This window comes from Setaria italica, chromosome IX (assembly GCF_000263155.2).
Source record: "Setaria italica strain Yugu1 chromosome IX, Setaria_italica_v2.0, whole genome shotgun sequence".
In the NCBI taxonomy this organism is placed as follows: Eukaryota; Viridiplantae; Streptophyta; class Magnoliopsida; order Poales; family Poaceae; genus Setaria; species Setaria italica.
In genome coordinates, this window is record NC_028458.1 from 44942022 (window position 1) to 45013712 (window position 71691).

General features: G+C 42.8%; 5 protein-coding genes across 7 annotated transcripts; all 5 read right to left on the reverse strand.

Moving 5' to 3' along the window:
• Window positions 1-597: 597 nt before the first annotated feature.
• On the reverse strand, window positions 598-1038 carry LOC105915185. Its single transcript, XM_012849117.1, has one exon. It carries the CDS (start codon window positions 1036-1038, stop codon window positions 598-600), a length of 441 nt encoding a protein of 146 aa, XP_012704571.1.
• Window positions 1039-11406: 10368 nt separating this feature from the next.
• On the reverse strand, window positions 11407-15164 carry LOC101773364 (ras-related protein RABA2a). The gene is made up of 2 exons (XM_004984182.4): window positions 14796-15164; window positions 11407-12363 (listed from the first exon to the last, which is right to left on the reverse strand). The coding sequence occupies exons 1-2, from the start codon at window positions 14976-14978 to the stop codon at window positions 11875-11877; spliced, it is 672 nt and encodes a 223-aa protein (XP_004984239.1). The 5' UTR covers window positions 14979-15164; the 3' UTR covers window positions 11407-11874.
• A 431-nt stretch (window positions 15165-15595) lies between these two features.
• Window positions 15596-20914, reverse strand: LOC101773782 (phosphatidylinositol N-acetylglucosaminyltransferase subunit A). Of its 3 annotated transcripts, XR_001164866.3 has the most exons (10): window positions 20481-20909; window positions 19394-19522; window positions 18526-19098; window positions 18003-18157; window positions 17445-17535; window positions 17224-17340; window positions 16985-17088; window positions 16632-16722; window positions 16365-16553; window positions 15596-15903 (listed from the first exon to the last, which is right to left on the reverse strand). XR_001164866.3 is itself a non-coding variant. In XM_004984184.4 (9 exons), exons 2-9 carry the CDS (start codon window positions 19508-19510, stop codon window positions 16455-16457), a joined length of 1275 nt encoding a protein of 424 aa, XP_004984241.1. In that variant the 5' UTR covers window positions 19511-19522; window positions 20481-20914; the 3' UTR covers window positions 15812-16454. The 3 variants fall into 3 exon arrangements, 2 of the variants coding, with proteins under 2 accessions (XP_004984241.1, XP_004984240.1); XM_004984184.4 differs by having other exon boundaries at window positions 15812-16553; window positions 17224-17309; window positions 18044-18157; window positions 20481-20914; XM_004984183.4 differs by having other exon boundaries at window positions 15812-16553.
• Window positions 20915-24215: 3301 nt separating this feature from the next.
• LOC101774723 (guanosine nucleotide diphosphate dissociation inhibitor 2) lies at window positions 24216-29887 on the reverse strand. Its single transcript, XM_004984186.2, has 13 exons — window positions 29656-29887; window positions 29294-29356; window positions 28977-29060; window positions 28379-28486; window positions 28129-28301; window positions 27273-27384; window positions 26238-26318; window positions 26058-26120; window positions 25559-25660; window positions 25191-25315; window positions 24863-25073; window positions 24719-24793; window positions 24216-24551 (listed from the first exon to the last, which is right to left on the reverse strand). Exons 1-13 carry the CDS (start codon window positions 29740-29742, stop codon window positions 24495-24497), a joined length of 1341 nt encoding a protein of 446 aa, XP_004984243.1. The 5' UTR covers window positions 29743-29887; the 3' UTR covers window positions 24216-24494.
• A 22447-nt stretch (window positions 29888-52334) lies between these two features.
• Window positions 52335-52953, reverse strand: LOC106804535. Its single transcript, XM_014805827.1, has 2 exons — window positions 52666-52953; window positions 52335-52583 (listed from the first exon to the last, which is right to left on the reverse strand). The coding sequence occupies exons 1-2, from the start codon at window positions 52951-52953 to the stop codon at window positions 52335-52337; spliced, it is 537 nt and encodes a 178-aa protein (XP_014661313.1).
• Window positions 52954-71691: the final 18738 nt, after the last annotated feature.

Genomic DNA, 71691 nt, shown 5'->3' on the forward strand with positions numbered 1-71691 from the left:
CTAACCATTGGTCCGCGGGTGCCCGATCGAGGCCTAGTCGATCCTAATGCCATATCCATCACAAAAGTCCAGGAACTTTTTACCGGTGAAGTTTGTTCCGTTGTCGGTGATGATATAGTTAGGGACATCGAACCGATAGATGATGTCAAGGACAAACTCAACCGCCTCTTGTGAGCGGATGTTGGTGATAGGCTTCACTTCGATCCATTTGGTGAATTCGTCCACCACCACGAGTAGGTGAGTGAAGCCACCTGGGGCCTTTTTGAGGCTCCAGACCGTGAATGGCCAGGTGATGGGGATGGTTTGGAGCTCTTGCGCCGGCAGGTGGGTTTGCAGAGCGTAGAACTGGCATCCTTCACACCTGCGGACAACCTCCTCTGCATCTCGTAGCGTTGTGGGCCAGTAGAAACCTTGGTGAAAGGCTTTCCTGACCAGCAACCTCGGGGCCGCGTGGTGTCCGTAGATTCCAGCATGGACTTCAAGGAGAAGTTGTTTCCCCTGATCGGTCTTGATGCATTTCATGAGTATTCCCGATGGACTTCGTTAGTAAAGATCGTCATCGATGGCGATGAACGTTTTGGCGCATCGAGCGACTCGTCACGCTTCAGTCCTTTCTAGTGGGAGGACCACTTCGAGGATGTAGGCTAGTAACGGCACTCTACAGTCGGCTGGGTCGAGCGCCATTACGGTGGTGCCGCTGGGTGAGGTCGCCATGGAGGCGTCAGGGATGGAGCCCCCGAGCGCCTTGTCAGGGTCGGGCCGCGTCGGAGCGTTGGAGCCCCCGAACACCCGATCGGGGTCAGGCCACATCTGGGACGGATCCGCTCTGACGCAATCAGATGGCTCATGGAGGTCGTTTACAAAGACCCCGTCGGGAGGTGGATCCCATTTGGCCACCAATTTCACGAGGAGGTCGGTGGCAACGTTGTCCTTTTGCGGGACATGATGCAACTCGATCTCTTGGAACCTGTCCACTAGCTTGTGCACCTCTTGGCAGTACGTCGCCATAAGAGGGCTCTTGCAGGAGGATTCCTTCATGACTTAATCGACCACTTATTCTGAGTCGCCGCGGACATAAAGCCACATCGCACCGAGCTCGATGGCGATGCGTAGTCCATTGATGAGGGCTTCGTACTCTGTGATGTCATTCAAGGCCAGAAAATGGAGATGGATTGCGTAGCGGAGCCTGTTCCCATCCGAGCAGATCAGGACCACTCCAGCCCCCAGGCCAGGTGCCATGACCGACCCATCAAAATACATCGTCCAGTACTCGTGGGTGACATCCGGGGTTGGGATTTGGATTTCCGTCCATTCGGCAATGAAGGTGGCTAGGACCTGAGACTTAATAGCAGTGCGTGCGACACCGGTCCTTCTTGTTCTTCTTGTCCTGCTGCGCGGAGGGGCCCTCATCCTGGACCTCACGCTTGGCCTTGCTCTTGTCCCAACCACCGCTGAAGACCGTCCCGGCCACCTCCTTGCTGAAGGCGTGGTTTGTGGCGATGTCAAGCAGGTCGTGGGTGGTACGGGGCTTCAGGCAGCCGAGCTTGTGGACTAGGGTCTTGCAGGTTGTTCCGGAGAGGAACGTGTTGATGACATCTGTGTCGACGACATCAGGAAGGGAGTTGCACTACCTTGAGAACCTGCAGATGTAATCCCATAGGGACTCGTTGGGCTCCTGCTTGCAACTCTTCAGGTCCCAAGAATTTTTAGGATGGACGTACGTCCCCTGGAAGTTCCTGACAAAGACCTTCTTGAGGCCCGCCGAGTTGTGGATGTTGTTGGGCAGTAGAAATTCGAGCCATGCCCGAACAAAACTCCCCTACAAAGATGAGGAGATATTGGATGATGAAGTAGTCATCATCCGCTCCACCGGCTCGGTAGGCGAGCCGGAAGTCTTCGAGCCATAGACCGGGATTCATCTCCCTAGTGTACTTGGCGATGTTGGTGGATTGGAAGCACTGTGGGAATAGCACTTTCTGGATGCGGCAACCAAAGGCCCGTGGTTTTGAGCCATCCGGGGTGGGGCTCCGGTCGCCATTCCGGTTGCTCGGTCGCCCGCCACGCCTAGAGTGCATCTCTTTGTACTCCTCGTTGGGCCAGCTAGGGCCCGTGTCACCTGCGCTCACTGCAATTCGATCAACGTCGGAGTCGCGTCTGGCCTTGCGTCGCGTGTTGATGATGCTGCGAGTGTCACGGGGCCCGAGCCGCTCGCGCACATGGGGACACCGTGGAGCAGGTGCCGGGTCAGGCTGTGGCGCGACCGCGGCGCCCTGCCCCGCTTGAGGCGGCTGCTGTGGTGGGCGGATGGAGCGATTCGATAGGTGCGGCCGTAAAGCCACAGTCGGGCAAGAGGCCACCTGCCACTGTCGCGATGCGAAGCTCTCCGCCTGCTGAACGGCGGTGGTCTCCACCAGTGCCCTGAGGTTCCGGTGAATCGCCTACTCCTCAGGGTCGACGGGCTCGGGGAGGCTATGCAGAAGCATCGCCGCGGCAATGCTGTTTTGGCCAGCCCGAGCGAACTAAGGGGGATCGTCTCCTCCAGCCAAGATGTTGCGATGGAACTGGCAGACGCGGCCTTGAGCGCCGTCCATCGGGTTGCGCTCGTGTGGCTCAGAGCGCTGAGCGGGGCGTGCCAGTGCAGGTGGCTGCTGGTTCAGCCGCCGCTGTTGCAACTCATCACCATGCGCCTGCGCACGCTCCAGGGCCTCCGTGTGAGGGTCTAGAGGGGTGTGAGTCTGCTGGGACTCCATCACCTAAAGTGGCTGCTTCGGGGCATCTACCATGGCGTATTCCCGCGACAGAGGACGGCTAGGTGTCATTAGGTCATCGATGCTGGAGCCATCGCTTTCGACCTCTTCATCGCAGAGGTCATGCAAGGAGGCGGGGACGTAGCCCGCCATCCCCACGAACTCGCACGTGAGAGGGGGTGACGTCATGGCCCTTCAGAGCCCCCGTGCGTATGTGTCCATGGAGGACATGAGGTCGTAGGGGAACCGGCCGCGTGGCGAGTGCAGCGGAGACAACGCGGTCCCTCCAGAGAGCTGGCGAAACGTGTTGAACAGCAAGTACAAGACAATGTCCACATCACTCACTGCGGGGTTCGAGCCAAACATGGACTCGAGGTGGAGCATGAGCACCTTGACGTCAAGGTCGTCGAATGGCCCGAGGCCCATGGAGGGTACTCCTCCTCCCGGGGACGCTGGAGCGAGTGCCTTCTCGCGGAGGCAAAGTACACTGAGCTGGTCGGTGGTGAAGTCTAGGCTCCTAAAGCGAAAGATCTGGAATGGCGCAAAGACGAGGAGAGCCCACAGCCCACCGAGCGGGGGTGTGAGGAACTCCAGCAAACCAAAGTGAATCGTATCGCTCGAGCTCGACGTGCCGAGAATGGAGGGAAGGTAAGGCATCCGATGACCAAAAATGTGAACGCACGACGGTATCCCCACAGACGGTGCCAAACTGTCGATGCGGAATATGGCCAATAGGTAAATATACGTAGTTTGCCACGTGTTAGATCGGATATGGCCTAGTACACAATGACTCAGGATTTATACTGGTTCGGACAACGGGCCCTACGTCCAGTTGGGGGTCGATCAGTCGATTGTATTCCTGAGAAGAGGTGCTCAAAGTTTACAGTGGGGGTACAAACGAGCGAAGAGTAGAGAAGGAGGTGTTCAAGGCCCGGTCGTGCTCTGGTCCGAGTGGAGGAGAGTGACGGGGGCTCAAATGTGCGCTAAGTATTGGAGAGAGTCAGAGAGTCTTCAATCCCTCTTGAGAGAGAGAGAGAGAGAGAGCATGCCCCCCTTTATACTTCAAGGGGATAGCCTTAAAAGTCAAAAGAGGGAGAGAAAACGTGCACGGGCGCTACCTAATCTTGTCAGCGCCCACGTGGTCAGGTACGGTATGGCCAATTCCCTCCATCCCTGTTCATCTCGTCCGGTCGCTCCGTCGAGACGGGTAGGTAGCATAGTTCTACCTGACATGGCAGAGCGGCACTGTGCGTTGCGTGCGCAGGGCGTGGTGAGGCACAGTCCTCTGTATGGTGGTTGATCTGAGCATCTTCCCTTATCTGCTCCACCTGCTCCACGGGCCCATACTGAGCGGCATTCCCGGTCGGTCCTGACCGTGTCGATCGGGAAGGAGCGATATGCGCCGGTCCGATCAGAGGCACATCCCTAGTCGGAGGAACTTGGTCGGAGTCAGATTGTGGCCCTAGCCCTAACCAGGCCTCTTGGTCGGGGCGCCGACCAAGCCTCCTGGTCGAAGGCACCGGTCGATGGCCGGATCGTGGTCACGGCCTGGCGTCGCGTATCTGGGCCGACCTAGGCATGCATTGTCGCTGCGCCGCCTGTTGGGCCGAGCATTGTGAAAAGGCAGGCCCATTAGGGATCCCGGGTCTATGGACTCATCAGTGACCTTTAGTACCGGTTGAAGCCCCCAACCGGTACTAACTTCCCTCCTATAAATCAGGCGTCTTCTTCCTCCTGCCCGAGCCATTTCCTCCAGCTCAGGCTTCATCCATTCATGGCGAAATAGGGAATGTGCTGCCGGATTTTTTACCATTTCATGGGGATTTCACTCATTCAAGAGTTCTAAAGGTTAGAAACTTCATCCTCCCTTGATACATGGATAGTATACTAAGTTTTATGCTTTAGAGCTAGAGTAATTTTTTATTTTTAGAATAAGGTATAGTGGAGAAATTTTTCATTTATATGCATATGTTATTTAGAGTTCATATTTGTGATTTTTAGAATAAGCTACAAGTTTTTGGATGCTATGTTTTGTATTAGTCAAAGAAATTGATATGAGGTTAGAGGAATAATTTCATAGTTTAGTCATTTAAAAATATGAGCTAAATAAATTATGAGGAAAAGTATAATTTGTTCATATTTTAGTCATTCACAAATATGAGCGTGATAAATTGTGGTACATAGAGATAATAAGATGAAATAAAGGTACGTAATTAGTCATTTTTAGAACACGCTACAATGGAGATAATAAGATGAAATAAAACCTCGACCATGCGTGGTGTGGCAGCCAATTTAGTACCGGTTGGTATAAACAATCGGTACTAAAGGCCCCTTTTAGTACCAAAGTAGCAATACCGGTTGCACAATCGGTACTAAAGCGGGGTTAGGAAACGGTACTGAAGTGTATGTATTTCTAGAACTGCTTATTCGTGGCTGTTTCGGGTGCTGCTTAATCGTACCAAGCAAGTTTATTTCAGCTCTGACAAAAACGTATAGAACTAATGGGTCACGAGCTACAAAATACCGTGCTGGGCAGCAAGCACGGGCAGTCACAAACCAAACATATGTGTAGCCCAGTAGCAAGCATCTACAATTTTTCTCTCATGTTTCACGTTGGCGGTATAGGGTAACATTGCTAGGCTTGGGAGGTATCAGGAAGCTACGATCTATCACTAGTAGAGAATTGGGCTTTAGTCCCGGTTGGTAGGGTGCAAATATCCCGAAAATCCATCCGGGATAAATCAACCGGGACAAAAGGGGGGGTCTTTTATCCCGGGACAAAAGACCTCCTAAAAAAAATCCCGAGCTTTAGTCACGCGAAATATGCGCGTGCGCGGATCGTGGGATTCGAACCCACAACCTCCAGCCTCGCGCGTAGCTTCCTTGCCATCCCACCTACACACCACATCTGACTATGTAGGGGATGCTATCCTTCCAACCGGGATAAAAGGGGGTCATTTATCCCGGTTGGTGTTTCAAACCGGGATAAAAGGCCTCTCAGAGTCTTTTTTTCCCACTAGCCTTTGCAACCGGGATAAAAGGTCCCGGTTGGTGAGCCCCCGACCAGTGACCGAGTTTTAGTCCCGGTTGGTGAACCTTTTGTCCCGAGCTAACTTTAAACCGGGACAAAAGGGGGCGCATGGAAAGTTAATTCTCTACTAGTGTATACAATATATGAGTAATGCAGCAGTTGGGTGGTCCTGCAATACAGATCAAATGTTCCTGGCATGCAAATAATCAGTAGGCAACAAACTGGTGGAGGGACTCTGGGTTGATGTAAATAGGCAAAATAAGAAAATCTGTTGATTCAAATATGTTCCCTTAATTTTCAATTTCAAAGAATTAATTTAGTGTGGTACATCGGAACAAGCCAGACTTTCTAGAAGCATTTTCGGAGTTTGAGCAAAGAATAAAGTTTCAGTAGTTATCATGCTCAATTTGTCTTGCTGATCTTATCTGTACACATTTCATGTGATATAGTATGTCTGTATTATATGGTTGAAGAGGCTAAATTTTTTCCCACAATTTAAAAATAACTCAGGTACAGCTATCGTACTTCACACAGAAGAATTGTTCAATGTGTCTGATACATCAAATCCTAAAACCCTCACCACCTGGAAACAACAAATTACAGATCGCCAAAAATCAACAAGAAAGCTCCAAACACTTTCAGGGTTTTAATTATTGACGGCAAACTCGACCTGAAAACATCTCTCCTGTGCCTGATATTAGTTTTAACTGTCTAGTAGTCTTGACATGTTGTGTAGTGGTGCTTTCTGAGTGTTAAGAAATATAGAGATGATTTTATAATTACATAATTTTTATGTGCCTACAAATATTGATGCTTCCTATGGAAAAATATTAATGACCTACAATGAAAAAATAAAATTACAATTTACATTAGACCATCTCATTTATCTACTCAAAGCTCTATTCGAAACAACAAAATGAAACTTCATATTGGGATTCGGCTCACAACAAGGTTTTGGAGATGTTGTAGTGACTGATAGTGGGTTGGCTGCACGAGGATGAGTTGTTAACCATGTCAGCCATATTCTACATTGGAAAATTATACATTGTACCTTATTTGAGTTTCTCTAGGAACTGTTAATTATTAGTTCCTTGGTGTTGAAGCAAGCAACACCTTAGGTAACTATTCTATCATCATCTTTGAGGAATAAACCGCTCCTATAGTTGTCACTAATGAGTAGTAGCTTTGTTCAGGATTGGGATTTGTGGGTAGCAAAAAGGCTGATGAAGTTCATTTGAATTTGTAACATTTTGTTCTTCTTATGGCAGATCCACACTAGGAGGCTTGTGAGTATAGTAAACAGAGTGTAACAACTTGGTGGCACTCCCATCAGTGAATTGTAAAACATTCCCCAGATAGTTTGTTTAAAAATCCAGTTTTATTTCCACCGTCATCCTTTATACTCCCTCCGTCCAAAATTATAGGTGATTTTAGCTTTTTTTAATTAATAACTTTTGCTATGCATCAAGACGTAGCATGTAACAAAATTATGAATCTAGAAAAGCCAAAAACGACCTATAGTTTGAAATGGAGGGAGTATAAAATTATCCTAAACTGTAGCTAGCACTCCCATCCTCAAACTGCTATGGATAATTCTTCCTTGTTCAGCTGTAGCTCTGAATGAGAAACGGAGAACCAATATCACAGATGAAAAAGCCCAGAAACTCCATTGCTCTATTATATATGTCAATCGCATTCCCACTATACACTTTGCATCCTACCATAATTGCAATGTTAACAATCCATTTTTTTTAAAACAAATAGAAGGCCTGTAACATAAATTTCGTTGCGTCCTTTTTAGGCGGCATACCTACACACAAATAGATGAGAAACTACCGGATTGAATATATAGATTAAGTTATGAAAATAGAGGTCATATACTGATGAGCAGAAGATTTTAAAGAGCTCTGCTGCATGCAAGATTGTAAGGCCACAAAGAGATTAATTAAAAAACGTGGGGACTCTTACTTGACTTCCCGCAGCAATGATTCTATATAAAGACATCTTGGCCAAACACGAGCTTTTGCTATCACCCAGAAGTTGCACACGGTTCTCTAAACACGGCAGATCACATTCCCACAAATAATTTTGATCGTCCTATTACTTGAAGTAGAATTTTGCCTTTCCTGGATGACAAGGCACTCAGTTTTACATAGATAATTATTTCCTTGACCAACTGATTAGCATATATAATTGCAAGTTTAGTTATATACAAGTTGTGTAATTTATTCTTTAATAGAACTATGTTAAGCTCAATCATGTTCTAACAGGCTTCTTGAAACATCAAAGCTTATATATCAATATATGGTCATATGGCACTCCATGAAACCCTTAATGAAAAACCTATGTGACACAGTTTTAGACGCACAAAAAATGTTTTCCTTGAAACAGCAATAAAGACCGGCCAAGCATTTGTGACGTTGTAGCTAGTTAGGCCCAATCGATTAATAGACAATCCAACAAAAGGCCACGTAGTACGTATTGCAGCAATTCCTTCAATATACAACTAGCAGAAGTCCAATGGAGCATTTTTGAATGAAAAACTACACGCACAGCATGGATAGTGTTAACATGGTTCCACGTATATAAAACACAAAGATAATCATAGACCTATCGCCATTGTCATGATTATGGAACGACATTGATTTATCTTTTTCTTTGTGTTAATATTATTACTAAAATATGTATGTAGTAAATGTAGTACTAATAATATGTAGTACACTCGTATTTTGTAAGGGCCAAAAGGCTTTCCCATTAACTAGAATGTTCTTCAACAGACACGGTAGATGGCGATGACATTTTTTAGAAAATAATTTTGATATCCCTTGGATAATAATGAGGCTCTAAAAATGACCATTCAAAATCGACTATACATTAGTTGTGTTAACTTTTCCATATAACCATAGTAAAGAACGGACAACACAGATTATTAGCATATACTTTGAGTGACAAAACTATAATCAGTACATGCATGTCCAGCAAATGGAAAACACAAAACCATAAGAGCTGAAAAATTCCTCTTGAGAGGAACATACTAATTGCTAATTGACAACAGCTCCATGCCAACGATATTCATCCTTATTATGCACTGCCTGACAAAATCAATGGCAACACTGCATTACAGATGAGGGGCCCCATGGCGTTTAAGGTATATGACAGCATGATGACACCATATTGTCTTTCGGGTTCGGGGCCTACCCGTGACTTTATATCAAAAATATCGATTTCATTTGTATCAAAAATATTGATTTCATTATAAAATGATGTTTTGCTTCAAAAAATTGATGTGGGCTAGGCGTGCATAGGACCTGAGAAACGAAATGCCAAATGGAAAGTAAGATATATACTAAGAGTGTATGCTAGCCAATTTGCTGAAGGCGAAAGAAATGGAATGTATAGGCTTCGGAGACATCAGGAATGAGTTGCCACAAGTCATGAGAGCATCGTAGTCAGAGGAGTAGCCCCATGCTTCTGCAAACACCAAGAATTGCACAGAGTTGTCCAGTGATGTAGCTTAGAATTTTCGATCAGGTGTGCATCGGTGTCCAGTAGTATTAGACCATACATGATTTACGCTATGTAAAGAGCTGATCTCCACTGACATCTGCAATATCTGGGTAGCCCAGGTACAACGGTTTTCTAACAGGACAACCACTTGGTTACATCACGTACTGCAGATTTCTGAAAGGTAAAAAGGGTAGATTTATCGAATTCAAACAATATTTCATGACCCTCAATTTTGATGCTCCTTAATCCCACAAAATTAGCTTTAAATATAAACATTTGAATGCAGGAGCTAATTATTAAAGAACAAGGTCCTGTTCTAACTTCCAGTTAGGTCCATGAGCTCTAGACGAGACCTCCATCAAACCTTAATTAAACCATCCTGAAACTTGAATTTTGATGAACATTTAAAAAATGTACACGAGACCTTTTGAAACATGGACAAAACTAGTATGAAACTCTCGTCGGTTTGTGCATGTGTGGATGCAAAATACTTCTCTTAGGGAACATACTAATGGATAATTGCCATGTATTATACTACATCTGGTTATGCCAACTGACTATTCAAACTAAAAGTTTAAGATGATGAGAAAATGTAGGCAATTTATTTATACTTGAATGCTCCTCCTCACACGCACGCTCGCTCAGGCCTTAAACATGGGAATAGAAGTCAATTGCAATTATTTTATCTAAATGCATCAGTCAAATTCAAACTTGAGAACTCATACTATAATACCGTATTGAGTTGCATGCATCAACCATAATTCAACCCAAAAACTTAAACCAATAAGAAAAGTAGCAATTCACTTATACTTCAATAAAATCAAGTATGATCATCCCACTAGAGGACGCGCACTATAGTAACTTTTGTAACAAATCATCCAATATACAATTTGAATCTCTGAATAAAAAAATGAAAGAAAAACTCAACAACAGTAACAATTTATTTGCAACATAATAAGAAGCACCAGCTATTGTCTTCAGTTGTATATGTAGTCAAGTTGATTTTTACAGGGTCAACAATACTACTAAAACAGTTAACTCATCACAACTGCAAACTATATAAATACTACACCACTACTCGAGAAGAACAAGGAGCTATAGATGTAATAAGACTATCTGCAAGTCAAGCAGTAAGCGTCCCAACTCTGCCAATTTCACCTACATTCAGTTTCCAATATAAAGGCCAACATATTTCGACAAGCTATAGGACTTAATATTTATTTTTGTAGAAGGGCATACTAATTACTGATTAACAAGTGTTCCATGTCAAGGATACTCAAGGAGTTCATGCGTGTGTGCATGCCTGACAAAAACACGATATGGCAATGCTACTTTTTACACAAGCATGCTGGCCCCATGGCTCAAGATACTGTTACAAAAATGGAATGTAGGCTTTGGGGCCATCCACAAAACTCTCCGGATATGGGAGTTTCCACAAGCTTGGCTGTCACCTTACCTTCAGTTCTGTTGTGAAGCATTTTGGCGCACCTTAACCACTCAAAAATTAACTTTACATATAAATACGTATTTCAAAGTTTTAGCTGGGTCGGTGGTGGGTGAGGGGTGCGGCTAGCGCAGAGGAAGGACAGTGAGGGGCTGGGAGGTGCAGGGAGAGAGATGTTCTTGATTTCCAATGAGTACATGTCCCTCGATTATATAGGGACTCTATTACTTAAGTCTAAAACGAATCGGATTGGATTCCTTGTAGAAAAGATAGGATCCTTCCTTTCTTAAGCAAACTCTCAATCTCCTAAACAATCAAGATACTTATCTCTAATATGACTAGGACTCAACTTTCTGAAGATACACGCCAGTAGGCCCGGCAGTGGACGATTGACTGGCGCCTGCGCCTGCTGGTGGCGTGCCCCTGCTGGCAGGGACGCCACAGCCCTGGCGCGCCTGCTGGCTGGCTCAGGCCCAGCAGGGGCTCCTTGAGCCCGTAACAGAAAGTATTGGCACTTACAACTTTCTAACTTTCCCTTTTAACATAGGAAAATTTTGGATAACAGAGTTCTTTTCCAAACTCCCATTGAGTTCATGAACCCTATACAAGACCTCCATAACAAAACCAACGTGAAACTTGCATTTTGATTAAACCTCTCAAAGATATACATCAGACCCTTGAAAACTAGGACAATCCATTGACATACAGTTTCAATCTCAGGAGAAGAAAAATGACGGACAGCATCCACAACAGTAATTGCAAGATAGGAAGCACAACCACCAGCTACTAACGTCAGGTGTATATGCAGAAGTTGATTTTTACTAGGTTAACAATACAAATAAAATAGTTAACCCAACAAAAACCACAACTGCAAATTATATAAATACTACCCTGCTACTAGGTAAGAGCAAGGAGCTTTGCTGGGAGTGGTACAGAGTTTTTTGCTCAGTTAGAGAGCGATACACCTTTCCTCCCACAGTAGCTTTTGATGTAAAAAGACTATGCAGGTCAAGTAGTCAGTGTCTCAAGTCTGCCATTCTTAAAATCTACACTTATTGCTCACGCAGAGAGTAATATATTTCGACAAGTCTACGACTCAAATGGAGGACCTCAATTGTTTGTTCACATGATCCTGATGAGCACCTCTAAGAAGAGCAGCACCGTGATGTAAGGGTGCTAGAATTTGTGGCTGACACTTGAATGGATTGTCCCCCTCTGATATTACCAGACCCTGATCCAGACTCCTCAGATGACAGGGGCTTCTTGCTGATAACTCGGTAGACCTCAGCTAGCACAGTTTGAAAAGCCTTCTCAACATTTGTTGCATCAAGTGCAGAGGTCTCGATGAAAAACAACCCTTCACTCTCTGCAAAGCTTGCAGCATCCTCAACCGCAACAGAACGGAGATGCCTAAGGTCGATCTTGTTACCAATGAGCATGACAACAATGTTTGAGTCAGCATGGTCCCGGAGCTCCTTCAGCCACCGCTTCACATTCTCAAATGTCATTACTTTAGTGACATCATAGACTAGCAATGCCCCTACAGCTCCACGATAGTAAGCACTTGTAATTGCTCGATATCTCTCCTGGCCAGCAGTGTCCCATATTTGAGCTTTTATAGTCTTATTCTCCACCTGAATCAGAGAAATAAATTTTTGTAACTTCCCTAGCAGTGGAAAAATAAGTATTATTGTATTAATAAAGGGCAAAGTTTAACCACAAGGAAAATGCGACATGCATTGCATAATATAGTGATTAATTTATCTGAATGATAAAATTAACAAGAACCTTTCTTCACATCATTTGTTTATTCCTGCTACTTATTTAGCTTATATGGCTGGCCAAATCCTGGCGCAATTCACATGAATGGGCAGGAAATTTTGGCCAACTTCACACTTTCCAGGCCCATCCATGTGGATCAGGCTGGGATTTGGTCCAGCCAAACAGTCCCTAAATGTCATATTACATCCTAGATTGTCTTCCCACTCATGGCTGCAGATACTAATACCATGAATAAGAAGTGTAAGCAGTAGCATTCATGCTACAAACTTAAGCAGAGTGCATGAAGTTTACTAAAAGTTAGGCTTATAGCATAGCCAAGCACAAGGATAGTTCATCATGCCAATCTGCCAAATCGTGGTAAAGCATTTGTAGCATTTCATAGTTGGAAAAGTTTCCTAGCATATTTATACATTGTAAACTAGCTATTTGGCCAAGTTTCATTGATCTGACTACCCAACCTTCGAACATAATAACCAGTCAAAAAATCACTTGTTCTTCGTCGCCTGTAACAATTCACGTTCACAAACACGAAAAAAAAAAGTTCCCTCAATTTCTGAGTTGAGGAATCAAAACAAATGTATGTACATATTTCTCCACAATGCACAAGATTATCATATGAAGCAGAGCATTGAAATATGAGGAAATGAATCCTAACTGATATGAAACAAAAGAAAAAATGAATTCAATCCCCAAGGGCACACACAATAAACAATGGTCAATGTCGATACTCATGGTTCAGCGATAAGCTCCCCACTAGTCTAACATAGATGTTGTTTCAACAAAGTGATTCAATGTTTGTGGACAAATGTCATTTCAGGTCCGAGGCAACATTTTCCAACAAAAACAAGTCATTATTTCTGAAATGGTGTTGATGGAGAGATGTTAACCAAAAAGGGAAAACTATGTTAGAAGGCTAAGGATGTGCATGATTCTCATCCCACAAAAAAAAAATTATGCGCATGAGTCTAAAATAAGGAGTAAATCAGACCAGAAGTAGACGCTGGTCAGTAATCACTTCATTCAATTTATCATTCATTTAGAATTTTCAACTACCATGGCCTGAAGGAAACAGCTACCAGTCACCTCTTTACAACCTTCCTATACATGTGATTGGTCTGTCCAACCAACCGCCAGATGTGTAAGCTGCGGAAGTGAGGAGAGGCAGCAGCATCACTGGTTGCATGAGCTGGTCATATGTGAAGCGTTTTTCACCTCTTTAATGTCATTGAGATATCACAAAAGTTTTGAACTTATCTTGAGACCAGAAGTGAGGCTTGAGCTAGGACAGGTACAAATAAGTTATGAGGTCATCATTGATTTTGGCTTCATATACTACTGTGTTCAAACAACCTTTTGCCAACACCTTTTCTTCAATTATTAGCATTGGATTGATCTCTCCGTTCTTGGGTGCACAAAATGTACAAGTTTACAAGACAATTTTAATATGCAAACTGTAAATTGGTTCACAAAATGCCAAAAAAAAGAGGTACCTCAGATCTGTAAATCAACAACCACCATACTGCTTTATGTCAAGACAGAGTAATGCTCTTGGGTGATATAAAAACAACAGAATGGTTGTTTATTCAATGATGTTATTCCTAAGCGACAATTAACTCACATAAAGCACAATTTTCGAACAGTGGCAAGCAATGAGGCACCTAACACTGGCAACTTAAATTACAAGCAGTCAATTCCAATGTCCTTATTTTGCAACCATCTAGCATTTCTATATTGTTCCATAGTCTAGACCATTCATTCAGCAAACTGAAACGAAAATAAAAATGAAATGACACGTGCTACTGCCGAACTGTGAAAAAGGAGAAATAACTGCCACCCAATTAAACAAGCAGCCGTAATTTGTGGCGGCCAGCACACGGCACACCAATTGCAGTGAAGTTCAGAAAGCACTACCATGTGTTGCAGGCAACGAAACCAACCATGGACACGAAACGTGACTTCTCCTAGTGGTTTTTAAAGCTGCCAAGAAACCCAATCCAGCACCATACGCATATCTTCACCAAATTCTAAATTCTCGCAAGGTTAATTTCCAGGGTGTTTGAAGCCAAGAACCGCTCGAACAGGGAACCAAAGCAAGGAATATACCCCCTCAAACAATTCGAGCGAAAACCTAACAATTACGCACTATAATAAGTTGCTCGATCTCAGACGGTTCCAGTACGGGTACAGAGTCCAGCGTGTTTGAAGCCAAGAACCGGAACAGAGAGAGACAGGGGAGGGGAGCGGAGGGGAGGGGGAGAGGGGTAGAACAATAAAATCGGCGGACCTGGAGGGTGCGGGTGGCGAACTCGACGCCGATGGTGGACTTGGAGTCGAGGGCGAAGGTGTTCTTGGTGAAGCGGGAGAGCAGGTTGGACTTGCCGACGCCGGAGTCGCCGATGAGCACCACCTTGAAGAGGTAGTCGTACTCGTCGCCGCCCTGCTCCCACGACGCCGGCCGCCGAGCCATGCCCCTTCCTCCGCTCCTCCTTATCCTCGCCTCTCTCGCCGGCCGCCGCCGCCTTGCAGCGCCGCTTCTGACTCGTTGCTTGGAGGAGTCCTCGCGCCGCGTGCCTCGCTGTCGCTTTGGGAGGCGTGGCGACGGTGGCACGGAACGAGGACTCTTGTTTGTTCGTTTCGTCCTTTGCGAAAAAGGGAGCGAGCAGAGGATTTTCTGTACTCAGTTTCGTCCTCAGTTTCGAAGACCAAGGATCATTAAATTAATTTATTTTGTTTAGTATACATCGAGAAACTAGTATTATTCTTTAAAGAAAAACGAGATATGTTTTCTGTAAAAAACAATTTTCCTTGCTGCTTGAAATTATTGCTATGACTGAAAGTGTGTAACAGAGTAGGCTAAGTTCCAACTATGCAGATCCAGCATCGAACTTTTGAATTATATGTTGGAGCAAAATTCTATGAACTTTGCTCAAACTTTTGGCGGTTGTTGCAGCCGCTTTCTAAAAGCCTTCAAATGCCGCACCTCTCGTTTGCACCGAAGCGTGCTGACCACACACCAGAAAGTACGAGCGGAAAAGGGAATACAAACGCATAGACGCGTACAAAGAGACCTGGCAACACGTGTAAAGAGACCACGCAAAGGCACATCACCACGCATATATTCCACCTCACCTTACACCGTACAAAAAAAACATCACGGCAACATAAAACTCACGTTATGCCGTACAAAGAATTTCACAGAATTACTAAAGATACGAGAGCTCGTGTACTGCTTTCAGCATAACAGTTTTTGACAATATTACCACAGGGATTCTGTAGTTCGTGACTTGAGAACACCATGCCTTCCAAACAGTACCTCCCATAGACAAGGGTCAAAAAATTGCGCTCCAAACAGCAACCAAATGTGCCTTGCACGCGTAGTAAACATAGTCCTCCTGCGTCAGAACCGCAAATATGAAAGATTGCTACAGGATTATCACAAGGTATTATTACAGGCAGCATGTCGATCCAGGCTTAACACACCACCACAATAATTTCGCTATACTTAACACACCACCACAATAATTTCGCTATACTTTTCGGGTGCGCTTGGAACCAGTCACCATCGAAACTGAGAGATGGCAAAAACACGGCAATCTGATGCCAAAAGAGTGAGACCCTTGTTTCAGTGACGGTGAGCACTTTGTGAGTAGATCAGCAAGAGATAAGGACCTGGACCATCCACTAACTTCGAAACAAAAAGGAGGACCAATGATACAGACCGCTTTAACCAACATGACAAGAAATCCCACAAATGAGGGGCAGTCCACTGTTTCAGTTTCAGTTACCACCACTACAGGAGCTGGAAACTTCCAAAAGAAGCTTCTGGGTTAGGACCAAAATCAAAATGGCATACCTGTACATGGACCAGAAATCCACAATGAATGCTGACACGGAGAGGAAACCATGTCAGTAACCACCAACTGTCTGTAAATCTGGCAAAAATCTAAATCTGCTTTTCTTGAGCTTCACATGAATCATCTCTTGAATCCAACTGAGAGTGCAGTGGACGTATATCTGGGACTTCTTCGATACCTTCAGCAGGCTGAGGAGAATAGTCTTATAAGATTCCACTAAATCTCAAAAAAAAAAAGGGGGAAGAAAAGCACAGATACACAAATACCTGTAGGAATTCTAGAAGGCGCCATAGTAGGTAATTGATGATCATAACTATGCAAAACAGTTTCCCAGCCCAAGATCCACAGGTAAGATATCTACAGTCACAGAGGCATAAAATCAGTTTATTCCAATTTGGGTGTCAGTGCAAAAACAAGAGCAATATTGTCCACAATTTGACTATGATTTGACTACACAGAGTATAAGTACATTCAGCACATGAACAGCTGATAATGATAACAAAAAAATTGCTGTAGTCAATAATGAAATGGAAATATCTGCCATACATTGTTTCACTTACAAATTCTATTGAAGAAAGAGTATGAGTTATTAACATTTTGTTTCTTATAGTATACTCACCGGGGAAGGCGGTCTAGCAAATTTGTTGTTGATGACTGCATTGCACGATCATAAACAATCTCTGTTCTTTTGGCCACATCATCCCAACTATAAAGTTTTTTCATCTGTGTTACACATTTGAAGCAACTGATCAAAGACCAAAGAACTTGCATGCCAATCTTCAACTAAACAGAAGCTAATGCAAAATAAACACAAGAGACAGATCCAATCATTTGTTCAAACAAGGTGTGGACGCTCACCCGAAGATGCATAACTTGGGGATCTATGCCAGGTAGCATGTCGATAGCTTTCTTGACTGCTCTTACCATATCTTCTGGAGCTGGTTCTGCAAGTACTATCATGTCATCAGGAAGAACCTGAAAAAAAAAAGAATGGTTTGCAGGAAGCTCGAAAACCATCTAACAAATATTGAGGTCTTCATTGAAAGAGAAACTGAAGCTCATCATGTTGAGGTGCATACCTCTGGGACACCTCCAACTCTGGTGCTTACTGTCAACAGTCCACAGCTTGCTGCTTCCAGAATGGCTATGCAAAATGCCTCTGTAAGGGAACTAAAAATAACAAAAGGATATGTTTCAGTGTTGCTGTTGGTTATCCATAAAATGGTCACACCTTTGCATCTGTGACATGAGAAATTAACTTGTCTGTCATCTAGTTTCTCTGTAGCATTATGTTCCAATTGACAAGAAGGTAGGAGACACAAGATGAGAAGGAAGAAAAACTGTACTTCAGTTAACCCCTGATCCACCTAAAATATACCTAGTACTTTGGAAGAAAACTTATCATAATGTTCATGAGAAGTTACTTTCCACATTAAATCATATTCCAAATTTGTGTTTATGGAGCACATGTTCATATGAGCACTTTAATAATCTGATAGAAGAATGTAAAATGTCTATTGCAAGTGCAGAAAAGGTATACCAAATTCATAATGAATCAAGATCTCTGCCCATCAAGAAAAACTATAAACAAGAATTCAGTAGGAATTAGGATATTATGAAAACATTAGGAAAATTACCTGTTTAAAAAAATATGACCAGATATCAGAACTGATCGCACCTGAGCATGAGGCACAGCTCCTAACATCTCAACTCTATCCTGAAGGGAAAACTTCTCCCTCATCTCTTCAAGTCGCACACGTTTTGGTCCATCACCCCCAATAATAAAGCGAACCTGACAAGTCCATACAGTCATTAATTGACAAGATAAAACCACCTTACTAACTCCAAAACAGTATATACAGAAAAAAACAATGGTGCAAGATGACTAGATAAAAACAGCAAACACTAATCTCCAATATAGCTACACTGCCATACACTTTGCTTCATATGTGCAAGTGCAACAATCAAAATATTTAGTGATTAGAACTCTGCACAACAAAGGCTTCTACCTTATTTCGTACATACACAATTAAACATATGCAACAATCAAAATATTTAGTGATTAGGACTCTGCATAAACAAAGGCTTCTTCCTTAGGCTGTACATACACAATTAAAACATGGTTATTTTAATTTAAAGAGTCATGTAGCTCATCCTCACCTTTGGAAATAGACGACACACATCTGGAATGACTTCCACAAGAAGGTCTGCACCTTTCCTATATACTAGTCTACTGATCACAACAATAACTATTTCATCACAACTTAAGCGCTTGGGCGATGGAGTAAACATTGCTGTATCAACGGCATTAGGAACCATGAAAACCTTCTCGGGAGATATCCCAGACCTCAAGACAGTATTCTCTTTGCTTGTATGAGAAACACATATAGCCTGATCAATATCTGCAAGAGTAAACTGCAGCACCTTATTCATGTGAATGCTTCCAGCATCAGCAAAACCATAAAGTGAGTGATCTGTGAAGACAACTTTGTACCCCATTGTTCTAGCATGCATCAATGCTTCATGACACAGGGTTGAGAAGGCCTGATGTCCATGCACAACAGAAATCTTCTCTCGAATAATAATGGTCCTTACAATCGGCAATGTCAAAAATAATGTAGGCAGTGTATTCTGCATGAGGAATGGCCTCCATGGTACATAATAAACCTTTAAACCATTTGTGACATATCGTACTCCAGATCGGTTTCCATACGCATGCGTCATGACGACAACCTAGGCAATCACAGATGAAACTTCATTCAATAATTTGCTTAAAAATTTAGTACCCTTAGTTAATGTATTTTACATTTATTCTAAATATGTATATATTAGGTAATATCTCCTAAGCATGTCCATGTAATCCATTTTGGTAGCAGCACAACATATATGTAGCACCCTAAAAATCTAGTATAATGCAAATCAGGGTAAAAAAACCTGATAAAACTGGCTGATTCAAGAGCATATCTATAATATCCTAAAGAATGGATAAGCGAAGAGAGAAGTATAGACTTCATGAAGGAAATAGGACCTTATGGCCAAGCTTAAGCAGACATTGTGATAGGTAGTAGATATGGCTTTCCACTCCACCGAAGTTTGGGAAGAAAAAGTCGGACACCATCAAAATCCTATGCTTTGTTCCGTCCATTGTGTTGGAAAACTGAAACCAAAACAATTGATGACAGAATGATGCAACATAATTACATTAAATGAGATGCATTGAACATGACACTAAATAAAGCCAGGTAATGCACCATAAATCAAACCTATAAATCAGTATAATAGGGTAATAGTTCACAGTGCCAACAAAAAAGCTAGGCGTCTTTGTTCCAGTAGAGTATAGGTAGTCACCACCTCATGATGAGGAATTGAGGATTAAATCATCCAAAAGCAAATTAGAGTTGCTAGTAAGGTTAAAAACAATTTTCACCCTATCCTCTCTTTCTATCTGTTGTTTTGCTAGCAAAATGTTTAGTTTCAATCGTGACCTAAAAAGAAAAAGCCTAACCATTTTTAGTAAACTCAATTCAACGAGTTATTTTCTAAAAGGGTTTATTTCTGATTGTTTGAGGCTTCTCCAGAAGAAGGTTCTAACGGGCTTCCTATCTTTTCCGAGGACTCAAGCCAGCCTGTTTGACAACATGGCGTTTTATTGCACAGGCTGGAAGAGCAGAGCCTCCTCTGAATGTTTGAAGACTTCTGCTCTTTTTCTTGTTTTTTCCTAGTTTCTTCTATGTGATTCAACATGTCTGCACTTGCATTCTTCTACATTCATATGTGGTCTCTATTGCTTTTAGTACTAGTACGATCTAATCTAGCGCAAGCAGTAAACATTTAATGCCAGGAAAAGTAACCACATCCTAAACTACCTATTTGCAGAACGGGAATTAATTATTATCATTTGGAAATATCACGAATCATACGAGCAATTAGGATTTTTTGGTACTACTATGAGCATTGACATTTGACATAGCCATCTTATTTCCCTGATGCTACTAGCCAATTACAGCATTCCCAAACCGGAACATAATAAACGTATGCCAACACTAGTGCTCACAGATCACATATATCGACATGGCATCACCCACATAACAGAACTCCAGAAATTAGGGAAATACCTCCAGATCGGCGGGTGAGGAGGGAACTCCAGTCCGACCGTGGTCGTCGCCGCAGGCCGCCGGAATACGGAATCGCGGGTGCGGAGGTGCCCAGCAGCCAACTCGCCGGCGAGCTGGGTCACGTGCGCCGGACCTAGGCAATCCGAGAGCACAGGGCTGCTGCCTCGACGGCCCGGTGGGGCTGGATCTAGAAGAGAGGGAAGGAAGGGCGAGGCCAGGAGCCTGCGGCGGGCAACGAGGCTGCCGCTAGGGGCGAGGAGATCGGGGGCGCGGGCGTGCCTGGTGATGGAACTGGGGTGAAATGGGAGACCGCCGGCGTCCTCTCGGCGGAGCTCGCCGCCGACGAGCGCGTCGCTGAGCTGGAAGGAATTACCGCATCGGCCAGGCACTGGGGTGGCCCACAGTGGGTGTGGCAATCGCTTGTAATTATCATCCACTCAATGGGCAAAAAGAACTAATCCCAACCTGCGCGTCAGTTTCTCCGGGCCTGTTCGCTTCAGCTTATAAGTCGGCTGAAAAGCTGAAACGGCTGATTTGTTGTGAGAGGAAAATACTGTTTGGTGGCTGATAAGCCGGCTGAATAAGCTGAAGCGAACAGGCCGTCCGTGTCTCTTTCCGTTGGATTATTTCACGTCACATCTTCTTTAGTCCTCATTCGTTTCATCAGGATTGGATTCCAGCCAGAATTACTTCCAGGTCCGGTTTGAATGATTCCACCCGTATCATTCGGTCAGAATTCATTCCAGGGGTGAGAAGGTATGGTTTCAATCCGGGCCATCTAATGTAGAAGGATTCCAATCCAGGCCGGTTTTCGTTCCAGATCAGACTAAAACGAACAACACTTTCAATGCAAGTTTGGTTTCAAACCGGGCCACTTCAAATCACCCGGAATGGACCTCATTCCGGGTCAATCCGGTAAAAACGAACGAGGCCTTATGCGGATATAAGTGTATTGTTTTCTCGCAGAGAGGGGCCGAAAGACTAGAGCATATTTTTAGCTTTTTATACATATCAAAGGGGATTAGGATAAATGGTTAATAGGAAGAAATCTGTTGTTTCCTTCAGTAATATTGCACTGATGATATGAAGAATGAAGTGTGCATGGTTGAATATTCACAATAAAGCTCTTGCTGAAAAATATTTGGGTTTGCCTGATGACCTTAGTAGGTCAATAAGTGAGGCTATGTGTACTCAGATCAAAGGTTTGGTTAGAGCCTTAGAGGATGGAGTGGCAAAGAGGCGAGTTGTGCTTATCGTAAATTCCTTATTAAATCTGTTGTCGAAGATGTACCTACGTACCTAATGAATTGTTTCAAGATTCCAGTAGAGATTTGCATGAAAATGAGAAGTTCCGTATCAAAAATGGAAAAAATGGGAAGACATATGTTGGGAAAGTCAAAGAAGATTTCGGGACCTACGGCTGTTCAATCTTGCTATGTTGGGAAAACAGGGTTGGAGACTTGTGACAAAGCCTATTGTTAAAACTTCTTTTCGAAACTTTAAACATTTTAAATGTATGAATTATTTCAAACTTCCAGTAGAGATTTACATGAAAATAAGAAGTTCCGTATCAAAAATAGGAAGATATATGTTGGGAAAGAGATTTACCTAGAGATTTACATGAAAATAAGAAGTTCCGTATCAAAAATAGGAAGACATATGTTGGGAAAGCCGGATAGGGTTTCGGGACCTACGGCTATTTGCTATGTTGGGAAAAGAGGGTTGGAGACTCGTGACAAAGCCTATTGTTAAAACTTCTTTTCAAAACTTTAAACATATTAACTGACCTTGTACTTTCAACTTTCATGTCAAAACACCCTATTGTTATTATTTTGGATTATGAATATTTCTTCAAATATTATTAGAAATATTTTCCCCCAAATATTGGTATCTCAAAAATTATATCTGAGTCTTGTAAAAAGAAACCACTTGAGGTTAGCATGTTCTCTCCTTATTTTTGGTGTGTTATTTCTGATCTCACCATAGAGGTGAGTCTAAGTGAGACGATTGAATAAAACTCTCAACACACACATGAATGGATGACCTATGATTGAATAATATTGATCGTGTCTTATTCCCCCTTTTTCTCATTTCGGCTGGAACAAATATATGATCATTTTTATGTATGAAAAAACGTTACCCACATGCCACGTGTAATCGCAACAAAACATAAAAGAGTATGGAACCCCTTCCCCAATCAATCTATTATATTGGAGGATTAGTGCAAAAATAGTATTCCAGCGGATCTGTTTTACTTATGCATTTTCCTAATAATTATTGGGACAAACCAATAATCCACACCAACTCAACCCAAATAGAGGGGGAGTTGGAACTTCTAATATGATAGTTGAAACTCTCCTAATATGATAGTTGGATTGGTATGAGAGCCTTAGAGGATGGAGTGGCAAAGAGGTGAGTTGTGCTTGTCGCAAATTCCTTATTAAATCTATTGCTGAAGATGTACCTATGCACCTAATCAGTTGTTTCAATGAGTTGTTTCAAGTTTCAAGCTTCTGGTAGAGATTTGCATAAAACTAAGAAGTTCCATATCAAACTAGTGGTGGGGTAGCTTCGCTCATAGCAGGGAGCGCATATGTTGGGAAAGCCAAGGAGGAATAGGGTTTCAGGACCTAGAGCTGTCCAATCTTGCTATGTTGGGAAACAGGGTTGGAGACTCGTGACAAAGCCTATCGTTAAAACTTCTTTTCAAAACTTTAAACATTTTAACCGATCTTGTACTTTCATCTTCCATGTTTAAACATCCTATTTTTATTATTTTGGATTATGACTATTTCTTCAAATATTAGTAGAAATATTTTTCCCTCAAATATTGGTACCCCAAATTTGTATCCGAGTCTTGTAAAAAGAAACCACTTTGACGTTAGCATGTTCTCTCATTATTTTTGGAGGGTTATTTCTGATCTCATATACGCTTGAATAAAACTCTCAACACACACATGCATGGATGTCCTATGTTTGAATAATATTAATCGTGTCTTATTCCCCCTTTTTCTCATTTCGCTGGAACAAATGTATGATCATTTTTATATATGAAAAAATATTACCCACATGTCACGCAACAAAACATAAAAGAGTATGGATCCCCGTTCCCTAATCCAACTATCATATTGGAGGATTAGTGAAAAATAGTGTTCCAGCAGATCCGCTTGAGGACAAACCAACAATCCACCCCAACTCACTCCAAATAGGGGGAGTTGGAACTATCTTAATATGATAGTTGGATTGGTGGATTATTAGAGGACTACGAGTGGAAAGCAACTATCCTAATAACCATAACAAGGATGGTAATTATTTGAAATGATTTATCAAGAGACTAGAGGAGATGCTCCTCCATCCACTAAATATAGAGAACATCACCTTTATCAAAAAGAGGCACAGACGCACAGTTCGAGCAAATTCTAAAGGGCACACAAAATGCTTGTATTGATAAAAGTTTTGTAAAATGATCAAATGATGCTAGCTCAAGCCACGCCATAGGGTGGCTTAGCTGCCCTTGTGCTCAAAAAAGTATATTTCTAATAATGAAGGGTTAAGTAATTTGCCTTCGCTTCTCAGTGATTTTAGCTACCGCTACCCATTAGAAGACCACCTTCGGGGATACCGCCATGTGCAAAGAAACCAAAATCTAAGAACAAAGATAAATTGTTGTACATTTATATGCAAAATACAATATAATTTAGATGATTGTAATAAATTATTAGCATTGATATTTCCAATTAATTAGAATTGTACATTATTACCTGGACAATATGCATGAGAAAACTACGAAATTTGCGAGGTCACGTTCAATATACAAACATTGGATCCATACATAGAAATCAACATAAATGATAGTACCTTCAACAGCTTAACATTGCCTTATAATCTAAAAAAAATATACAGCATACGATCTTCTCATAGAAAATAACTAACAGAATTGAAATCTAATAAGAATTGCAAAAGCAAAGCTTTAAATATTTTGCTACATTTCACTACATAACAGTCTGACAAGCCTCACATATCATCTTCGGAAGCACTTGCAGCACTTAGATCCACGCTAAGATCAACCGCCTGGAAAAGAAAATAACTTGACGATTACGAGAAGGAACGAAAGAAATATGATCGGTAGCATAACACATTAGTGGAAATAAAATGTCTTACGCAATATACCATTTAATTGTTTTTCGAAAGACATTTAGTGCTTATTGCAGTTAAAAAAGGAAAGCACAGGAAGGTACCTTTCCAGTGATCTTTGTATAAAGGGAAAGGACATCCATAACAGTGGATTCAAAGTGTGTTGTGGCATCATAACTCTGAAAAGACAGATTGAAAACAAGTTGAGGAGATGTAACAAGATGCTTCTTATTTCTGCAAATACTTACTGTTGAGATGTAACAATTGTCTGACGACGAGTCATTAGTAGGTTCATATCTGTCATATGTGTCAATAAATAACTCATCCACTGGCCCAAGAAGATCGATCCCAGGCTTCAGTTCTGTCTCGGGATTATCAGTCTCTGCTTGTGCAGACACGAATGCAATGAACTTCCCCTTTGATGCGACATTATGTGAGTAGGAGCAACAGAAAACATACCTGACATACATAAGAGCATTGTTTTGTCAGAAACAAAATGAAAGGTGAAAGAAACATGTCAAGATGAAATAGCCAATAAATGGATCCATTTTGGGAGGAAACATAAGAAATACTTGCATGTCTGATTTACGGCTAAGCTGCTTCTGTGGTAGTATAATCTGAACGGAGTGAGATTCAGCAGTATTTGGAATGGGATGACTCATAATAGCAATTGCCCGAAAAACTTTTCCAACTTTTCTGACCTGGTAACAAAGTACATAATAATCAATTATTTACAATATTTCCTCAGCAATCCCGTGTTTCTAACAACTGTTAAGTTTTACTAGGGTTTATAATGTTTTCTCATACACAAAATTATTTTTAATGTGAACGTACTAAGTCAATCTACCATAATCCATTTTGTGTATTCGCATCCTTGTTTCAGAAATTTCAAAAAGGTTAAGCTACAATGAAACTTAAGTACACAACAGGAAGTTTTTTTTTACCTTGTCAGGTAGGTAGGATGGATCACAGACAACCTTTTTGCATTTCGCAGTCTCTCCTTCTGATGTAACACCACAAACTTTACCTTCATCATCAAATTCAACCTGCATTATTAATATACATTATATTAAAAGTCACATGTTTACCAACTATCTATAGAAGTAGCAGGTGAAGTGCATATATAAATGTTAAATGGTGTGATGTGAAAAAACAAACAATTGTAGCGCTTTGATTGAAGTTATATGAGATCAAGTAGCGAGATTTCAAATTAAATGATTCCATCTACTAAAAAAATTAAGGAACATATACCTTTTTTTAACATGAACATTACTCTTCAGATTCATTCTTATGACCTTAAAATCTTACAAATTTGCTATTACATGATTTACATCATCCTTCGGACATACATTAAAGCTTTCCCTCTTCTTTGGCATAGTCATTGTTGTGCAACATTCACCACAGAATGAGGGAAATGCTAATGGTTACAACACATATGCATACCTTGCACTCTGGTTTATTTAACATGTAGGTGCCCCCATAGACAGCACTTAGTCGTGCAAAACCCTGTATGAAATAAATGTAAAAATAAAATCACATACATATGATACATAAACCCTGTAAGAATCAAATGAACAAAGTACTGAGTCTTTTTTTTGGGGTGGGGGGTTACTGAGCATTGACCTGTGGAAGCTCTCCTAAGCCATACAAGGGATAAATATATGGTGATCCACCTTGAAAACGAGCCACTGATTCTGCATAAAGCTGCAATATTTTAAACAAGTGTAAGACAAGAAGGGATAAAAAGAGAAGGAATGAGATAACTACCACCACATAATATGATAATAATGTAACAACTACTACAGTAACTAAAAAGTTCCAGAGCCTTATATGAAAGATGGGGTAGGCTTACGATGGTACCAACAATCACCAATAAAGAGGATTATTAAAATGCTACTATCTTAAAAGGTAACATATAGTTGTAATAATAAAAAGGTATCGAGCCTAGGCCATGGTTCCTATACCTGCCACTGGGTATCCATACCCTCTCCCTAAATCCACACCCACTTCAAACGGGGAGGGTATGGGTAGAAAATTTTATACCCATTAGAAATGGGGAGGGTAGGGTATGGGGAGGGTGCAATTTATCCATTGGATATGTATATATATATGTAGCACAAAGTTAATTATCAATTGGATATGGTGGGATTGGGGAGGGTAAGAAGTGGGTGTGAACAAGAGTGGGTTTGCCCATACCCTCCCCAGTGAGGTATAATGGTTCCATAACATGGATTGCTGATCTTCACCTATAGTCAAAGAGGATAATTCTTTGGGGTGTATATAGTTGTTTTAAGTTGCTATTTACTGCCAAATGGCTTTGTCCAATATTTGCTTCTCCTTGCAATAATAATGCTAGTAATATGGTGTTCAGAAAAAAAACCCATGATTTCTTTACCATCTTTAAAGCCTCGTATGCTCAATTCTCTAATCAAACTTTATTAGCAGCCTAGGGTTCAGCATAATGTATTTATATTACTCTACAATTGGTCAACAAGAAAATTGAAATAATAGGCTCCCTTAAATGGTGCCCTAAGCTGATTTTTCCAAAAGTAAAATCTTCAGCTGGAGAAACTTGGATTCTGTATTTGAATACTGGTCTTGTTTTGGAAAAAGTATACAGTGTCATGGAATATTTTTGTCTTCAGAAATAAGACTTGCCTTCATCCGCTTTACAGTGTCAATTGCGGGTTCTGAAAGGTAGCTATCATCTCTATGAAGAGCCACTGCATGACCAATGAAGTCTATTGTGTTATCATCCAGACCGTATTTTCTGGAAAACAAATTAGAACAGGGAATCTCAATTGATTGAATCTTTTCTGAAGTTAGAATTGTAACAGCACACTGGGGTTCAAGTCCTAAAATTTAATAAATCATATTTGAAAATAAGATCAGGAAAAGAACTCAAAACATAGGCATACAAATCAGAACAGTCCAGAACAAAGAGTTACATGCTGCAATATAATCCTTTATTCTGAAGCCTCTTTTGCTTATAGCTTTCAGAGAATGGCCTATTTTTTTTATCTCAATGAAGCAGGCACCAATTATTCATGTTCATAGACAGATAATAATTTTCTGAATCCAAATGAAATATTGCGAATATTAGTCTGCCCACCTATAGTTCCTAAAATAGAATATCATGTTGTGGCTTTGATGGACAGAGCATACCAAGAAAAATGGTTAGGCTTTGGTAATTTCAGATAACAAAACAAACAAAACAATATATGTCCTGATGCAAGTACAATGTTGCTCCTGTATTTTATTATCTCAAATGATATCAGCAAAGATATCCAAACTTGTAAGGCATATATTATTTTTCAAATATCAAGGTTTCACATAAATATTTCCTGGTTCTGAAGAAGTGGTATTGTAGACATCAGGCATGTAATTTCTAGAAGTACAATGTAGAACAAACATGAATGAAGCTCAAAATACAAATTGTGAAAACAAATACTGAATTGCATTTCATAGTAATAAAAAAAGTGTTATAAGGCAAAGAAGTAAAATGGGTACCCACGAGATAAGTTGTTTGGTAGTTAGTTTTGTAAGGTCATAACCCTTATGAGTGCTTGGGTCATTTTCCTTATAATCTTGGACATAAAGGAAGAATTTCCCTGCTCGTCGCTTCTCAAACAATCCCATCAGTGGAGACTTGAGAGCTTCCATATCAGTAGAAGGAACCTTGTGAATCTGGAGCCCAACACAATTTGATAAACATGTGTCATAAATGGTGACAGGTGCATATTTATGAGGAAGTGGGATCCAACCTTTCCTTTGTTGAAAACATAGCTTCCATCCACAGCTTTGAAGGACAGGTACTTTGTAACACCAGTGTGAATGAGTACACGGACCAGAGCACCATTTGCCATCATAAACTAGCCAGAATAGAATTATATGTCAGAGTTCGGTCTTATATAGAGCAAACATGTAAACTATTTTTATTCATTAAACTATCCGCCTTGCTATAATGTTACTCCAGCAGTAAAAATGCAGTGTTTAACCTTGCAAGGTATCAAAAATCAAACTGATAGCCAGAAGAACAAGGCCATCACAAACTAGTCAGAACAATGTTACATTTCACAGTATGGCTTTATAGTGAAATCCTGTAAAGTACTCATGTCTTTATATTTAATTAATAAGCCTAGGCATTTTTTGAATAAATTTTTGCTATTAGTTCTTGCATCACAAAATACACATACGCGTGAGCATCAGAATTAAAAATTCATGGTGGGTGTACCAACATTAACAATCATTTTCTACAATTACACATCTCTCATCCCAGTAACATCCTGAATATATCTCTGTCCAATCTACTATATAAAAGATCAGACCTTTGGAAATATAGTAAAATGGAAAAGATGAGACCTTTGGGACCATATCGACATTGTAGTCTCTGCTGGCTCCTATCTGTGAAGGGGGTGTTTCTTCACCCTTGAACCTTTTCCAAAGCTGCAAATGGCAGTTTGATTTACAAGATAGTTTCAGTCGGTTCTGTTTGATCAGTAAACATGTGTAATTCAAGGATAGGTTCATAAAAAAGGTAGGCAAATAAACCGGAAAAACAATCCATACGGTTTATCATCAAGATTTTGCTATACATCGCCATTGTTCATAGAGTGGAAAACTGTGGGCCGGGGTGGGGTACTCCCGAAATATATATCACCGTCAGAGAGCAGAGTCACCTGATTGAGGTTGAGCGACGTTGAGTCTCCCCCGTAGTAGTCATTCCTGTCCATGTGCAGCACCTGGTGACACGCAATCAATAAGATGACCGAACCGTTTGCGAGTAAGATGGTTTGGTGGTGGGTGCTAATTCACCCTCCCGGTAAATTGGCGACGGAGAAAGGCCCGATCCGAAGAAACAATTGGATTGGTGATTCACAGGTTAATTTCTTTATTTGCGAGAGTTTGCATTATTCCAGTAAAACGTGCTCCCAAATCAAAGGAACGGGAAATGTATCAGAATCGATCAAGGATGAAATAAATTGCATTGGCGACGGACAGAGGATGGGATATGACGGGAGGAGAGGAGGCGTCGTCGTACCTTGAGGCGGTCGACGGAGAGGAGGCCGCTGAGGATGCACTCCTTGAGCCCCGTCCCCAGCACGATCACGTCGTACTCCACGTCCATGGCGGCGCCGCGGCGTCGTCGATCTCGATCGCCCGGCCGGCCGGTGTGGAGAAAGATGGAGCGATCGGAGGAAAGAGTGGATCTCCAACGGTTCGAGTGACGGTTGCCAAGAGAGGTTGGTTTGGTTTGGTTTGGGGGATGAGAAGAGTCCGTGCCGCGCGGAGTGGGTGAGAAGAGTGCGCGTGGCGCAAGAAAAGTATAACCGCGGGCGCTTCTTGACTCGGTCACACCCGTGCTGCGGGCCGTTAATTCTCTGTGGGCCCACGACCTCTCCTCTTTTGTGGCCTCTTCCAAGTTCCGAGAAGCCAGACAATTCTATTTGCTATTGGGCCGCAAGCCCAAGGGGTGGACTGCATATTCGTTTTTCTTCTTAATCAATACAGGCATCTTCAGCCTCTTTTTTTTCTTGGAAAACGGTCCAATTTACACCCTCAATTATAGCTAAATTCCACATAATCTTATATTTCTCTTTTTTTTTCCGATTTACTCTCACAATTATGCTTAATAATATTTGTATACAGCTACTTGTGCAAGCATTTTATGATTAAGAATCAATTCCTTCTTTGTACAGATTGTGGAATAACTATCGAATACGTTATATACCCATGTGCAGGTGTGTAGCGAGACGCAGTGAAAGAATCCCCGTCTGCCCAACTTATTAGCTTGAACTTCAGAGTACACAGAACTCTTGCTCCGATCCCTTTCTAGCCCTGTCAAATCTAAGCCAGTGCTGTGGGTACGGGAAGATTTGGTGTGTTCCCCATATAGGAATAAGAGAATTAGAGTGGCTTGATCACTTTATTGTTTTTCATATTGTTGTGCCTGCTTTTAGTTATGTTTCTCTACATTTTATCAAAAGCGCAGAAGTCGGGAAGGATAAATTCCGCAGCAGGGCATTGACCAGTGAACTCTGGGTTTACGATTGTACCAATCCCAGTAAACTCTGCTGCAATTTATAATATGCCCGCTTGGCCTAGTGGAGCCCATCTGGGCCCAGCTGCCAGCCGCCGCTTGTGCCCCAGCGCAGCACGTGCGACGTAGTCACCAGGTCATCCTTGACGTGCGTGCCACGCCACCCTAGGGTCCCGCGTCCCTATAAAACCTCGGAGCCCTCGTCCTCAAACCGCACGTGCGCCGCCACCTGCCGTCCCCACACCACCGCGGGAGGACCTCCGTCGCTTGACGACCGAGCCGGCCGCCATCAGCGCCATTCACCTCCGATTCCAGCCGCTGCCGTCCATCCTGACCGCCGGTGAGCTACCCCACGCGGCGCCCTCCACCTCCTCTATCTCCTGCGCCATCCACCTAAGCCCCTACCTCGCCGGAACACTAGCGATTTCGCCACCTAGAGCCGTCCGTCGGCCATGGGAGCAAGCTCTATGAGTTTTTGTGATTAGGTTCCTGCAAGATCTAGTAATCTTTAGATTTGCAATTTCTGTAAGTAGTGGCTTGTAACCGGACATGGTGAAGTAATCCAAAGATCTATTTGGTGCCATCTTGTTCCATCCCATTTGGATTTGCAATTTCCATTTGTGTTTTTCGTGTCTTGTTTTCTCCCTTTTCTTCCCTTTCACATTTTTGGTTGATTCGTGTTTTGTGGGGAGTTTTGAGTCAATCCGGTTGTTTGGAAATGAACTAGGATGTGAGTTGAACCTTTCCACCGAAGGGATTTGATTGAAACCTCATGAGTTCATAGATCGGGTCGATTCAAGTTTTGGCATTGAGAAAACAGAGTTTTTCACAAGATTTGAAATTCTCTTTGATTCAAAAATCTTTTAGGTATGATTTCTTAGGAGAAGCTTCTTTACTATGTTGTGAAGCTATGGTTTAAATTTCGTGATTTTTAGAGGTCGTTTGACCCCATTTCGGATTTTTCTACCATCTTGCTATTTTGGAATTCCAGAAATCTCCGGACCTAATTCTGGAAATTTCAGGACCTAATTCCGGATATCTCCAGACCTCCGGAAATTTTCGAAGGTTTCTCCAGAAATCACTGCACGTCCGGAATTTTTCGAAGGTTCTTACGAATTTTTCCGCACAAAGGTGTTGGTTTTCAAAGTTTGTCTTCTGGAGCTTGTTTGGAGTCTTTCTTACTTCCGCTATTCTCAAATTGGGTTCCTAGCATCATTCCTAGGTCCATTAGCTTGTGCATAGCTAAGTGGACTTGATTTTGCTAGAAGAGAGGCTTGTGGGTTTTTAGCTGAAGTTCTTTGAGAAAATTTGAATCGGCTCCCATTCACTCCCCCCTCTGGTTGCCTTTGCGGTCCTTCAATATCTTTGATAAACTCTTTTTATTTACGTGATACTATTACTATTATTCACTGATGATGTCACTATATGTATGAAACTTGATCCTGACATACATATAGGTAGCACTTGATTTTGTTTTAATACATATAGGTACTAGTTGGTTTTGTTTTAAAACCAGGTTAGACACCTTTTGACAGTCAGTTAGCAAAATCATCTCACCATCGTGAGCAGGTTAGGCTTGCCTAGCAAAGCTTGTCTCGAGACTTAAACATCCACGAGCTCTTTTACGGTACACAATACTACTACTTAGTGGTATATAGTATATATAAGATCTAACTGTTCATTATTATGGATAATTTAGTAATTATTATATTGTAAAAAGTGATATTTCAAATGGAATGGTTTCTAAACTTTATGCTAGTGTCAAAAATAAAATTATAGTGATGTTATTTGTGTTCTTTTATCATGATACCCTTATACTATATATACTACTCATGTATACTATCTATACCACAGGTGAGGGTTTCAGTAGTATACAATTAATCTTGACCATTGGATGTTTTTATACTAGTCCTTTTCGAACACTAATATATCCTAGTATTGTGTACCGTAAAGGAGATCAAAATCCACTATCTACTCTTTCAACAAATTAGTTCAGAGCAACTTCTCAAAATCTATTAGGGGAGAAAGCTTACAAGATGCCATCACACAAAAACTAAGAACTAATTTGGCGTAGTAAAACCAATGATATCCATAGAGTGCCTTTGGTTTGGCTTTCCAACCTGCTTTTGCTTTTTAAAAAGCCAGTAGCCAAACCAAAGAGACCTGTTGTAGACAAGGTGCTATCACAAAATTAGTTTTTGTGCAGTTCAATTTTCACAGCACCCCTGGGCTTGCTTTCAGTGGCTGTGAGGGCGTCACTTTCATGGAAATTACCCGTACTGCCACTCCTTATGTGCGTACTGATTCATTTTTCCCATCATCTCCCCCCTTTCCTCTCGGGCGGCAGAGCACCACGACTCGGCATCTACCCGCACGCCGCTAGGGTTCCCGGCGGCGCACGGGGTGAAATGTGGCAGCCCTCTCTGCCCCCTCTCTCCTCCTCCCGCGAAGGCCACCACTAGGGTTCCCCCTATTCTCCAGCGGCACACCAGGTAAAACATGGTGGCCGGCCAGCCATGCCAGTGGTGGCCCTCTCCGCCCCCCTCTCTCCTCCTCCTGCGAAGGCAGCATTAGTAGCAGTTGGCGTCAGGTGCACTCATGGGGGCCGGTGGATCCAGATCCCTCTGATTCCTCTCTTTCTTTGCTGACGCCAGCGCCTGCTCCTTTTGGTCCTAACACCGCCGCTGGCTCTGCTGTAGGCCACGACCCCGTTGTTTGACTAGTGCAGAGTAGCCCCTTCGGTCTGGCATGTCCCTCATCTCCTCCAGGCTTTCCAAGTAGGAGCTGGCAGATGGCGCCCCTCATTTGCAAGAACAGTGCAGGTACCTCAAACTCCCCCTCTTCCGTCGTGATGATCTGCAGCATGTTGATTATCAAACAAAATTGGTATAAGATAAATTGGTGGATGCATGATTATTACTGATGTTGTTATGATTGTGAATTGAATGATTTTTTTTGCTTTATTCAAGAATAGCTCATAAGGTAGATTGTTGTGATGCCAATGTGAGGCATTTCACTGACATATGCAAAGGAGAGATAGAAGCTAGGAATAGGCCCTTGGGAATTTTTCCTTGGACTGGTTGGAAAAATCTGGTAACTAAGTATGAAGAAAAAATTGGGCTGAAGAAAACAAAGAAACAATTGAAGAACAAGTTGGACAATATGAAAAAGGAATATACATGGTTTATGGAGTTCAAGAATTCTGCCACTGGCCTTGAGGCAAAGCAAACTGTTGACTGCTCCAAGGATTGTGGGATGAACACCTAGCTGTAAGAACTATGTACTGCCCTTTTTTGCATTATTCTATATGGGATGAATTGCTAACTTTATCCATTTAATTTCAGAGATGCAACAATCCTGATGAAGGTTCAAATGCAACTATGTTAGGTTCAGAAAACAAGGACCGAAGCACCTTGATGATCTTCATATAATGTTTGATAAGATACATGTTTGCGGGGCAAGTGCATCCTATGCTGGAGATATTTCCTCCTATGACTTAAGTGATGAGGATGTGGGTGAGATAAAAAAAACTCTAGATAATAATGATGTCAAGTTGGCTGCTTTGAAAAAACATCAAAACCAAGAAAAAAAGAAATGCAAGGACTCCTCTAGTGCTACTGACGAAAAGTATGAGAAGAGCCCATTCTTTCAACTGTATAAGAACACATGTTTGAAGATAGAAACTGCAGTAGAGAAGATCTTGACAAGTATTGAAGCATCATCAACACGTCCTACCAGCCAAGTCCCTAGCATTGCAGAGGTCATGAAAATGGTGAAAGATTGTGAGGTGCAAGAGAAAATAACTCTAATGCATACTGCCACCTTTCTGATTGTCAAGCCTGAATTTAGAGAGGTTTTTAGCATGCTGGAAACAAATGAAGGAAGGTTCGACTTGATTGAGAAGGAGTATGCAAAGGAGTTGATGAGGCGCATGTAGAAGCTTTCTGTTACTTATTTCTAGTGTTGTGTTGTGAGAACCATTTATTTGCTTATGTTACTTGAGAACCATTTCAAAAAATGTTGCCTGTACTCTAAAAGATTAATATCTTGTGTAGATGGCTGACAACATGGAAGATTTGGTAAAAGATGGACAAAAGGGTCTACTGCTTCTTGCTAAACTTTCCCAGCAGGCTGCCATTATTTGTGAAATGGGTTACTAATACACTGAGCGGTATTTGCACAAAAGAGAATACAGGAAACACTAGAAACTGAACTTCAATGGGTTATGAGGTGCATGGATCATCTGAGGTACTTCTATAAGATGTTTCGAATGAGCATTGATGTTTTCATAGCATTGCATGACTTGCTAATCTCAAACTATGGCTTAACATCAAGTAATAATGTATCGCAAATGGAGTCATTGACAATGTTCTTGTGGATCGTTGGAGGACTCCAATCATTTTCACAAGCTGTAAATCATTTTACCCGGTCACTCTAGATAGTTTGCACTAAATTTCATGAAGTACTGAATTGTTTGCGCAAGCTAGCAAAAGACAATATCAAACCAAGAGATCTTACTTTCTGTACTGAGCATGATAAGGTCAAGGAGGAACTTTTCTAGCCTTATTTGCAAAGGAGTATTGGAGCTATTGACTGTTCACATGTTCCAATAGCTGTGCCAAAACAGGAAGTGGTCAACCACACATGTAGACAGGGCTATACATCTCAGAATGTGCTTGCTGTTTGTGATTTAGACATGTTTGCTGGTTGGCCAGGTTCTGCACATGACACACGGATCTTGAATCATGCGTTAGTAAATTTTCCTTCATTTTTCGTACCTCCTAAAGGTATACATGTTTCGTTACTGGTTATTTATATTTCTATTGTTATTTGCCTTTGCTGATTTGGTTTTATAGGTAAATACTACCTCGTGGACTCTGGTTATCCAAACTGAATAGGATATCTTGCCCTTTTAAAGGAAGCACATACCATATACTAGAGTTTCGACTTCGTAATGGGCATGAGGTAATGGACTCTGGAACACCTCAAGGGAAGTACGAGGTGTTCAATTTCTTGCATTCATCTTTTCAAAATGTCATTGAGTGGGCTTTCAGGGTCTCGAAGTAGAAGTGGTGTACTTTGAAGGGCATTCCAAGTTTTTCTACTCGTACTCAGAAGCATATAATTCTAGCTTGTATGGCATTTCATAATTTTATTCCTGATAGCAATTTGCAAGATAAGTTGTTCGATAGATGTGATGGTGACGAGGAGTACCTGCTACAACACAGTGCCACGGCACAAACACAAGGAGATGACAATCCAAATGGAGAGAACAAGGATATCATGAATACCATTCACAGTCGGATAACCGATGCTTTGGTTAGTACGAGAGGGAGATAGTTATATTGAAGAAGGACATCATTATATGAAACATTTTTTTTTAATATTCTATCATTTTATTTATGTGGACCATATCTTAACAGTGAATGCAAAACTTAAAGAAAATTAAGTTTCCCTTTCTATAATAGTAATTTGCATGTGAATTAGTGAACAAAATAGTGTTTTATAAATTTGAATATCAGCAGTCTCCTAGCATTCAGGGGCATTACATACATTTTCTTACCAAACCTACAGTTTCACAGCTATTCCAACCAAACAGCTTTCAGCTTTCTCACAGCTCAGAGCAGTTTTTTCCACAGCTCACAGCCCACAGCAGCTTTTCCACAGTTTACAGCCCAACCATTGTGCATAGATCAAGGAAACTCAAATCAATGCAAAAGTAGCAATGAATAAGATATGGTCTTTTCCTTCGAAAAGACACCCTTTGAGTTACATTGTGAAAGGGCAACTCTCGTGGCCATGAGCATACATTGCGACATGGAGGCAATATTATAGCAAAATTGTGGGGAGCCTGTACAGGACTCGAACCCAACTGAGCACCCATCAGCAAACCGAAGTGGGCTACGGCCCATTAGTGGCCTGCAGCAGCACAACCCAACACATGTCCATGCCCAGCAGCAAAAAGAAACAAAAACAAATGCCAAAAACACACTGTAGCTAGGCATACACCATTTTTAATAAGGTTTCTAACAAGAGAAGAAAATTCATCTGTTGAACATATATGACAACTAACAAAAGTTTTTCCTTGTACATTAAATATGTCACCACTAGTATTGATGCCACAACAGATCTCCATTATGCCATGAGCAAACATTGTAGATTTATCTGGTATCACAACCTTGCAATAAATTGCACCGACCAATATTAGCTATCATATAATGTGTCTCTTTGAGTGTACCATTATATATATACTTGATGGTAGCACCATCTTAATTGCTTCCCCATTCAGCCATTCAATTTGTCATCACAAGAAAATAATATAAGTATTTTCGTATTGGAATGGAAGTCATAAGGAAATACTCTATCGCTATCCACACAGCTGTTGCCACCACGCTGTTAGCACCAGCATAATAATCACTACATCTTAGGTCCTGTTTGGTAGCGTTTGTCTTAGCTTCGGTTTCACCTATTTGCGCAAAACGAGCTACTGTAGCATGAAGTCGTTTTGTTTCCCTTACTGTTTTATGTGTTTTCAGCTGTACGGTGATTCAAATTCTGTTTTCTCTGCTGGACAGGAAATAAAATTCACACAAGCATGCAAATGAAATTGATTAGACTTTTTAAAATTTCGCTTTGAGGAGCAGCGGGAGCGTAACAACTGTGAAATGAAATGGAATTGAGATCCAGTCAGCCATTATAGCAACCAGACCTGATACTGTGCATTTATAATTACTCTCTCAACACACTGTAAGTTATTTTGTTGGAGATATTATCTTTTCAAAGTCTTGGTAGCACGTGCGAGCATGATTAACGGTAGTAGAAGGTGAATGGACAATGGAAATTTTTCTTACATAAGTTCTCTGCTCCGATAGTCCAGTGAAAGCTCCAGTGCTCTGTTTTCCTAGCCGTCGGATCTTCTAGTCGCTGGAACTTCATAACTTTCAAAACCAGCTCAAATGCATTTAATCCAAGGTGTTGAAATTGCTCGTTGTCAGGTCTTGTCTAGTCAACACTCCAGTGCTACATCTTTTCATCCGGTCACCCTGTCTTTTGAACTGGTTCTGCATTATGAATTTATTATTATTATTATTGGCTAGGGAATATATATGATAATGCTTGATAAAATTGTTTAAAAATAATTATGAAAAAATGTAATATATTTTTAACATAACTTATGATGTCTATTGGCACGCAGAAAATTTTAATTTAAAACTCTACCCATGTACGGAAAAAATCTTATTAAAGAATAAATAAGAAAAATTAACATAATTGTGGGTATAATTTGAACTAAAAATGAGGCATCTCCTCCTTGGCTTGATATTCTACTGGCTCATAGGCATCCTCAGTGCATCAATGACAACTATAACATCCATATATGCATGTATGGTTGAAGTTGAATTTATCCGTGCAAGGTTTCGTATGGAAATAACAAGAGTTCACAATCTTACATTAATTACACACACCAACAAATATTAACTAGTATATATGTACACTTGGATGGGACCAATGGTAGCACTATCATTCTTTACCCATGTAAGGGTTTTCATTTGTCCATCATTGTAACAGAGAGCAATATAAAATGGAGAAGAAAGCATCAAGTTACAAGTGGCAGCGAAGAAGAAAATAAAAGAATATTGTCATATAGGAATGGGAGGCAAAAGGATATATATATGCTATCGCATGATTGTGTACACAGAGCAGTTCTAGGACTATCTTGTGCAGTTGTGGAGGGGGGAGCCGTGAAAGAATCCCCATCTGCCCAACTTATTAGCTTCAACTGCAGAGTCCAAAACAATCTTGCTCCAATCCCATTCTACCCCTGTCGATCTAAGCCAGTGCTGTGGGTACCAGTAGGGTCGCTGCGCTTCTGGTGAGTGGGTTGTGATGTGGTTCCTATATATACAGGACTAAAAGAATCAGAGTGGCTTATTCGGTCTATTGTTTTCTCTACTTTCAGTTATGTTTCTCTACTTTTTTTTATCAAAAGCGCAAAATTCGGAAAGGAAAAATTGCGCCATAGATGCATGGATATAGCAGCATGGCATTGACCGGTGAACTCTTTAACATTATCATGCAATTTTCATCATTATTATATTTATAACATAACTTATGATGTCCAGTGTTACCTAGCAAAATTTTTGTCATGCCTGCCAGTTGAACTCATTCCACCACAAAAATCTCATCCTTCTCACTATAGATGGACTCGCGAGTACCCGACTACTCATGTTAACCTTCCTTGTAGCAGTGGCTGGTATTAGCAGCCATCACTGCTGCACAACACAGTGCATCACCGCTGGCCCCAAACCCTGCGTCACCGACAGTTTCGGGTTCCCTATCACCGGCGGATCATTATTAACCAGTGGTGATGCACGGTCTACAGAGCTAGGGATGGGAGATTGTGAGGCTGCCAGAAAGGTTCATGGCTGGCTGGAGATGAAAGATGGTTGGGGCCAACAGTTCGGACCAATGGTGGTGGCCTGCTGGGAGGAAATCCACACAACCATGCAAACAAGGCATCCCTCCTTACTCGCTGCCGCGACTACCAAGACAAAACATTAATTTGAACCGTGTCAATGACAAATTTAATGTCCTTATATGCACATGTATAATCGAACTTGAATTCATCCGTGGAAGGTTGCAGTTTAATTCTATGAAAAATAATAAGAGTTCACAACCTTACATTAATTACACAAATGAACAAATAATAACCAGTATATACGTACACTTGGACGGTACCAATGGTAGCACACCATCTTTCTTCCCCATGTAAACTGTAACAGAGAGCAATATAAAATGGAGAAGAGAGCATCAAGTTAGAAGTGGCAGCGAAGAAAATAAAGAAAAAATATATATTGCCATATAGGAATGGGAGGCAAAAGGATATGCTATCGCATGATTGTGTACACAGAGTAGTTCTAGGACTATCTTGTGCAGGTGTGGAGAGAGACGCAGTGAAATATTCCCCATCTGCTCAGCTTATGAGCTTCAACTGCAGAGTGGAAGAAAGTCTCGATCCGATCCCTTTCTTGCACTGTCAAGCTAAGCCAGCGCTAGGGTACAGGTGGGTTCGCATTAGCTGAGTGGGTTGTTGTGTGTTTCCTATATAGAAATAAGAAAATCAGAGTGGCTTGATAGGTCTATTGTTTTCAATATTGTCTTCTTTGCTTTCAGCTCTATTTCTCTAATTTTTATCAAATGTGCAAAAGTCCGAGAGAAAAAAATCGGCTGCAGACGCATGGATATAGCAGCATGGCATTGACCGGTGAAGTCCGGTGGAAAACTCACCTTTAGTCCCAATTGGGTAGGCTCAAATCTCTCTAAAATTCATTCGGATAAATTTTTCGAGACAAAAGGGGATCTTTAGTCCCGGATCATCCCCTTTTAGTCCCGGTTGGTATTACTGATCGAGACTAAAAAATTTTGAAAAAAATAAAAAATACCCATGCTCGCGCTCGCCCGCCCGGCCGGCCGCCCGCTGGCGGCGCGTGCCACTGCCCCCGCTGGCCCGGCCTCCGCTCGCGTCCATCTCCCGCTCCGCCTCCGCCTCCCCCGCCGCCGCCTTCTGCTCCGCCCGCCGGCCGCACCCTCCGTGCCCTTCGCTCCGCCTGCACCTGTCGGCTTCGCACGCTCCACTCCGCCCGCGTGTTGCCAACCGCCCTCGCCCCGCTGCCGCTCCTCACTATCAGTGAGGAGCAAGAAGAGGGGGAAGGGGAGGGGAGCAAAGGGGGAGGGGGCGGCCACCCGCACCGGAGGAAGAGGAGGAGGAAGGAGAGGAGGAGCTAGCTGCGCACTAAGGACTTGTGGAGAAGATAAGGACGAGACCTGTACTGCGCGACCTGTGTGTTTATCCCGGTTGGTGTTTCCAACCGGGACAAAAGCCTCAATTTTTCCCGGTTGGAAATACCAACTGGGACTAAATCTTATCTCCTGGTTGGAATTATCAACAGGGATAGGGGGGCCTTTTGTCCCGGTTGGAATTATCAACCGGGATAGGGGGGACGTTGCTGCCAGATCTTTTCAATAGGGACTAAAGCCCCTCCCGTTAGTGTCCTTTCGGTCCCTCATTTTTGACTCGGGAGTAAAGACCCTTTAATTACAGGTTCAATGTTAAACGGGACAAAAGGGGTTGGTTGGAAGGTGAGTTCTCTACTAGTATTCTTAAAGTCTAAACGAAGCAAAAAAAACTGAACAGCCAAAACAAAAAATTTATTTTATATTTTTAGTCATATCAATGACACCTATAATAACCATATATGCATGTATGGTTGAAGTTGAATTTATCCGTGCAAGGTTTCGTATGGAAATAACAAGAGTTCACAACCTTACATTAATTACACGCACCAACAAATATTAACTAGTATATATGTACACTTGGATGATACCATTGGTAGCACTATCATTCTTTACCCATGTAAGGGTTTTCATTTGTCCATCATTGTAACAGAGAGCAATATAAAATGGAGAAGAAAGCATCAAGTTAGAAGTGGAAGCGAAGAAGAAAATAAAAGAATATTGTCATATAGGAATGGGAGGCAAAAGGACATATATGCTATCGCATGATTGTGTACACAGTGTAGTTCTAGGACTATCTTGTGCAGGTGTGGAGAAAGACGCAGTGAAATATTTTTCCCATCTGCCCAGCTTATGAGCTTCAACTGCAGAGTGGAAGAAAGTCTCGATCCGATCCCTTTCTTGCACTGTCAAGCTAAGCCAGCGCTAGGGTACAGGTGGGTTCGCATTAGCTGATTGGGTTGTTGTGTGTTTCCTATATAGAAATAAGAAAATCAGAGTGGCTTGATAGGTCTATTGTTTTCAATATTGTCTTCTTTGCTTTCAGCTCTATTTCTCTAATTTTTATCAAATGTGCAAAAGTCCGAGAGAAAAAAATCGGCTGCAGACGCATGGATATAGCAGCATGGCATTGACCGGTGATGTCCGGTGGAAAACTCATCTTTAGTCCCGATTGGGTAGGCTCAAATCTCTCTAAAATCCATTCGGAATTTTTCGAGAAAAAAGGGAGTTTTTAGTCCCGGATCACCCCTTTTAGTCCCGGTTGGTATTACTAATCGAGACTAAAAAATTTTGAAAAAAATAAAAAATACCCATGCTCGCGCCCGCCCGGCTGGCCGGCCGCCCGCTGGCGGCGCGTGCCACTGCCACTGCTGGCCCGGCCTCCGCCCGCGTCCATCTCCCGCTACGCCTCCGCCTCCCCTGCCGCCGCCTTCTGCTCCGCCCGCCGGCCGCACCCTCCGTGCCCTTCGCTCCGCCTGCACCCGTCAGCTTCGCGCCCTCCACTCCGCCCGCGTGTTGCCACCCGCCCTCGCCCCGCTGCCGCTCCTCACTGTCAGTGAGGGGCAAGCAGCGGGGGAAGGGGAGGGGAGCAAACGGGGAGGGGGGGCCACCCGCACCGGAGGAAGAGGAGGAGGAAGGAGAGGAGGAGCTAGCTGCGCACTAAGGACTTGTGGAGAAGATAAGGACGAGACCTGTACTGCGCAACCTGTGTGTTTATCCCGGTTGGTGTTTCCAACCGGACAAAAGCCTCAATTTTTCCCGGTTAGAAATACCAACCGGGACTAAATCTTTTCTCCTGTTTGGAATTATCACCAGGGATAGGGGGGAGCTTTTATCCCGGTTGGAATTACCAGATTATGAGGGAGTGGGGGATGGCTTACAGATGCAAAAGTAAAGGTAACTAGGGTTAGGGGAGGGAAGATACCGAAGAATCTAAAGGTGACTAGGGAAGATATCCAAGAATGGTGTTGATTATAGAATAGAAAAGCTGCCCATGAGCATCATGGCATAGGTCAAAGGAAAGGAGGAGGCAAGCCCCCCCATCTTCCGCATATCTTGCTCATCCGACATGGCATGAATCCGTTTGGCACCTCGATGTCGACTCATCACATCCTGGGGTTGAAGAAGGTCCCAAGGGTTCGGTTGTTCGCCGATGAAAGTGGTACGTGAGTTGGGTTTAGAACGTCGTGAGACAGTTTGGTTCCTATCTACCGTTGGTCCTAAAGAATACACTGTCTTGCTCAATGTGCAAGGGATCATTCTATAAACTTGGTCTTGGAAAGCCTATCAAGAGTAGCTCGGCATCGGGAATCTATGAAGGAAGGACGTAATCCCTACTATGGCTTCCCGAAGGATCCAGCAGCTAAGAGGGTCCGAGCCATAACGCAGACTGCCCCCATGTATACTCCCACAACCCTTCAAGATCACCAACATAATCCCAGAAAAACATTTGAACAACGTACCGGACGAAAGGTAAGTGCGAAGGGCGAAGTTGCGAAAAAAAAGTAGTAAAATAAAAGTAGGGGCCACGTAGACTATTCTGAGGTGGTATGCTAAATCCATGATCAACTGATGTAGCTAGTGTGACTAAAGCTCGTTATCAAACTACTGCCTGCGCTAGGGGAAGCGCGAAAGAAAAACCAGTTTCGCTCTGTCAACAAGCCCTGGTTCAATCCCTGCTTCTTCCAGGCCTTATCCCGAAACGAAAGAGGTCAACAATTCTGTTGTGTAAAGCCTTTTGTTCACTGGTCTTCACTTCAAGCAATTCCTTTAGTCCAAGTCTGCTGCAATTGGTAATAGGGAACGCTTCAACTGCAGAGCCCTGAATGCGTCAGTGAGGTTCTCTCTATGAGAGAAAGACTTTCAAACCCTTTTCTTGCCCCTATCCTTTTTGCTTTCGATAACTGGCGGATTCCTTTGTACTTGAAAGATTGAGAGGAAAGTCACTGCAGTGATACCAGCTAGGTTTGAGATTTACTTTGTCAATTCAGTGAATAGAATAGGCCTCGAGAAAAAAAAAGAAAACAAACATGGTTTAGCGGATTCGGAATTGTTTAACCAGGATAGGGGGATGTCGCTGCTAGATCTTTTCAATAGGGACTAAAGCCCCTCCCGTCAGTGTCGTTTCGGTCCCTCATTTTTGACTCGGGACTAAAGACCCTTTAAGTACAGGTTCAATGTTAAATGGGATAAAAGGGGTTGGTTGGAAGCTGAGTTCTCTACTAGTATCCTTAAAGTCTAAACGAAGCAAAAAAACTGAACAGCCAAAACAAAAAATTTATTTAGTATTTTTAGTCATATCAATGACAACTATAATAACCATATATGCATGTATGGTTGAAGTTGAATTTATCCGTGCAAGGTTTCGTATGGAAATAACAAGAGTTCACGACCTTACATTAATTACACGCACCAACAAATATTAACTAGTATATATGTACACTTGGATGATACCATTGGTAGCACTATCATTCTTTACCGATGTAAGGGTTTTCATGTGTCCATCATTGTAACAGAGAGCAATATAAAATGGAGAAGAAAGCATCAAGTTAGAAGTGGAAGCGAAGAAGAAAATAAAAGAATATTGTCATATAGGAATGGGAGGCAAAAGGATATATGTGCTATCGCATGATTGTGTACACAGGGTAGTTCTAGGACTATCTTGTGTAGGTGCGGAGAAAGACGCAGTGAAATATTCCCCATCTGCTCCGCCCGCCGGCCGCACCCACCGTGCCCTTCGCTTCGCCTCCGCCCGCCGGCTTTGCTCCGCGCCCTCTGCTTCACCCGCGCGCTGCCGCCGGCTGCCCCGCGCGTCGCCACCCGCCCTCGCCCTGCTGCCGCTCCTCACTGTCAGTGAGGGGCGAGCAAAGGGGAAAGGGGAGGGGAGCAGAGAGGGAGGGGGCAGCCACCCGCGCCGGAGGAAGAGGAGGAGGAAGGGGAGGAGGAGCTAGCTGCATGCTAAGGACTTGTGCGCGCGTGGAGAAGATAAGGACGAGACTTGTACTGCGCGACCTATGTGTTTGTCCCGGTTGGTGTTTCCAACCGGGACAAAAGCCTCCCTTTTTTCCGGTTGGAACCAACCGGGACTAAATCTTTTCTCCTGATTGGAATTATCAACCGGGACAGGGGGGCTTTTGTCCCGGTTAGAATTAGCAACCGGGATGAGGGGTGGGGGGGCGTCGCTATCAGATTTTTTCAATAGGGACTAAAGCCCCTCCCGTCGGTGTCCTTTCGATCCCTCATTTTTGACCCGGGACTAAAGACCCTTTAATCACGAATCTAATGTTAACCGGGATAAAAGGGGTTGGATGGAAGGTCAGTTCTCTACTAGTATCCTTAAAGTCTAAACGAAGCAAAAAACAACTACCAAAACAAAAAATTTATTTAATATTTTTAGTCATATCAATGACAACTATAATATCCATATATGCATGTATGGTTGAAGTTGAATTTATCCGTGCAAGGTTTCGTATGGAAATAACAAGAGTTCACAACCTTACTTAATTACACACCAACAAATATTAGCTAGTATATATGTACTCTTGGATGGTACCATTGGTAGCACTATCATTCTTTACCCATGTAAGGGTTTTCATTTGTCCATCATTGTAACAGAGAGCAATATAAAATGGAGAAGAAAGCATCAAGTTACAAGTGGCAGCGAAGAAGAAAATAAAAGAATATTGTCATATAGGAATGGGAGGGAAAAGGATATATATATATATGCTATCGCATGATTGTGTACACAGAGTAGTTCTAGGACTATCTTGTGCAGTTGTGGAGGGGGGCGCCGTGAAAGAATCCCCATCTGCCCAACTTCAACTTATTAGCTTCAACTGCAGAGTCCAAAACAATCTTGCTCCAATCCCATTCTACCCCTGTCGATCTAAGCCAGTGCTGTGGGTACCAGCAGGGTCGCTGCGCTTCTGCTGAGTGGGTTGTGATGTGGTTTATATACAGGAATAAAAGAATCAGAGTGGCTTATTGGGTCTATTGTTTTCTCTACTTTCAGTTATGTTTCTCTACCTTTTTATCAATAGCGCAAAATTCGGAAAGGAAAAATTGCGCCATAGATGCATGGATATAGCAGCATGGCATTGACCGGTGAACTCTTTAACATTATCATGCAATTTTCATCATTATTATATTTATAACATAACTTATGATGTCCAGTGTTACCTACCAAAATTTAAACTTAAAACTCTAATTGTGTAGAGAAACCAAAAACAATATCTTTTTAACATAATTGTGGGAATAAATTGAACTAAAGATTAGGCATCTCCTACATGGCCTACATCTAAGCCAGGTAATGATGCTGGCACATAGGCATCCTCCATTCTTCTTCTGTGTCATGTTGTGGGGCACTTGATGTTCTTTTTTTTTTTTTTTGTCACGCCTACCGGTGGAAGTTCTTCCATCACAGAAAGCTCGCACTTCTCACTGACTGCAAATGGACTCCACTACTCCTGTTCACCGTCCTTGTAGCAGTGGCTGGTATTAGCAGCTGGAGTTAGGGATATGGGAGGCTGCCAGGAAGGTTGATGGCAGGTAGACTTGGAAAATGGTCGTTGCCAGCCGGTCGGACCAATTGTGGTGGTGCCATATTGCCATTTAGTGATGGATCGCATATCGGGTTAGCGTGGTTGCTGATGGCAGACGCAGGTCGCCAGGATGGTGGCCGGAGGGCAGGGCGTGCGAGGAGCTCGGCGTCGGCGACTATCTATAACATCCCCTGCTGATACCCACCCAATTGCCTCATATATATTCAACTTCCATGACTCCCTGGGTTGACTTGTGAGTAGATGCATCGTGCTCACAGAGCCTGCTCGGAGGAAATCCACACGGCCATGAAAAAAAAACGGAAATCCTTCGTCACTCTTTACTGCTCTAAAGTCTAAACTAAGCACTAAACTTAACTGTGTTTCTTAATAATTTTAACCATGTCAATGACAACTTTAATGTCCTTATATGCATGTATGATTTGAAATTGTATTTCTTTTAGTAAGGATGCAGTTCAATTGTATGGAAATAATAATAGTTCATAGCCTTGCATTAATTATACACACCAACAAATACTAACTAGTATATACGCTTGGATGGTACCATTATACATTTGGTGGTAGCATCATATTTCTTCCCCACAAGGCTGTTCAGTCAACCATCTTAGTAGAGAGCAACATAAAATGGAGAACAAAGCGCGGGTGAGGTGCGGCGGAGAAGAAGAAAATAACAAATTAAAATATTCTCGTATAGGAATGGAAGGCAAAAGGATATATGCTATAGCATCTTTGCATCCTCTCACGAGTTGTTCTCGGACTATCTTCTGTGGACTGTCTCAGGGATGAGGGAAGGAGTGAAACAGTCGCTCATCAAGTTTGTCTTCATCAACATATCGTAATACTCCTGTTCCATCCCAGTCGGCGCAATCTAAGACATATAGAGGAAGAGAATCAGAGTGGCTTCATGGCCTATTGTTTTACGTACTGTTTTCTCTTCCTTCAGCTCTGTTTCTCTTCTTCTGTATCAAAAGCCCACAACAAGAGTACCGAAGGAAAAATCCACAAATATGCATATATGTACGTAGGAGCACGACATTTACTGGAACAACAGCTATGGCTTTTGTACAGCTATGGCTTTTTGCATCCTCATAGTAAAAATTTGGCTTCAGGGAGCAGAGCATATGCACCCAACTAGTCTTAAACAAGCAAGCAGTTTATCATAAACTGTGCCAATGCTTATTATTTGTTAGCACTAGAACTAACTCTTTAATATGTCATAGCCACAAACCGAAAAGAACAATGATCACTACGGAAACCTCAAATTTGCCGAGTGTTTTTTCTTTGCCGAGTGTTTCAAACAAACTCTTTACCGAGTGCCGAGCTAAAAACACTCAGCAATACTCGGCAAGTTGCGTATTTCTTTCCTCACGCTCAATCCTCGACATGGTTGGAATCCGGGAATATATAGCCAGGTTGTTGCGAATACCCCAGCATCCTTTGGGCTTTTTCTCTGCACAAGGCTTGAGTAGCCTCCCATGGCTATTCGACTACGTCACCGGTCAATAACTGATACAATCACAGCAAAAAGCAAGATGGCGGAACTGACAATGTGATACAGTGACCTATATGCCGATGCCTTCCATTCCCACCATTTAATATGGTTGGTCTTCATTAATTTTGTATTTACGATCTTTTTCCCAGTGGTAGCGTGCATGCAAAATGAATGGCTCACTAGAATGAAGGAGCTAGAAAGACCGCTACTATCAAATATATAATGCCAGCCTCCAAGATCTCTATCAAATATACGATGGTTGGAACCGGTGGTGATATACATTTTCTCTTCTGGTTCTAACATCCACTACGCTTACCAACAAACAAACCTTTTCACCGCTGGTTCAACTCAAACCGGCGCTCATGACCAGTTAGTAATAACACTTTCTGTAGTAGTGGGTAGCAACCAGGATACACACAGCAAAACCCCCTCTGATGCAACCATTAATGGCAGTGCTATGTTTGGCTAACCTTGACAGTCAAGTGAAACAAGAGTAGGAATAATAGTGGACAAGCTGTTTCTCCTCAAGAAATCGGCCAACATGCCATTCCCGTTTTTGTTCTAGCGACGCAATAAAAAATCATATCGTAGTCTCTCGATGAAACAGAGTATTATTTAAATAGTAGAAGATTCCATGCCCTGTAACAATCTGTTGCTAAACTGCCGTTCGGGTTGGCCTCCGTTGTTGTTGTTATCTCCCATGTACCACGTTCCCAACTTACATGGTCCTGACCCTCCTCCTTTTGCAACTGTGTGCCAAACCCTGTCAAATGAAGCCATGTCATCGTCAAAAAAAAAAAAATGAAGCCATGTCGCGCGGAGTAGAATCATAGATAATATACATGTACATACATTTGGCTAATTGGCTTGGTGGCTAGTTTCCTTACACCTTCTGTTTCATCTAAAAAAAAGTATATGTTTAACTTTCAATTTAGGAGATCCATCCTTCGGCGACTGAGAACCTAATTTAAGAAAAGAAAATTGCTTGTGGGACCCCGAGTAATATAGTTATGCAGCTGCATCCAGAGCAAGACCCGCTATACTCTGCACAACTTCAAGTGCAGTGGCTACATCGAGGATTTTTTACGACGATGCCCTCATGAAGAACACAACGCTATCATCGCCGCTCACACCTGCAATGCCTTCACCATAGCGGCAACCATGGAGTAGCGGTCCCCTTCCCCGTGGGACCAGCACAAGTACCAGCATTCGTCGAACGTCAAGATTAATCAGAAGCGGGGAGCTTTATCAGTCGTACTTTGTTGCGCAAATCTCCTCTGTCCAGCACACTGTTTGATCGAGTATTTCTTGACAGGGAGTTGAAGAACAAGGGGCAGCTCTGACCCTCGTGATCAACCCCAGCCATGTATTGGACGCCTGCTACTAACTATTTGTATGGTATGTAGGGTTCTTTACAACGAGTATGCTGTATATACGACATGCCTATCTTTAACTGTAGTCCCATCTGGCTATCCATGCTTTGCAACACGATACTTTCCATGCTTACAGCCCACCTACACATTTCAACAATGAAAAAAAACATTCTAGGCATTTCCCTTTTTGAACAAGGTTTTTATCGAGGGGAGCAATTCATCTGTCGAACATAAATGACAAACAATGATGGTCTTCCTGGTACAAGAAATATGTCACCGCTAGCTTAGTATTGATGCCGCCACAGATCTCCATTGTGCTAGAAGCAAATATCACAACCTTGCAATAAATTACACCGACCAATAATAACCAGTATTTACGACGTGACTCTTCAAGTATACCACTATATATTGATGGTATGTAGCACCATCTTGCTTCCCCGTTCAGCCGCCATTCGATTTGCCATCACGAGAAAATAATATAAAATATCAACCTATTGGAGTGGAAGGCATAAGGAAGTAAGCTATCGCCACGATCTTCAATGGATCTTTCTAGAAATATCATAATAGATGGTGTGGCGAGGATATTGTGATGACAAGGAGACAAGCAACTGGACAGAACATGATGACAGCTTCATCAACGTCACCTCACCGTTGACCAATATCATTGTTTCTATTTCTCCACGCCAGTCCACGTTAGCCTCATCTACATCGGGTTGCACCTAAGGTTCCATTTACTTATTTTTAGCATGTGTCACATCGCTTTACTTATTTTTAGCATGTGTCACATCGAATGTTTAGATACTAATTAGGAGTATTAAACATAGACTATTTACAAAACCCACTACATAAGTGGAGGCTAAACGGCGAGACGAATCTATTAAGCCTACTCGTAGAAAAATAAAGTGGGATAAATCTTGTGCAGCTCCAACCTTGTCGCCGCGACCATGATGACAGCTGTTGGCACCAGTCCAAGAACCATCGCATCTTAGGGGGAGAGTCTCGCACACTGTTTTCACTGCTTTCAGCTCTTATTCTCTCTGCCTATTTTTAACAAGGGTGTTCAAGTTATTTTTTATCTGATGGATTTGGAAGAAAATTCACACATGAATGCAAGTAATATATAGCAGGTATTTATTGGTTATTTACCATAGTTAGAGTTTTGCTTCGTGGAGCAGGGGGCGCGTGACAACTGTAAAATTAAATGGAATCGGGATTCAGTCTGCCATTGTAAAATTAAATGGAATCGGGATTCAGCTCTGTCAACGCTCTGCACGACTGAGCATGATTAACAGTAATAGAAGGCGAATAGACAAACAAATTTCATCTACATAACTACTTTAATGGGGCAATATCATCTCTGTACAATTGTTTGGTCGAAACTCCAATGCTATGACCCCTATTTGTTTGAGCTTAATTGAGAATCGATTGTTTGAGAATCTAGATTTCCTGAGAATCTGCTGTCAAGAGAATCTGCTGGCTAAATAAGTTGGGAGTTTGGCAACCCTGATTATTTGTAGTTGATTATCTGTTCTGAGTGTAAAATGACCTGTACGCCCCTAGGGCTGATGATAGCTCATTTGATTCATGAGTACGAGCAGAAGATGATTTTGACAATATTTTTCAAGTTTGTAAAACATAAATTTTGATAAAATAGTTAGTAATACATTCCAGGACATTGAATTAGCCACTTCAAACAATACCCATTAGCTCAACAAAAGATAGACTACAACAAATAATCACCCATGCCAAGCGGATGCAATTGCATCACGAAAGGCACCCATGTCAATATCATCTACCGAAAGACTCCCATCTCCCGTGATACCTTGGTTACCATGAATGTGTACATCCTGTTCGGGCATAGAGTTGGCAAAGTCCATGTCTTGTTGTGCATTATCCCTAATGAAATTATGAAGAACCATACACATTGTTATAATTTTTGATTGCTTCCTAATTGGATAGCTAGGCAAAGTTCAAGAGAATACGCCACTTCATCTTTATAACTCCAAATGAGCGTTCAATCACATTTCTAAATAATGAATGCGCGTAGTTGAACAACTCCTTTGATCTAGCCGGGTGGTGACCATGTTTCCACTCGGACACATGGTACCTTGTCCCTTGTATGGTGCCAAAAAAACCTTTTCTGTTAGGATACCTGGAATCAATGACATAATACTTCCCTACATGTGACTAAATAAATTATCCATGAAAATAATGAAAGAAAAATATATATGGAAGTAAATGAAAACCACATACTTTCCTTTGGGAATTGAAATTGTTCCTTATATGTGACCAATGTATCCAATAAGACACGAGCATCATGGACAGATCCAGCCCAACCAGTGACAACAAAAATGAAGCGCATATCAAAGTCACAAACTGCCATAACATTTTGTGAAGCATATCCATGATGGCCGAAGTATTTGGGTTGCTCACTTAAGGGTACAATGACTGGTATATGTGTGCCATCAATTGCGCCTATGCAATCATTAAAATGGGGCCAAAAGTGAGCTTCTTGCAGTTTAGGATGGATTGTGCCAAATAAAGGATCCCTAGGCTTTATGTGTCAGTAGCCATTCGATTGACACACTCAAGTACCTCACCAAACTTCACCAAACTTCCTGCTTACAATTTCACCAAACTTGTTCTTGACTTTTCCTAAAAAATTAAGGTGCACCACATGTCGAAAAAACATTCCTAAGGTTTCCTTGGTACAGATTCATCCACTTGCAATAAGACCATATTGACACCTTGGGTGTCATGAAGTTGTTGGAAAACTAACCTCCTCATCCTGAACATGTCATAGCAATCACCATCATTTTTAGCTGACGCTCAACACATTGTATTCCAGTTTCACCTGGAATTTTTCTAGGCTGCTTGGTAATTCCATCTCTGGAGCCCACATTCCAAAGCCATATATGCCACCATAAAGTTCTCATCCCCACTGAATGTATTCATTTGCACAAAAGCAATATAAGTAAATAGTCTCACATACATGTAAACAAGAGAGGGCTCATATAGAGATAATCAAACAAATAGTCCAACTATTATTACAACCAAATAATAGTCATACAATCAATAGTCTCACAAGCAAATAGTCTGACATACATTATTACATGTTCAAGTACATGTCTCACACATTAAAATAAATAAGCAACTACATAGTTATTACATAGCACAAGTATCACACTATTTTTTGTTCCTTTCCTCCCATGCTCTCCTTAGCCAATTCAGCCTCCCATTTGGTGTCTTAAAAGTCTGAAACATGTCACGGTTTGCTTTTGTTTTTAGAAGTTGGGTGGCATAGTAGTGTTCATCACTCCCTTCCTCAGCCCCGTCCTCAATGACTTGCTCCATCATTTTTTAATCTCATCTCTAACATGATCAATCACTTGTGAAGTTGCTGACTGTTTGCTGCTTTGGGCCTTCATCTCATACGCATCTACCAACCTTTTCATACACTGATCTCTAAAGGTCTTCTTTTTCTTTCCCTTGGGAGAAGTACTTCTCCCAAGGTGCTGTCCTTTTATCCTTACCACGTGCATTAGAATTAGGGATACGATCACCTTTTCCCTGTCCATCACTGTCAGCAGCAGCACCACCTTGACCAGGAACATATGCGGTCTCATTTGTAACACTTATAGCATCGAACATGATCCTTAGCAAGTCCTCATGCTCAAGTGGTGCAGTTTTGAAAGTGATACAACCGGACATAGCCTGGAAAATTGCAGATGACATGAACATCAATTAATCCAATTTATTCAACACATGATAAGTGGTATGGATAGACAATCAGTACCCAATTATTAGATTTTACATCATTTTGTTGCTTCCACCAATCTTCAGAGGCTACAATGTATCCATTCAAGGGATTCCTCCCCAATCCAGTAGCTCTGCTATTCAAAGTCTTCCACTGGACATATTTTTTCTTCAATGTATCCCATCTGTTCTTCATTTGCTCTTGAGTGTAAGGTCTACCAGTACGTTCCTCGAACTTCCTTACAAGGTTTGCATAGCCCACACTATTCAAGCACTGCTGCGGCCTATTGTGAGCAAGAACTTCTTCCGCACATATTTCGTTGAACATCTTTTGCAGCAAAAGCATCCCATTTTGCCTGAACTTTTGTCGATTTTTCCATCTTAAATTGCTACTAGCAATTAATTGACAATTTGGCAAAATACTGAACTGTGAGATGGGAGCATTCAGAGTACATACCTTATGCTGCCGTGCTGCTGCTGTCTCTGCTAGCTGCTGCCGTGCCGGTGCCGCTGCTGTCTCTGCTCTGCTGCTTGTGCTGCCGTGCCGCTGATGCCTCTTCTTTGCTCTGCTGCTCTTGCTTTGCTCTGCCGCTCTGCTTTGCTCTGCCGCCTGCTTTTTCTGCTGCTGCTACTTGCTCCGCACCACGCCGCCCGCCAGCAGCGCCACACCTGCTCCCACTGGCCGCGCCGCCCGCCCGCCTGCAGCGCCATGCCTGCTCCAGGCCGCGCTGCACCGCCCGCCGCCGCACCGCTTGCCACACCGCCGCCCGACCGCCTGCCGCGCTGCGCCGCCGCACGAGCATCGCCTAGGCTCCGCACGCACCGGATCTGCAGTGGGAGAGGCTTCGGACTTCGGAGAGGGCAGCGGCCTGAGTTGCGGCGGCGCTGAACCCTAGCGCCAGAGATGGAGGAACGGGAAGGAGGGAGAGGGTATCGGTGGAAAAGCGAGTGGGATTTCTCGTACCGCGGGGGGGCTGAACGCGTTTCGGTGCTAGGCTTGTCGCGGTGGGGGGGGGGGATCGTGGCGCGGTAACGCGCGGCCGCCGCGACCCGTTCGGCGGGATTTTTGCGGTTGGCTGCCGCACCGCAGAAACAATTGGGCCTGTACTTTGTTAGCTGTCATGTCTTCCACTCGCTAGCACTTCCTAGGCCATGTTTAGTTTCCACCAAAATCCCAACTTTGACACTATGCAAAAAGAAGATTCCCCATCACATCAAACTTGCGATACATGTATGGAGTACTAAATGTAGATAAAATCAAAAACTAATTGCACAGTTTTGTTGTACTTTGCGAGACGAATCTTTTGAGCCTAATTAGTCAATTTTTGGATAATAATTCACAAATACAAACGAAATGCTACAGTTGCGCATTTATGACAAACTCCCAACTTTGACACTCCCAAATTGGAAACTAAACAAGGCCTAACTTGAAAAAAGCAGGTCAAATGCCTTTAATCCGAAGTGTTCAAATTTCTAGGCATGGATCATCCGGTCAATGATTATATTTTCACTCAATCACCAAAATAAGAAAAAATGACCTACAGTTCCTTACAAGAACCTACAAGGAATCAAGGATATGCCTATCTTCAACTGTAGTCCCACCCTGCATCACAATATGTTCCTTGGTTATAGTTTCTACACGCTTCACACATTGCAATAAGCACACGACTTGTTTTTACAAAGTTTTTATACAAGCGAAGCAATGTCCACAAGAGAAGCAAACGGGAACATTACTGAACTCAGTTTACTTTTAAACAAATCCATGTAAATAGTCCAAACAAATTCAGATGCAATTAATCTATAGGGGACATGCATTTTTTTGTTGATTTTTCGAAAGCAAAGATATGGAAATGCTATATAACATATGCAATAAATCCTTTGAACTATAGATCCATTATGCTTTGTCAGTACTAAACTTTCTCTACTTGTTGTCCCTAAAGACTTGAAGTATACAAAATTTAAAGCATTGCTGGAGAATTCTTAGTACAAGAAATACATTAAACTAATATAGTACCACATATATGCTGCTAGTCCTCAACCCATCAAACGTGCTTTATATAGGTCCCAAATATTGAAGGTTCATCTACTTTTGGCAAATACAAACTTTGAGTGACAATATATATTTGCTAGTAGCACGGTTCATCTTGTTTACCTGGATAACCTTTTAGTTTAACCCCGGAAGAAGAAAGAACATAAAATGGAGGAGAGAGAGCGCGTGAGATGTTATAGTAGTAAAGGAGAAACCTAACGCAAGTCTTCAGAGAAGAATGGAAGGCAGAAGGAAATAGGTTAAAGTGAGGGGATGATGATGGATCAAGAAAGAAAAATACTTCTAGCCTGTCAGACCATTCGAAATTCGAGGGACTGTTAGAAACAGTGGAGGGAAATAGTAGCTGCAAGCCAATGCAATAACTAACCTTGCTTCTTGGACTGCTCATCATGCCAAGTCGGCTGAAATTAGATTGTGCAAGACCGATTATGCTCTACAGAATGTTTCATCTATCAGAATTGGCCGCGGCATATTAATCGAGTTTCTGGTTGTGCACGTTGCCCATAAACATTCATAGCGTCAGATTGGCTAGCTTAAGCGTCCTACTGTTATGAGTATAGTTTTCTCTGCTTTCATCTCTGATTGAATGTTTTTTTATGAAAGCAATATGTCTGGAATGTGTATCAAGTACCAACTTGTCTGTTTTTTTATTATTGGAGCCAACCTTGGTATTGAGTTGCATGCACGGGCTGGCCAGCTGCTCCCTTGCAGCTCTTACCACTGGGCTACAAGCCGATCCGCACAACATGTCTGGTTTCAATCTGCTATTGCTGCAAAGCAGTATGGCTGGTATCATGCATATTTTCTGTAAATTGTATTGACACGTCATGTATTGTCCCATTATTTATTCCAAACATCAACCCACAATCCATTAGATTTATTTATTAGTTGCATTGGCCATCACCAATAGCAAGGCACAACGGTGGAGGCAGAAAAGACAAAAGTGTAGTAGGAGGGGAATAGGCAAAGGTGAATTCATCTTAACTATGTGTCAGAGCGACGAAGCAGTTCATTTACATATGTAACATAAAACTAATACTAGTGTCTTCTTGGTAGTAGAAATACGTAAAAGAGAATGCAGGGTTGATAGCTCCTCACGTATTCACTACCGGAAACAGCAAGTTGGCCGAGTGCCCCAGGCACTCGGCGAAACCCCAATAACACTCGGCAAAACGTTTGCCGAGTGTTAGGCAAACAAGACTAGACGAACTTTCCCTCAGCAAACAGCGGATTTGCCGAGTGTCGTACGTCGGGCACTCAAGCTTCGCCGAGTATAAAAAACACTTGGCAAACATATTTTTTGAAAAAAATAAAAAAATAAAAACGCCAGCGCCACCACCACCGGCCTCCACCACCTTCACCACTGCCGGCCACCACCGCCGGCCGCCACCACCGCCACCACTGCCACCTGCCACCATGCCGCCTCGCCACGGCCGCCACCCACCACGCTGCCACTGCCACCCACCACCACCACCGGCCTCCACCACCTTCACCACTGCCAGCCACCACCACTACCCTCCACCACCGCCACCACTACCACCACGCCACCTCACCACGACCGCCGCCCACCACGCCGCCACGTCCGCCGGGGAGAAGGGGAGGGGGTGCCCGGCCACCCATCGCCACCCGCCGCCATGCCACCTGTCGCCAAGGAGAAGGGGAGGGGGCGACCGGCCGCCGCCGGATCCGGCCGCGAGGGGAGGGGATCCGGCTGGGAGGGGAGGAGCCGCCGCCGGATCTGGCCTGGAGGGGAGGTGCCGTCGCCGCATCCGGCCACCACCACCACACCTGCCGGCCACCACCACCACCTCCACCACCGCAGCCGCCGGCCACCACCTCCGGATCCGGGGAGAGGGGCGGGGCGGCGGCCGGAAACACCACCGGAGAGGGGCCGCCGCGCGAGAGAGGAGCGGCGAAAACAGAGGGAAGAGGGTAGAGGAGGGGGAGGGTTGCCGGTAAGGGAGGAGGGAGGGAGGGGCCGGCTGGGGCCTAGGGAGGGGGGTGCCGGCGGGCGGGTGTGGGAGAGGAGTGGTGTGGGTCGGGCGCTCGGGAGAAGGGGAATAGTGGAGGAGGGGAGGGGCGGCCGGTCGCGGGATTTTAGGGACGGGGCGCGGGATTTTTTTCTTTGCCGAGTGTCTTGAGCGTAACACTTGGCAAATTTGTTTGCCGGGTGTCGGCACTCGGCAAAGATTTTTTTAATTTCTTTTTATTTTTCCTTCTTTTTCATAACAGTTTCTACTCATATTATTTTATTATATTATGCGGTTTTAGGTCAAATTCACTCAACAATATATATTTGATTGTTCTACTCATATTATTTCATTATTTTATGCGGTTATAGTTCAAATTCAATTTATATCAATTAAAATTCTATAATGACACTTAATACATTAAAATTATCTAACGGTTCCAAAAAATTACAAAAATTTCACATGAAACAATATATGTTCTCTAGTGCCTATAAAAAAGTTTTGTAGTCAAAACAAAACTCAACCGTCACTCTAACTGCAATTCTTTTCGAATCCTTCTCAACGCTACTATTCTTCTTCTGATATGCTTCGGTTTGTAAACATCGTACATGACGAAATATGTGAAACCTTCTCAATTTTTTTTCACAACCTCCACGTATGATATCATCACATCATGACAAATCTCATGATTTTCAGACTTCGCTTGCTTTTTTTACAGTTTAAAAATCATTCAGCCACACGTTCATAGTCGTGTTTCCTGAATAAAATGTTCGAAATTTCTTTTCATTTCATGGGTCATGTCTCAAATTTGGCGAAATAACATAAATAACATGAATATCATTTTTATACTCATTTTATTCTATAATTTGAATCACTTGCAGTTCAAATTTGACTTATACCAAAAATTTGCTTGAAATACAATTAATTAAATAAATATAGCAAATAAATCCAAAAATATACCAAATTTTAACATGGAGTACCACATGTTGTATGTGGGGAGTAGAAAAAATTTCAAGGTCAAAAGAGGAAAAAAACTTATTTTTTTGCCGAGTGTCAAAAAAAGCACTCCGCAAACTCCCCTCTTTGCCGAGTTTCAAAAAAAAATACTCGACAAAGAGGGGAATTTGCCGAGTGTTTTTTTTTGACACTCGGCAAAGCCCCGATTTGCCGAGTGTTTTTTCTTTGCCGAGTGTTTTTAGCTTGGCACTCGGCAAAGAGCTTGTTTGCCATGTGTTCGAAAAAAAACACCCGGTAAATCAAAAAACACTCGGTAATTTTTAGCTTTCCGGTAGTGATTTGTGTTCCACCATAGAGCTCCATTGTGTTAGTTGCAAACATTATAGATTCATTAAGTACCACATTAAATATATAATTACTGCAGACGAACCAATCAATAACAACTTGTACACAACGTCGCTTTTCTGAGTGTACAAATTATACATCTTATGTTTGCACGATCTTGCTTCGCCATTTATATACTCACTTTTGCCACCACGGAAAGAAAGTAATAGCATAACTTGGATGAGAAAGAGCAGCTAGCTGAGGTGCGGCAGCGAAGAAGAAAATAGCAAATACTCTCATCGAGGAATGGAAGGCAAAAGGAAATATTCTATCGCTTTATATCATGGTCATTATAGGACATAGTAGATGGTCAGGGGAAGACCATGGGACCTATATGAAATAAGGAATTGACCTGATGACCAGCTTCACCTGGTGCAGCGAAAGATTGGTCCAGAGGGTGCTCTCGCAGCGCAACAAAATCTGAGCGGACAAGATAGACTCTACTAGCCAGTGTTAGAACTTGGAGGTTAGGAAAATATAGTCGGACATCCTGCTCGAGTTCCATCCATGTTGTCTGGATAGAGGCTGGTACTGTTGTTACCAGCTTAATTTGTGGATCGTGTAATATGAGTACCTTGATGGGTCTAATGTTTCCCATACTTTCTCTTGGCTTTCAGCTTGGATATCCTTCTTTAATCTCAACGAAAAGTTAGTCCAGATAGAAATCCAGACGTTAATGTACATTGAAGCAGGCAATTGACTGGTTACTTGTCATCGCTTGCTTGGAGTCTTCAACTCCTAGTTAGAGTATGCCTTGGAGGAAACAGGGCATTTTAAGAACACACGGGTACTAACTACTTAAGCCATCTTTGAACTAAGTGACACGTGCTCCATGGTTTTGAATCCACTGTCTCATCAGCTTGCAATTGTTTCGTAACCAATCACTCATATTTTTTCACTTGAAGCAGTGCCAATTATTTTCCTGGAAAGTGTAAAGGAAATGGAAAAACTTCCCCTAACCAGGGGCTTTTGGAAACATCTAAACTGTCATGCTGGGCTCTCAAATCCGTAGCATGGATAGAAATATGGTAAATACTAGGAGGCAATGTGGGACAACCATTTTGATTTCCCACTTGACCGATCCGAACAAGCTCATGTTCAGAGGTGAAGCTATTCAAGATGAGTTATTTGGGGCTGTTGCATTACTATTTGGGCATAGAAGTGAAGCAACAGAATGATGGGATTTCTCTCAGCCAAGGTGGCTATGCTAGGAAAACACAGGAGATAGCAGGAATGAGTGATTGCAATCTGTTGGCGTCTTTTCCGGCCAACACACGAATGCGCTAGCTTGCGTGCGGATCAAGTGATCACCTCGTCGGAGCTCCTGCTCCTGGCCAGTCAGACCGGTCCGGCACAGGAACACCGCGAAAGCCTACGAGCACCACCTCAGGAGGGACCCCGTCGGAGATGGTGCGCCTAGGGTTGCTCTGAAATCGGCAGGCCACTTAGAACGTCCTCAACCGCTGTCGAGATGAAGGAGGAGAGCAAGGGGTTGGAAAAAGCTAGGGTTTGAAAATGAAAGGTAAATAGATGTGTTTGTCAATTGGGTCATAGCCCTCAATCGGCCAGGGCCCTTTATATTTATATTTATAGGGTGGGAGGTCTTTTCCCGCAAGGAAGTCCAGCTTTTATCTCCAAGTCGACCAGGACTCTAGTAACTGTCTCGGACTCGGACTGACCAGTGGCCCAGTTGGGGCCACCGGTCAGACTGGTGGGCACACGCCAGATCGGTTATGAGCCTGATCGGTGTCGCTGCCACTTTTGGGCGTCAACATATGACCCCCTGAGTACCAAGAAATAAATTAGGCCTAAGGACAATGAATCCCACCAGCCATTTGTCCTAAGGGTGATATTTCAAAATATTAGCCATATTGTTTCAAGCGTCTTGCCAAACACTAGGATGCCAAACACTAGGATGGTACCTTTTCAAGTACCTCCCATTCAGAGCTCTAGGTAGCTGAAATCCATTCAATATCTCCACCATATAGGAATTTCCACAAAGCACACCTATAATCTTATATGGCTCCTTCCAACTTGGAGACCATTTTCCAAATTTATTGCTCTTGACCCTATAGGTAGAATTGTCTTCCATTAATATTTATGTAGATTGGATTTGGCTTTAATTTGCACACAGTATGGTGGGACAGTGATAAATACTTTCGCTATACCATTTTCTTAATGAAAAGCTGTCAAATGGCATCCAACATGACATCTCTGGAATTTGTTGTGAGTCGAAACTAATTCTATCCAAGTTTCGCCCATTGTAGCGGTAGACCAGATATATAACTCGCTATACTGAACAGAACACGAGGCTTGTTACAGACTCACTTGAAATGCATGAGGTGCATGTATGTGCTTAAATACCATAAAATACACATGCCACATTTTGTCAGCCACCAAGCAGTAAAAACCATCGCACTATTCCATTAAAGCACATATAAAACTGTATTAACTGATTATTTGTCCGTTTTACACAACAGCTGAACAGTACAAGGAGAACCACACAGGGAGATGATAAATAACGTGTAATGGGGGAAAGATCAAAAAATTAATTTCATATGGGACTGGAAGGCACCAGGAAAAAGGCCGACTTCAGTTATTCACTGCAATAACGGGCATATATACAAACATCAGTGTGCTCTCAAAGGAAAATCTGCTGAGAATGGGACAGCAGAGTATCATTCAAACAATTTTTTACTTGCAGCTTCCTCCGCATGAATGCAAGTAGCAGCTAACGCATGAATGCAGTGCTCTCAGATTCTCCTCTTTTTTAGTCAAAAGTCTAAGACCAAACTAATGCATGAATGCAAGTAGCAACATGTGTGTCGGAGTGATGAAGCAAATGATCATTTACATAAGTTTGCCATATAAATTACTACTACTATTGTCTTCTTGGTAGTAGAAATACACAACGGAGAATACAGGGTGGAATACTACTAGTATATCTAGGTGCCACTACAGAACACCATTGTGTTAGCAGTTGCAAACATTATATATTCGTTTCGTATCACAACCAGGGTTCCTAATTTCGGCAAAGTTCCACTGAAATTTCACGAATTCCGGTAAATGTGAATTCTTCTTACCTATGCGTAGCAATATTTCATTTGCATAAGTATATATATATATGTATTATAGACTATAGAGGCTGCTACTAATGTCTTCTTGGTAGTAGAAATACGTTAAAGAGAATGCAGGGGTTGATAGCTACTATAGTATTTACGTCCCACCGCAGAACTTCATTGTGTTAGTTGCAAGCATTATAGATTCCTTCAGTACCACATGCTTATATAAATATTACCCACAAACCTATAGTAACATGTATACAATAATGCGGCTTTTCGGAGTGTACAATTATGTATTTGATGTTTGCACCATTATGCTTCACCATTTACATACTCATTTTTCCAGCATCAGAAGAAAGAACTAGCATAACATGGAAGAGAAAGAGCAGCTGAGGTGCGGCAGCCAAGAAGAAAATAGTAAAAACTCTCAGTGAGGAATGGAAGGCGAAAGGAAATTAAATATTCTATCGCGTTATATAATGAAGGGTCAGTTCAAGGACATTGTGGAGTAATCCAATTGGAGTAATCCATTTTTCGGTGTCATCTACACCTCAAATTAGACATAAGATAAGAAATTTTGGAAATGATGTACAGTAGTGTGAAAGTGGAATTCAAGTTGAAGTCAAGAAATTTTCTTTTGTTGCATCTTCATGGAACCAAGAAGATGGTCAAATCCAGCCCAATCAGCACTATCCATGACACCGAAAAATGGATTACTCCAACTGAAGGACCTCGGGTGGTACAAATCATCAACATAATCCCATGAGCGATGGGCCCTTCCTACATTGATGATTTTGACCGTTTCCAAGGAAATGATGTAGCTAGTCCTGCGGAAAAGGCCACCATGGACGACACCTCTTGATTTGAACAAAGAAACCACAACAATGAATGATTTGCAAAATTAGAGAAACTTTTGAGTAGTTTTCTCCAAGTGATACACCATCAAGAAATCTCAAGATCGAGAAGATAATGTCGTTTCTTGCTACTCACACTCCCCTGATTGTTGCTCTCCAAAAGGTCATCAATTCTAACTTTTCCAGGTCGGCGAAGAAGGGTGGGAGCGTGCCGTCGTTGCCGGAGAAAAATCTGTCAAACCTCTCATAAATCATAACCCAACGACCAATTGCTTCACAGTAAGCAGAGAAATATGCTTCTACTACCGAGTCAGGGCAGTAAGCAAGCTTCTGGGTTTCTGTGACCATCCTTTCACCAGTTTCCCCATTGCACGCTTCCTCATCACTCATGAAGAGAATAGTGATGTCGTGCTCGTGCTGCTGGGGTGTTCCGTTGGACTCGATGGTCATTGTGCCTTGAGCTATGGGCTGGGTAGGATCATAGTGGAATCTGTATGACCTAACATAGCCTCCAGCAGTTGTCTGCGTTCATAGCACAAGAGAAACAAGCTACGTTAGCAGTGCATCTAGCTATTCATATCCAATCCATGTATGGATACATCCGTTGGGGGAAGATGCCGGGGGAGCTCGAGAGTAGCAGGTAGATCTGTACCTATTTCGGCGCAGGCCCGACGAAGTGAGACTGCTGTTGAGACATGGTCTCATAAATCGCAGCATGAGCAGCTCGGACCTGCACAACCTCTCGAGCTAGATCCTCCACGAACTCGGTCATCTTTTCGAGGCACTCGTGGCCAATCTCGTCTGAGGGTTTCTTGCTTTCGTCGTCGATGGAGCAGTGCGGCACGCGTGCGAGGGGATGATGGGGTGGAGCGCAGAGAGCTGTGCGGGATGGCTAGCACCAACAGTCACTCTACGGTCCGGCTGTGCGGTGGCGAGGGTTTCATACTTGGTTGGTGGGGAAGATGAGGAGCAGGGACTGCTGGACAGGGAGGTGTAGGTGGGGAAGGGCAATGACTGGCCGAGGTCGGAATGGGGGGCGTTTGGGGATGTGCTGCTTCTGATCTCTACCGAAGCGGGTCCTACGCTGTGGGCGTGCAAGTGCCTCCAAGCAGAAAAAGTTGTCAGCTTTCTTCCAGCTTCTCTCCTCTTTTTTTTTGAAAAATCTACTATCCTTTCTTTTACTAGGTTGAAAAATCTAACACTGCATCGAAAGAAACAATTTGATAAGAAGAACAGGACTGGTCACAATCACCCGTCTTAATAGTAAGAGGCTCAGCGCTATGATAGGAGAGTTTGTAACAATTCGGTAATGAACAATTTGGTAATGAACGACCGCTAACCAATCGAGTTTTATACCTTTGGTAATGACCTGCCTCATGTCGGCCTGCAGATACATTGACAAGTACAAGTGGCTTGGCCAAAATAGCCATGTCAGATCACATATGCAAAACGGTATGTATATCCTTCCTAAAGTATACTTATGTACCTAGACATATTTTAGAACTACTGGTGAGCACTGTATCCATATGTAATCTACAACTCAAATTAGACACAAGACAAGAAATTTTGGACATGATGTACAGTATTGTGAAAGTATAATTCAAGTTGAAGTCACGGAATTAAATTTTGTTGCATCTTCCTGGAACCAAGAAGATGGTCAAATCCAGCCCAATCAGCACTATCCATGACACCGAAAAGCGGATTACTCCAAATGAAGGACCTCGGGTTGTACAAATCATCAACATAATCCCTTGAGCGAAGGGCCCTTCCTACATTGATGATTTTGACCGTTTCCAAGGAAATGATGTAGCTAGTCCTGCAGAAAAGGCCACCATGGACGACACCTCTTGATTTGGACAATGAAACAACAGCAATGAATGATTTGCAAAATTAGAGAAGCTTTTGAGTAGTTTTCTCCAAGTGATACACCATCAAGAAATCTCAAGATCGAGAAGATAATATCGTTTCTTGCTACTCACACTCACCTGATTGTTGCTCTCCAAAAGGTCATCAATTCTAACTTTTCCAGGTCGGCGAAGAAGGGTGGGAGCGTGCCGTCGTTGCCGGAGAAGAATCTGTCAAACCTTTCATAAATCATAACCCAACGACCGATTGCTTCACAGTAAGCAGAGAAATATGCTTCTACTACCGAGTCAGGGCAGTAAGCAAGCTTCTGGGTTACTGTGACCATCCTTTCACCAGTTTCCCCATTGCACGCTTCCTCATCACTCATGAAGAGAATAGTGATGTCGTGCTCGTGCTGCTGGGGTGTTCCGTTGGACTCGATGGTCATTGTGCCTTGAGCTATGGGCTGGGTAGGATCATAGTGGAATCTGTATGACCTAACATAGCCTCCAGCAGTTGTCTGCGTTCATAGCACAAGAGAAACAAGCTATGTTAGCAGTGCATCTAGCTATTCATATCCAATCCATGTATGGATACATCCGTTGGGGGAAGATGCCGGGGGAGCTCGAGAGTAGCAGGTAGATGTGTACCTATTTCGGCGCAGGCCCGACAAAGTGAGACTGCTGTTGAGACATGGTCTCATAACTCGCAGCATGAGCAGCTCGGAGCTGCACAACCTCTCGAGCTAGATCCTCCACGAACTCGGTCATCTTTTCGAGGCACTCGTGGCCGATCTCGTCTGAGGGTTTCTTGCTTTCGTCGTCGATGGAGCAGTGCGGCGCGCGTGCGAGGGGATGATGGGGTGGAGCGCGGAGAGTTGTGCGGGATGGCTAGCACCAACAGTCACTCTACGGTCCGGCTGTGCGGTGGCGAGGGTTTCATACTTGGTTGGTGGGGAAGATGAGGAGCAGGGACTGCTGGACAGGGAGGTGTAGGTGGGGAAGGGCAATGAGTGGCCGAGGTCGGAATGGGGGGGCGTTTGGGGATGTGCTGCTTCTGATCTCTACCGAAGCGGGTCCTACGCTGTGGGCGTGCAAGTACCTCCAAGCAAAAAAAGTTGTCAGCTTTCTTCCAGCTTCTCTCCTCTTTTTTTTGAAAAATTTACTATCCTTTCTTTTACTAGGTTAAAAAATCTAACACTGCATCGAAAGAAACAATTTGATAAGAACAACAGGACTGGTCACAATCACCCGTCTTAATAGTAAGAGGCTCAGCGCTATGATAGGAGAGTTTGTAACAATTCGGTAATGAACAATTTGGTAATGAACGACCGCTAACCGATCGAGTTTTATACCTTTGGTAATGGCCTGCCTCATGTCAGCCTGCAGATACATTGACAAGTACAAGTGGCTTGGCCAAAATTGCCATGTCAGATCACATATGCAAAACGGTATGTATATCCTTCCTAAAGTATACTTATGTACCTAGACATGTTTCAGAACTACTGGTGAGCACTGTATCCATATGTAATCTACAACTCAAAATAGACACAAGAAAAGAAATTTTGGACATGATGTACAGTATTGTGAAAGTAGAATTCAAGTTGAAGTCAAGGAATTGAATTTTGTTGCATCTTCCTGGAACCAAGAAGATTGTCAAATCCAGCCCAATCAGCACTATCCATGACACCGAAAAGCGGATTACTCCAAATGAAGGACCTCGGGTGGTACAAATCATCAACATAATCCCTTGAGCGAAGGGCCCTTCCTACATTGATGATTTTGACCGTTTCCAAGGAAATGATGTAGCTAGTCCTGCAAAAAAGGCCACCATGGACGACACCTCTTGATTTGGACAATGAAACAACAGCAATGAATGATTTGCAAAATTAGAGAAGCTTTTGAGTAGTTTTCTCCAAGTGATACACCATCAAGAAATCTCAAGATCGAGAAGATAATGTCGTTTCTTGCTACTCACACTCACCTGATTGTTGCTCTCCAAAAGGTCATCAATTCTAACTTTTCCAGGTCGGCGAAGAAGGGTGGGAGCGTGCCGTCGTTGCCGGAGAAGAATCTGTCAAACCTGTCATAAATCATAACCCAACGACCGATTGCTTCACAGTAAGCAGAGAAATATGCTTCTACTACCGAGTCAGGGCAGTAAGCAAGCTTCTGGGTTACTGTGACCATCCTTTCACCAGTTTCCCCATTGCACGCTTCCTCATCACTCATGAAGAGAATAGTGATGTCGTGCTCGTGCTGCTGGGGTGTTCCGTTGGACTCGATGGTCATTGTGCCTTGAGCTATGGGCTGGGTAGGATCATAGTGGAATCTGTATGACCTAACATAGCCTCCAGCAGTTGTCTGCGTTCATAGCACAAGAGAAACAAGCTACGTTAGCAGTGCATCTACCTATTCATATCCAATCCACGTATGGATACATCCGTTGGGGGAAGATGCCGGGGGAGCTCGAGAGTAGCAGGTAGATGTGTACCTATTTCGGCGCAGGCCCGACGAAGTGAGACTGCTATTGAGACATGGTCTCATAACTCGCAGCATGAGCAGCTCGGAGCTGCACAACTTCTCGAGCTAGATCCTCCACGAACTCAGTCATCTTTTCGAGGCACTCGTGGCCGATCTCGTCTGAGGGTTTCTTGCTTTCGTCGTCGATGGAGCAGTGCGGCGCGCGTGCGAGGGGATGATGGGGTGGAGCGCGGAGAGCTGTGCGGGATGGCTAGCACCAACAGTCACTCTACGGTCTGGCTGTGCGGTGGCGAGGGTTTCGTACTTGGTTGGTGGGGAAGATGAGGAGCAGGGACTGCTGGAAAGGGAGGTGTAGGTGGGGAAGGGCAATGACTGGCCAAGGTCGGAATGGGGGGCGTTTGGGGATGTGCTGCTTCTCTTCTCTACCGAAGCGGGTCCTACGCTGTGGGCGTGCAAGTGCCTCCAAGCAGAAAAAGTTGTCAGCTTTCTTCCAGCTTCTCTCCTCTTTTTTTTGAAAAATCTACTATCCTTTCTTGTACTAGGTTGAAAAATCTAACACTACATCGAATGAAACAATTTGATAAGGAGAACATGACAGGTCACAATCACCCGTCTTAATATTTAGAGGCTCAGCGCTATGATAGGAGAGTTTGTAACAATTCGGTAATGAACAATTTGGTTATAAACGACCGCTAACCGATCGAGTTTTATGCCTTTGGTAATGGCCTGCCTCATGTCGGCCTGCAGATACATTGACCAGTACAAGTGGCTTGGCGAAAATTGCCATGTCAGATCACATATGCAAAACGGTATGTATATGCTTCCTAAAGTGTACTTATATACCTAGACATATTTTAGAACTACTGGTGAGCACTGTATCCATATGTACATCTACACCTCAAATTAGACACAAGACAAGAAATTTTGGACATGATGTACAGTATTGTGAAAGTAGAATTCAAGTTGAAGTCAAGGAATTGAATTTTGTTGCATCTTCCTGGAACCAAGAAGATGGTCAAATCCAGCCCAATCAGCACTATCCACGACACCGAAAAATGGATTACTCCAAATGAAGGACCTCGGGTGGTACAAATCATCAAAATAATCCCTTGAGCGAAGGGCCCTTCCTACATTGATGATTTTCACCGTTTCCAAGGAAATGATGCAGCTGGTCCTGCGGAAAAGGCCACCTTGGACGACACCTCTTGATTTGGACAAAGAAACAACAGCAATGAATGATTTGCAAAATTAGAGAAGCTTTTGAGTAGTTTTCTCCAAGTGATACACCATCAAGAAATCTCAAGATCGAGAAGATAATGTCGTTTCTTGCTACTCACACTCACCTGATTGTTGCTCTCCAAAAGGTCATCAATTCTAACTTTTCTAGGTCGGCGAAGAAGGGTGGGAGCGTGCCGTCGTTGCCGGAGAAGAATCTGTCAAACCTCTCATAAATCATAACCCAACGACCGATTGCTTCACAGTAAGCAGAGAAATATGCTTCTACTACTGAGTCAGGGCAGTAAGCATGCTTCTGGGTTTCTGTGACCATCCTTTCACCAGTTTCTCCATTGCACGCTTCCTCATCACTCATAAAGAGAATAGTGATGTCGTGCTTGTGCTGCTGGGGTGTTCCGTTGGACTCGATGGTCATTGTGCCTTGAGCTATGGGCTGGGTAGGATCATAGTGGAATCTGTATGACCTAACATAGTCTCCAGCAGTTGTCTGCGTTCATAGCACAAGAGAAACAAGCTACGTTAGTAGTGCATCTAGCTATTCATATCCAATCCATGTATGGATACATCCGTTGGGGGAAGATGCCGGGGGAGCTCGAGAGTAGCAGGTAGATCTGTACCTATTTCGGCGCAGGCCCGACGAAGTGAGACTGCTGTTGAGACATGGTCTCATAACTCGCAGCATGAGCAGCTCAGAGCTGCACAACCTCTCGAGCTAGATCCTCCACGAACTCGGTCATCTTTTCGAGGCACACGTGGATGATCTCGTCTGAGAGTTTCTTGCTTTCGTTGTCGATGGAGCAGTGCGGCGCGCGTGCGAGGGGATGATAGGGTGGAGCGCGGAGAGCTGTGCGGGATGGCTAGCACCAACAGTCACTCTACGGTCCGACTGTGCGGTGGTGAGGGTTTCGTACTTGGTTGGTGGGGAAGATGAGGAGCAGGGACTGCTGGACAGGGAGGTGTAGGTGGGGAAGGGCAATGACTGGCCGAGGTCGGAATGGGGGGGCGTTTGGGGATGTGCTGCTTCTCTTCTCTACCGAAGCGGGTAATGAACAATTTGGTAATGAACGACCACTAACCGATCGAGTTTTATGCCTTTGGTAATGGCCTGCCTCATGTCGGCCTGCAGATACATGGACCAGTACAAGTGGTTTGGCCAAAATTGCCATGTCAGATCACATATGCAAAACGGTATGTATATGCTTCCTAAAGTATACTTATATACCTAGACATATTTTAGAACTCCTGGTGATCACAGTATCCATATGTACATCTACACCTCAAATTAGACACAATACAAGAAATTTTGGAAATGATGTACAGTAGTGTGAAAGTGGAATTCAAGTTGAAGTCAAAGGAATTTACTTTTGTTGCATCTTCCTGGAACCAAGAAGATGGTCAAATCCAGCCTAATCAGCACTATCCATGACACCGAAAAATGGATTACTCCAAATGATGGTCAGGGTATAATCATGGGTCCTAAAAGAAATAAGCAATCGGCCCAATGACAAGCCAGAAACTATGCTTCAATGGATAAGATAGACTCCGCAATGCAGTATTTTGACCAGTGAAAAGTAAAACTCCCTCTGTAAGACGTATTTTGACAAGTGAAAAGTAAAACTTTACAAACTTTGACACGTAACAAGTGAAATTATTTGTATATTTAGTGCACAAAATTTACACTAATATGTTGGTATTCAAATAGGTTTTGAGATACTATTGAGTCTTTAGGAATTGATATTATGATATAAGAGAAATGAAGGATCAAATCTTCTTTGAAAAACTTTTCCCCATCCAGAATATGTCTTACAATTCTGAAGAGTTAGGAATTTAAGGAAGGGGACTCATCTTTCACTTCTTCCTCTCTCTCATCTCCTCCTTTTTTCCCCTCTTTTGCAAATTGCAATCATGGATGAAAATTGTAGCTGGAGCATTGGGAGCGCTCCATGGACTACATGGGGGTAGGGAGGCTCCAACCCCCAGCCCTCATGCTGGATCCACCCCTATTTGTGAACAGAGGAAGTACTATATGACACAGTATTTGCATTAACAAATCCTAAAGTAATGTGAATAACTTATGATGTGACACACAAAAACATACGAGAGAGAAATGCCATGGACTAGACCGATTTCATTTGTCAGGCTAACAAAAATGTTGGGGCCATCATTGTTTTTCCAACCATTAGAAAACTTTTTTCGTCTGCCAGCACGACAAAATCAACTAAATTCTTCTGTCCATAGGATGATTTTTGGTTTCATCTACAAGGTAGACGGCCTACAAATATTTTTGTAAATTCATCATTTGAGGGCTTATTAATGTAAATGGCATATTATTTAATATTTTAATAGTAGAAAGCTTAGACAAAATATAGACGGACATATCGTCACTCCAGCCTCCACTGAAAGACCGAGAAGGTGTGTGTCCCCCACGCATAGCCTCTTATCCATCCAACCAAGCAAATTAAGTGTATTTGATATTGGAATCTTCATTTTCCTTCTTAATACTTGCTTATTCCCCTATTTTTATAAAAACATCCAAATTATCCCCTCAAATATGGTCAGAGTCCAGATAACCCTGTATTTTTTTTGTTTAGTTATTCAAATGACTATACCAATTTACCCCTTAATAAGATTTCACTATTTTTTGTTTCTCTTAGCACAAGAGGAGTTTTAAGTTAAAGTTTTGCGGGATGATATTAGGAATATTATAATTTATGTTAAAATATACTATAAAGTTTTCATCATTATTTTGGTAGGAAATAAATTATAATATTGAATACAAACTTTATAAAATTAATGATGAACAATTTATAAAATATTTTTAGCATAACTCATGATGTCCACTATCACCAAATAAAATTTAAATTTAAAACTCCACTTGTACATAGAGACATTGAATCACTTGATATAATTGTGCGAGTAAGTTGAACTAAAATTAGTCATATCCTCCTTGGAATGCAACCAAGCCATAATGATGCACATAGGCCAGCTTGTGTTCACCTCTGGTATTGCCAGCCAGAGTTAGGGCTGGGAGGCTGGCAGGAAGGTTCATGGCTAGCCAGACTTTGAAAAAGGTAGGAGGTGGCAGGTCGGACCAACCATATATGGTGGTGGCATCCAGTGGGCTTGGAACGGGGTGGGGGCACACGCTAATGTTGAGATAGCGTGTGGCAGAGGTGGATATCTGCGGTGTCCATGGTACTGGGATGGTGGCTTGAGGGATGGCAGGGGAGCTCGATATGTCGGTGACAAGCTATAACATGGTGCCACCCAATTGCGGCATTTATCACTAAAGGAAAACACATATTCTTACATATAGTAAATGCTTGGTGTATGTTTCTTCGATCTTCTTCAAGACTATGATGCCGAGGGTTCTCAATCAACGCAATCATGCTCACCAAGCCTGCTGGGAGGAAATAATCCACACGGCCATGCAAACAACAGGGCATGTTTTGGCACTCGCTACCGCTCTCGAAACTATGATCTAAACTTAAATGCCAAAACAAAACAAAACATTAAGACAACTTTAATGTCCTTAGGTCTTCTCCAACTTTAATCTGCATAGCTAGCTGACTAGGATCGGGAGCGACATGGAAGAGAGAGAGAGAGAGAGAGAGAGAGAGAGAGAGAGAGAGAGAGAGAAGCAAATCGTCATCACCTCACTCGTCGCTATAGAGCCCAGTGGGTTGTTATTTGCACGTTAAATGAGGAAGCGAGCGAGCATTCTGCTCTCCCCTCTCTTCCCTCTCATGCGTGAATGGTCTTCAGCTGCTGCAGTAAAGATGAGGACAGGAGATAGAAGGCTTTGAGAAAAAAAAACTATATATCTTACACGTGGGACCCACATATGTGGTGGCATGTAAATAGCTAGCAGTTGGCTATTTTCATTGGACACGCCTGATATTATATGCACATGTATGATTGATGGTAGTTCAGAACCTTACATTTATTACACGCAGAGGCGGATTCAGAACGGGGCTGCGCCCCGGGCTGAGCTGTTGAATCACACCCAAAACAGTCTAATCTTGTCTCCTAAGCCTCATTTTGTTAGGTTAAACACCACATATGTTAAATGGACTCCATGATCTCACCCCGGGCTGCAGCCCGGGCAGCCCGGGCCCTAGATCCGCCCCTGATTACACGCACCACAAAAATAACAAAGTATATACGCTTGGATGGTATACTGTTGTACATATTTGATGGTAGCACCATCGGTCTTTCATCCCCA

Coding starts and splice junctions, on each gene's coding strand:
- LOC106804535 (XM_014805827.1), bottom strand. CDS start 52,953: ATGTTCAACGAAATATGTGCGGAAGAAGTTCTTGCTCACAATAGGCCG. Junction 52,584..52,665: donor ATGTAAAATCTAATAATTGG/GTACTGATTGTC, acceptor GCAATTTTCCAG/GCTATGTCCGGTTGTATCAC.
- LOC101773364 (XM_004984182.4), bottom strand. CDS start 14,978: ATGGCTCGGCGGCCGGCGTCGTGGGAGCAGGGCGGCGACGAGTACGAC. Junction 12,364..14,795: donor TCGCCACCCGCACCCTCCAG/GTCCGCCGATTT, acceptor TCTCTGATTCAG/GTGGAGAATAAGACTATAAA.
- LOC101774723 (XM_004984186.2), bottom strand. CDS start 29,742: ATGGACGTGGAGTACGACGTGATCGTGCTGGGGACGGGGCTCAAGGAG. Junction 29,357..29,655: donor TCTCCGTCGACCGCCTCAAG/GTACGACGACGC, acceptor GCGTGTCACCAG/GTGCTGCACATGGACAGGAA. Junction 26,121..26,237: donor GCTTAGGAGAGCTTCCACAG/GTCAATGCTCAG, acceptor TATTTCATACAG/GGTTTTGCACGACTAAGTGC.
- LOC105915185 (XM_012849117.1), bottom strand. CDS start 1,038: ATGAAGGAATCCTCCTGCAAGAGCCCTCTTATGGCGACGTACTGCCAA.
- LOC101773782 (XM_004984183.4), bottom strand. CDS start 19,510: ATGGACGGAACAAAGCATAGGATTTTGATGGTGTCCGACTTTTTCTTC. Junction 18,158..18,525: donor TGTGTCGTCTATTTCCAAAG/GTGAGGATGAGC, acceptor TGGACTTGTCAG/GTTCGCTTTATTATTGGGGG. Junction 17,536..18,002: donor GGTCATATTTTTTTAAACAG/GTAATTTTCCTA, acceptor TGTTATTTTTAG/TTCCCTTACAGAGGCATTTT.